Source organism: Diuraphis noxia, unplaced genomic scaffold (assembly GCF_037042655.1).
Source record: "Diuraphis noxia isolate RWA-SAM2 unplaced genomic scaffold, SU_Dnox_SAM2 contig0001, whole genome shotgun sequence".
In the NCBI taxonomy this organism is placed as follows: domain Eukaryota; kingdom Metazoa; phylum Arthropoda; class Insecta; order Hemiptera; family Aphididae; genus Diuraphis; species Diuraphis noxia.
The window spans coordinates 25,893,104-25,965,192 of record NW_028301711.1 but is presented as its reverse complement, the minus strand read 5'-3'; the positions used below and the strand labels follow the sequence as shown (position 1 = coordinate 25,965,192).

At 27.7% G+C, this 72,089-nt stretch overlaps 6 protein-coding genes across 8 annotated transcripts; 4 read left to right on the top strand and 2 right to left on the bottom strand.

The window, feature by feature from the left end:
* Window positions 1-1,248: 1,248 nt before the first annotated feature.
* On the bottom strand, window positions 1,249-4,435 carry LOC149060387 (uncharacterized). The gene is made up of 4 exons (XM_089228934.1): window positions 3,494-4,435; window positions 1,614-1,682; window positions 1,448-1,537; window positions 1,249-1,311 (listed from the first exon to the last, which is right to left on the bottom strand). The coding sequence occupies exons 1-4, from the start codon at window positions 4,433-4,435 to the stop codon at window positions 1,249-1,251; spliced, it is 1,164 nt and encodes a 387-aa protein (XP_089085060.1).
* A 12,224-nt stretch (window positions 4,436-16,659) lies between these two features.
* LOC149060386 (uncharacterized) lies at window positions 16,660-17,901 on the top strand. Its single transcript, XM_089218214.1, has 4 exons — window positions 16,660-16,779; window positions 16,854-17,100; window positions 17,408-17,572; window positions 17,635-17,901. The coding sequence occupies exons 1-4, from the start codon at window positions 16,660-16,662 to the stop codon at window positions 17,826-17,828; spliced, it is 726 nt and encodes a 241-aa protein (XP_089074340.1). The 3' UTR covers window positions 17,829-17,901.
* A 13,526-nt stretch (window positions 17,902-31,427) lies between these two features.
* Window positions 31,428-38,020, top strand: ArgRS (arginine--tRNA ligase-like protein). The gene is made up of 10 exons (XM_015524133.2): window positions 31,428-31,664; window positions 34,088-34,316; window positions 34,569-34,821; window positions 34,881-35,194; window positions 35,697-35,801; window positions 35,957-36,135; window positions 36,208-36,376; window positions 36,445-36,752; window positions 36,820-36,964; window positions 37,625-38,020. The coding sequence occupies exons 1-10, from the start codon at window positions 31,521-31,523 to the stop codon at window positions 37,732-37,734; spliced, it is 1,956 nt and encodes a 651-aa protein (XP_015379619.1). The 5' UTR covers window positions 31,428-31,520; the 3' UTR covers window positions 37,735-38,020.
* Window positions 38,021-41,927: 3,907 nt separating this feature from the next.
* On the bottom strand, window positions 41,928-43,553 carry LOC107173556 (uncharacterized). Its single transcript, XM_015524139.2, has 2 exons — window positions 42,526-43,553; window positions 41,928-42,440 (listed from the first exon to the last, which is right to left on the bottom strand). The coding sequence occupies exons 1-2, from the start codon at window positions 43,458-43,460 to the stop codon at window positions 42,407-42,409; spliced, it is 969 nt and encodes a 322-aa protein (XP_015379625.2). The 5' UTR covers window positions 43,461-43,553; the 3' UTR covers window positions 41,928-42,406.
* A 1,380-nt stretch (window positions 43,554-44,933) lies between these two features.
* Window positions 44,934-46,482, top strand: LOC107173547 (zinc finger MYM-type protein 1-like). Its single transcript, XM_015524128.2, has 3 exons — window positions 44,934-45,179; window positions 45,366-45,832; window positions 45,951-46,482. Exons 1-3 carry the CDS (start codon window positions 44,934-44,936, stop codon window positions 46,480-46,482), a joined length of 1,245 nt encoding a protein of 414 aa, XP_015379614.2.
* Window positions 46,483-54,119: 7,637 nt separating this feature from the next.
* On the top strand, window positions 54,120-70,373 carry LOC107171956 (armadillo repeat-containing protein 10-like). 3 transcript variants are annotated; one of them, XM_089218353.1, is made up of 8 exons: window positions 54,120-54,612; window positions 54,724-54,959; window positions 63,335-63,594; window positions 63,672-63,789; window positions 64,555-64,689; window positions 64,809-65,054; window positions 65,240-65,403; window positions 68,046-70,373. In XM_089218353.1, the coding sequence occupies exons 1-8, from the start codon at window positions 54,468-54,470 to the stop codon at window positions 68,173-68,175; spliced, it is 1,434 nt and encodes a 477-aa protein (XP_089074479.1). In that variant the 5' UTR covers window positions 54,120-54,467; the 3' UTR covers window positions 68,176-70,373. The 3 variants fall into 3 exon arrangements, with proteins under 3 accessions (XP_089074479.1, XP_089074478.1, XP_089074475.1); XM_089218352.1 differs by having other exon boundaries at window positions 68,043-70,373; XM_089218349.1 differs by having other exon boundaries at window positions 68,034-70,373.
* The last annotated feature ends 1,716 nt before the right edge of the window (window positions 70,374-72,089 follow it).

Sequence of the window (72,089 nt, the reverse complement as noted above, 5' to 3'; positions counted from 1 at the left end):
TCATAGTGTTCGATCCTTTTGATATCAAGTTGCCGCCGTCTAGTGGCCGCGCTCGGTCGTTACTCACCGCGGTAACCAGGTAACCATGTTCGTGGTCGCAACGCTCTATCGTCCGCTATGTTGGATAGCAGACGAGCTTGTGACAGGTCATCGCTGCCGGCTCTCGGCTCAGGCGGCGTGAGCCGTGAGCGTCCGTTATGTTGTTTTCGTTCCCCTTGCTCTGGGTTTGCTCCGTTCGTGTTTTACCGTCGTATGCTCCTACGCACAATTGCACAATATATAAACCACATTTTTTACTGTTCGCTTCCGTTCATGCTCGACGGCCATTAAAAGGTGTTACGTTCGTGCTCGTTATACTTTTAGCGCTTCGTTGCTCTACTTTTCGTCGTCTGTTGTCACACAGACTGTCAGTTCCGTTGCTCCACGAGAATTAGGCTGTTGTCGTCAGTCCTGTTGCTCTACATTCAGGTGCACGCTCGTACGCTCGGGTTGACACCAGGAGTTCGCCTATCCATCGTCGCGTTCGTAAACGTTGATCTACGTCAGGACGATACACACGCTCGTGCAGTGGCGTGGCGAACTTTATTAAGTTATGAGGCACAGTTATATTGTTAGACCCACCACCCAGCCCACCCCTCCCCCCCCATCACAAAAAACATACAATCCCGCTACAGTCCAAGGTGACCAGTAGTTCAGCCGTCCATCATCTCAAGAGTTCTTCATCTGCAGTTGCGCAGTTCAGTCGGTGGTCCCCCTCCCCCGTACCTTGTGTACTGTTTTATATTGTTTTATATAATCTATATTGTTGATATTAGATTCCAATACATCCATTATTTATATGTATGCGTGGTTTGTTGTTATTGAGTAATTTGCCCTACTCCACCAAGGTTCTGAGGACTGTGTGTCAGCGACAACCGTACACATAGGATCGCAGGCGCAAACACATAGAGATATACAAATATAGTAATAATACTAATAATACTAATAATACTAATAATATTAATTTAATGTTTTCCAAGTGTTTAACATATTATTATAATCATCAATATTTAAATTAATACTTAACACATAAACAATATTTAATTTTTTTTTTTTAATTTTACAATATTATAAATAAGAGTACTCATGAGTACTGCAAAAAATCCTAGAACGACCTAAATGGCTAAATCTATGATTTTTAAATAAATTATAATGTTACAAAACTTAAGCAAACACTTTTACACATTGTAAATGTATTGTTTTATTAATTTAATTGTTATTCGAATCAAACTGTAATAATATTACGAGGTATGTTGTTCCAGCTACAATCGCCTATTAAATACAATAAAAATTTAAAGGTTAATCAAAAGATTTCACTCAGAATTAAAATATTAATATTCTTTATGAAAATTCTAATTCTAATAAAGGTTTTTGGTGTTTCTTTTCGTACAATGCATGGACAACTTACAGAAGTTATTAGATGAGTGTTTAAAGTAATGAAATCGTACACAGTAATTTCAATCGAACAATTGGAAAGTTGATTAAAGAATATTTGTAACTGTAAATAATATAATAAATTAAATTCGTAACTTACAAAATTTTTGATAAGATTATAATTTTAAGAAATTGTTTACCTCTTCTTTTGTGCTGTTATCTAAATAACGATTGTTTATATCCGTTATAAATATTTTTGATTTTAGTGCCTATAACAGATATACATAAATATATTTAACCATAATGTAAAAGGAGATTGCCTCTTTATACTATACCTATCTAATATCTTTATCTACTATACCTACTCAAATTTGATAAGTTATAAGTTGTTAAGTAAATTTCAAACAATATTTAGGTATATTTTAACAGACAATAAATTCACATAACTGAAAACAAATATTTTAAGTGCTTAAATGAACTTAAATTGTGGTATAATTGTTTTTACGATTTATCAATATTTTAATAACGATGTTATTGTAGTTATAATAAATACAGTGTTGTGCATTATCTAGATAAAATTTTTTATCTTTTTAGCTTATCTAGATAAATAAAATAGTTATGCTATTTTTATTCGATTTTATTTTCAAGTTATAATTATTGTAAATATTTCCACGTCGAATAATTCGTTGTATTTATTTTTCTAATTTGAATTTATGCAATATACCTATATAAATTTAATACAATACTATTGATTATAAATGTATAAATACTAAGTACCTAATGGCTAATAGTATTTGTGATCAATAATAATACAGAAATATTAATATAGACAAGTCACTGGCCTAAACGTTCAAATGTTTCATATATAACAATATTTTATTATAAACTTAGATTATCATATTATGATTAAAGTAATAAATAATAATAAAACCTACCACTGACTACTGGAAATAGCAAACAGACGACAGTAATTTCTAATCAGTGAAAATGGACAGTATGTTTTTATAGATTTAGCTATATTTATAAAATATTAAAGAAAAGTGCAAATAATAGAAAAAGAGAACAAACTTTATATTATTTTATTTATAACGAAATTTCCATTTTACAAATGCAAGCTTTAAATTGTGTAAGTTTTTTTCAATTATCTGTTTTTTATCTAGATAAATGTGGTTATCTTTGCAAAACACTGGATATATATAGGTATATACATAATTAAGTCAGTATTATAAAATATTTGAATAGTTGCATAAGTATACGTATTTATTTGAATACTTTTTCGATCATTTAAGAATTTTTGGTTTAGATAGGTACATAAAGATGACAACGTTGCCCGTGACTAAATTAGCACATTTTTCTTCCTGCTAAAGTATCCCTATCGTTTGGTAACATTTTGAGCGGCATAATACCGTCTTCGTTCGGGTTTTTCAGATCTTCGAAATTATTAAACCAGCCAACTGGGTTCACAGCTACGTCGTCTCTTGTGTCACGTGCAAAAGTAAAGCTCTGAAAATTTCCCAGTAGATTATGGTTAGTGAATATATGATTATTACAAGGACCAATCAGAACAAAACCACATGAAACGACAAATGACGTAGCTACAGTGAACCCAGCTATACTGCGTTTAACTGGTACCTAACATTAAATGGTTTTAAACTCACGGACATTCGCTATTGTATTGATTATACTTTCAGTTATTTTATTTAACATGTAAAAATATAAATATCCGTGGCTTAACTACGTCACTCTGTAATTTGTTATTACGTATCACTGAGTACCACCTACTATTTATGTTCAATGACAGCCCCCCACATCATATTTTTGGCCCTAGCTGTTACAGAACTAAATCCAGGCCCCTCTTAAATAACAATCAATCTTGTAACATTTTTCCAATATAATATATATTGAAGTGAACGACGGGCCCCAGTATCATGGATCCTTCTGACTCCGTTCCTGTGGGGACCCTGTTCAATGGTAGTATAATATTATATCTATTGGATCAATTCACTCTGGTGTATACTATAACATTACGTAAAGGTTTTAATCAGTGGAAAGGACACGTGGATCGATATCTACAGCTTACCTGTTTGGTTGTGTTGTGCGCCGTAACAACGATCGCGGAAAACCTGATGGTGTATTGCAACAGCCACATGTAAATGAATATCATCAGCCTCGAGTCAGCTCCCATGACATCTGACACCTGGTAATAGATATCGAACAGTGTCATCACGCCCAACGTGAGCAGCGAAAGACCCATGGGAAGACCAAACAGGTCGACGAGCACGGACAAAGCATCTCGGATCAGTTGGTGCCGGATCCGTATCACCTCCACGGCGTTGGCGATTGACTGCTCACCGGGACCGCCGTAGAAATCCCTGCCGTAGGTAACCCGTCGTCCGGTGGCGGTAGTGACCGTCGTCGCGATCAATGCTGTAGTTATCGACTTACCCGCCGTCGTCTCGTTGGTGGCGGCCATCTCCTCGCCAAGGCGCTGCAGGTCCCGGTTGATCTCGAGAAATTTGTTGCTCAACGTGTAGCACAACGTTACGAAGCACGTCTCGCCCAGACACATGGCCACGTTCTCCAGGTACATGAACACAAAAAACCACAACACGATCGGGTCAGACCGATTACGATACAGCAGCGACAGTCTCAGTGCGTTGACGGGCAGCGTGACGGACATGAACAGCGCGACGTACACACCGCAGAAGAGCGCGCGGTCACGGCGCTCGGCCACCGTTGTCGGCGAGTACACGTCGTGTGCCTCTATCATCTGCTCGTAAATCGGTATCGTCGTACTGCACTTGCACACCAACACGGACGCGGACGCGAAACACGCTCCGGCTATCATCCGGGGGTACATGCCCCGCAACGAGATGACCGACACCTCCGCGCACCCTCCGTCCATCAAGCACAAAATCAGCGGCGCCATGACGAAGTTGAACACGCAAGTCGTCATCAAAGCGGTAACTACTACCACCGCGATAAACCGTTTCCAGAACAACCTCCACGCATTGCTATTCATGACTGCGCGGACATTATCGTCGCTGGGCTAGCTAAGTCATAAAATCCATCGAATCTAGCTCCCGATACTGTTAACACATTTATTTTAAAATTAAAATAATTATAGGCTGTCGGCGCAGCTGGGGAACGGTTGCGGTTCTTCCAAATATAAAACTACTCACATTGTACGCTGTATCTACTGCGTGTATCTAGGTACTATTATTATGAATAAAGAGGAGACTGGCTTAATATGACATGGGCACCATCATATTTTAAACTTGTCTATTGCGAGTTACTATTACAAGCTAAGATTCGAAACTTAAAATAGGTATATTTTATACCCGTTAGTTTTATAAATTATATTTTTTCACCCATATTTAACTTAGTTTTTACTAGTCAAATAATATAATTTGACGAGTTCGGACAAAAAAGTACTAAGTAATAATAACACAATATATTATATTAATATTATAATATCATACTTAATATAACCTATATTAACTTTGAGTGCTGTATGTATTAATTTCAATACATAATCAACGTTTTCATTTGTTCTGTATAGGTATGTGCTGATGATGATATACACATTTTCTTATGGAAGATCATTAATTTTTGAAAAATATAAAGATTTTGGAAACTAGAATTGTTAAATATTTTTTTAAACGACACTATTTTGTTCATTTGTGACGTGTGTATAAAAATAAATACTTGCATAATGCATAATAAACGTGTTTATAGAATGTTTATTTCCTAAGTGAAAATATTTGAGTATTATAAATAAATTTCTTGGTAGAATGGTCAGTTTTGTCATTTTTGGTCCAGCTTTCAAAGCTTTAAATATCACTATGTCATTTTTCATTATTATACATTTAACGTATTTTTAAATTAATTATTACCAATAAAAAACTAGTTTATTGTAGGGTTAGATTAAAGCTTACATTTTGTTCTCCAATTTAGGTTCATAAAATCTTAAATAAAATAATATTGTAATATTGTAATATCATAGGCAATTTAGTAAAATGATAGAAAAAATCTATATAATAAAACCCAGTTTTAGAAAGAGATCTATTTTAGAAATCCTTAAGAAACGTTAGTCAAAACTAATCTAGAAAATAGTACACTTTTATTCATATTTTAGTTTTAAAGCAACTAGAAAAAATATCATAAAATTCTGATAACTCGCTTTATTAAAATTGAAATAACCAATCTACAAACTATAGCATATGACAACATTTAATATTATCACATTTAAATTATTTATAGGCCAATACAACCATAGTTATAAGTTATAACTATAATATAACACAAAATTGATTAAACTTAACAGTTCGACAAAAATGTTCCATGTCGTACTATTAATTTAAAATACTATAAAAAAAAGTACATAGTAAGTACCTAATAGGTATGTGTTTATAACCAATTTATCAATGGACGTATGTCTGTAAGGCCGATACAATACGTAGTGTTAACTGTTCCGTTAATAGTAAGTTATTACCCACTTATTAATTAATAATATTATTTTACTTAATAGTTAATACAAATTAATATTTACCTGTGTAGACGAGGATAATAACAATAAGTCTTAGACACTTGGCCTGTAATGCCTATTGATTAATTGAGTCATCCAGACGACAATAATCTATTAGATAATAATTAGAGGTAATTGAAATATTATTTCATCGTCTGGCGGAATACGCGTGGCTGGTCTTATCATCATCGGATTGTTTGACGTTGAGTAAGTACACATCTAAATCCTACTGCTTTCAAACTAAACGTAATATATCGTTTTCATTCCTGTAGTCATTCGTTTAAAACGTTAAATTTAACAATGTTATTTCTTAGTAGATAATAATAATTGGTCAATACCTACAAAATAACAAAATAATAAACACAAACCATTAGGTAGGTTCCTACGTATGTTGTTTGTATACCTTATTGCTATATTACAGTCAAAAAGTTAAAAGTATGAGTACTAAATTGAAGTACCTATAACCTTCCTATAATACTGTATTCAGTTATTATAACTATAAACATTAGCTATTTTAAAAATGTATAGGAAGTGACAAAAAGTCTACATCAGCAATCAGCATACATCATTTAGAATTTTTTTTAAGGGATGTCACCAAAATGCACATTTGTTAAACGTCATAAAAAAATATGCCATAATAAAACAATCATAGGGCCAGATGTGATATGATTGGCCGCTAATATGTGCTGTAGTCAAGCAACGTCTGCTGACGCTAACTCCCTGATGGGTGACCACATGGGTTTTTCCCGATGAACTCTTACCTCACATACACAAAAATATTTCACAAAACCAACCATAAAAAAAAAATCACTTGTACAACTTATGTTTCGCAACTGCAGTGTCTAAAGTTTTAATAATATTTCTTACTACAAGTAAGTTTGTAGATAAAGTTACTATAGATTAAAATAAAATATACATCTTCGATCTAACAAGAATATGAATTTTAGTTTGAAATATATAAATGAAATTTAACTTTTTGTAAGAAATGCTTTGAAAAGGCTTAGTCACTTCTATGATTCATAATCGACTTTTTATATTTTGTTCAAGGTTTCACCACTACGTTTCGTTCATTCAGGTTACACAAACTTAACTTGGCCCTTGAGGCCCTGTCACACACAAACCATCCTGAATATTAAAGAGTTCTCATTGATTCGTATATGGAGTAAATAATTCAACTTGTAAACAAAATTGTATATCTTTTTCTTAATATAATATAAGTAATAATGATGACACAACTTTTTGAAGCTTTTATTTGTCAGGTTTAAGATATTCACTTGTAAAAATATTTTTTAAATGGATTATATTTTAGATGTGTTTGTTCAGAATCTGAAATTTATTTTTAGATTTATGCTTATATGATAGAAAAAACCGTAAACCCTTGTGAAGGTTAATATAGTTTATAATCTATATTCTATATTAATCAATAATTTTGTCGAAAGCAAAAATATACATGGCACTTGTGTAGTTGTAACAGTTGTGTTGTAGATACACTCAACAGTACACGTCTTGTAACTTGTCTTTTCACTCTGTACATTATAATACATTATTAATTGAGTGTCTCGTTGTGTGATTATTATTGACATTGACATATTAACAATATTTATATTTTTACTTAAAGTGTAAGTGTAAGTACCTAATAGTTTATTTTTTTTACAATGGATAAAAGAAAAGTATATGATAGAATAAGAGACATTGCTAATTTAATCGACACTCAGCTTATTGTTGATAATTTTTCAAAAAAGGATAGGCGTACTACTTTAATATAAAATAATAATAGGTACTATTAATATATTATGTGTTATAAGTTTGTACTTATGTAATTTATTATGATGATATCCTCATTTTATTATATATTTATTATGAGTACCTAAGTATGCATAGTTTATTACCAGGTTACTTAAAACTGTATTGTGAAAACATTCAAACAATTTAATATTTTGGGTTTCTGCCACATTCCTCTTTTTAAAAAACGCCTATATAAGCCACAGATAGGTGATTATGAGGGGTAGAACATTTTTTAATTACACATGAGATTTGTAAATATTTTTAGCCTCCTCAAATTTTTGACCCAAGTTGCGGCTATGGTTCAGATAGATTATATAAATAGTTTATATTGAAGTTAATTAATACGCTACACAAAGTTCATTCAATTAGAAAATGGAGGTACTAACTGACAGAAAAGTTTATGTTATTAGCTCTAAATATGAACGCAACACTGACTCTTGAGCATCCTCTCACTTAGAGGTTTAGAGGCCTAACACGCGTATGATGTTATGCCGTTAGCGTACAAATTATAATAACATCTCTATAGAATGCTAAGTAGAAATAATAGGTTATAATTATTTATGTTATACCTTAAAGCTTCAAATTTCTGATGAAATATTTAAGAATCTACAGTTATATTCATTATTTAATGAAAAATAAAAACAAAATTGTTGTTGTAATATCTAATGTTGTGTAAAAAATCCAAATTTTCACGCATTATTTTGAATAGTTTTAGTTATTTTAGATTCTGAGCAAAGCGATGCATGTATTTATATTACAATTATTTAGTGTGTATGTGTTTTTTTTTTAGTTATCGAAATAATGCTTCGATTTTCAATTTCAGTAGCTTTTTCCGTAAGAAAGTGAATCTAGTTGGTGTGTGTTGGGAAGGTCAAAATTCCCAGTAGTTTTCAAAAGCATAGGAAAAACAGTAAAAAAATCAGGAAAAACGGGAATTTTCACGCAAAATCAGTTTTTCAAAAACTGATCAAATTTTCTAAATATTTCAAATCTTTTAAATTAATTTATAGAAATTTTCAATATTCAATTTTCTTGTATAAGTTTCAATAACAATTTATTCCTTAGGTAATAAGCTTAAAAATTTTAAACAATGCTTCTAATATATTGTTAATTGATACTTAAAAAATATTAAAATTACATAATCACAATTATTTTTTATAATCATTTAAGTTCGAATTTTGATAAATATTATTTGAGTTAGAAATGCATAAAAAATCATGTTTTTAAAACAAGATTTAAAAATTAAATAAAAGATTCTTCATAGGTGTGTATACTTTTATTAAATAAGATATGTCTGCCGGAAAGTCAAATTAAATTTGTATGAGCATTTGAATTTTTCGACTTCTCTTGTATCGATATTTATATTTTGTTATCACTCAAAAACAAACGTAGAAACTTGAAATTTAGGCGCTTTATCATAAATTTTTTTTTTTTATTACTGCTCGAATATGTGGTCTACATAATATGATTGTTGACAATGTGTTATTGCAGGTAGACCACATATCCGAGAATCACCGAAATTTAAGCCACATGTTTATTCTACCAATTCCTATACCTACTTGATAAGATTTTCAAAATGTTTCAACTCTTTTTAAATTATTTATAGGCATTTGAAGTCTTCATGTTTTTTATTCTATAAATGTTGATAAAATGTTATTCGTCTGGTCAAAACGCTTTAAAATGTAATGCAAAGTTCTCCATAATTTTATGTAATAGCAGTTCGGAAAATATTAAAAATACATAGGCGTGGTTTTTTTTTATATACTTAATAATTTAAAGTTCGAATTCTGACATATTTTGTTTAGTTAAAAATTTATAAAACATTTTTACAGCTAAGGATTGAAAATTTAAAACAAGGTTCCACAAAAGTAGTTCTGTAACAAACACAGTGTTTTTCACTTTACTTGAAGTTCAAATTAGGATGAAATTAAATATTAAAATATAACCAAGCATAACAAATTTAGTCATATTGTTATAATTAAAAAATATTTTTCGTGAGTATTTGAAATTTCTAGAATATATTTTATATTCTAATTTTAATCGTTAATGACGTTAATTATTTATATTAATACTTAATAATAAATTGTATATTATACTATGAATGATTGAGTAAGTCAGGTTCATACTGAATCTGAATTGATTAATTTGGAATTTATTTTATAGGTAGGTACCGACATTTTTTTTTTTTTGGAAATTTTAACAATGTAATTAATATAATATAAATATCCAAGAGACCTAGACAGATAAACCATCACCATTCAGAATTGTTTTTCTTATACAAAGATATTATATATCATTGAATTCAAATTTAATACAATCAATTACAGTAACCTATATTAGTAACTATTACTGTACAGCAGAGTGACATCCACTTACACATTTTTTACTTTTTACCCTCAAAGCTACAATTATATATTTGCCTACATGTCTACTTTTATAGTTTCTACCAAGTTTCTACCTAGTTTCCACCATTACTACTTACTTTTTTTATTTTTAATATTGGCTTAGTACAGGCTATTAAGGCCCTTTACCGCAACTATCACCTCCTCCGATCGTTCTCTATTCTTTGCCATCTCTTCCGAATTCTCAACTCCTATACGTATTAGCCTTAATCCTTAATATACGCGGTCACTCCATCGTTACCTCGATCGATCGAGGGGTCTCTTTTTGTTTGGTTTCCATGAAGTTATTTTATTCAATATTTTTCCTTCAGCACGCCAGACATGTCCTGCCTATCCGATTCTTTTGCTCTTCATTACTCTTATTATGTCCGGTTGGTTGTATAGTTCATATAAGTTATCATTAGTTCTACGCTCAAATTCATTGGTTTCTTCATTCTTTTTAGAGACAAATATTTGTCTTAGTACTTTCCTTTCGAAAATTGCTAATTTTAGATTCTGAACGAAGTAATGAATGTATTGATTTTACAATAATTTTTTGTTTTTTTTTTATGTCTGTGTACAGCATAACTAGTCGAAATAATGCTTCGATTTTAAACTTTGGGGGTGGTTTCCGATGTAAAAGTGTATATCCTTGGTGCATTATAGAGGTCAAAAGTAAACATTTTCCAACAGTTTTCAAAAAAATCGAGAAAAACAAAAAAAAAATGACAGAAAAACGGGAATTTTTACGCGAAACCAGTTTTCGACAAAATCGATTTTTTTATATGGTTGTAATTCAAAAACTAATCACTGTAAATACTTGAAATTTTCACCAAATGTTTATGTTAGTGATATATATTAAAAGTTTAATTTTCAAAAATTTTTGACTTTTTTGAGTTATTTATAGACCACTGAAATTTTCAATTCTTTGAGAATTTTTTTTGAAGTGCCGGTAAAAAAACTTGAAAATTTAATACAAGGTTCCTTATGAGTCGTTCTTATTGTAGCTAAAAAAATTAAAAATCGTAAGTCACAATTTTTTTTATAAGCGTTTATATTTCAAAATTTTACGAAATCTGTCAAAAACGCGAAAATTTGCAAGTAATTTTGAAGTTGAAAAACTATAAAATTTTTTGTGTTAATAACTAAGAATTAAAAATACAACACTAAGTTTTCCATAAGTTTTCCTTCAAGAAGCTATAGAGAAAACTCGAAGCATCGGAAAAATTTTAAGTGCGTTTGAATTTTAAATTTTTTCGAAATAGCGTAACGATAACGATTTATCCTCAAACGATTTTAAATATTTGTTAGTATTCAAAAAGTATATGTAGTAGATACTTGAAAATTTTACCAGTTATTAGGATTGGCATTTTCTTTACATGATTTGATTTTCAAAATATTTTGACTTTTTTTGAGATATTTATAGACAACTAAAATTTTAAATTTTACTGAAAATTTTTTTTTGAAGTGTCGATAAATTTTTTTTGGCCCCATCAAAATACTTTAAATTTTAATACAAAGTTTCTCATAAGTTTTTCTTATAGTGATTAAAAAATTATAAGAATACATAGGCACAATTTTTTTTTATTAGCATTTGAAGTTCAAACATTGACAAAAATTCGTCAAAAACATGAATATTTTTTTTTGTGTCTGTCATCTCGTTTTGGGGTGATACTTATCATTGCATTCAAATTTAATCCCATCCACTACAGTAACCCTCTATACAGCAGAGCGACATCCACGACTTACCCGCTTTTTTTTCATCTGTTTTTGTTGAGGGCCATGCCTCACATGCGTACAAAGAAATAGGCCAGGCAAGTATTTTATACATTGTTGTTTTCGATTTTTTTTGAGAGGTTTTTCGATTTAAAGAGTGGTCTTAGCATTCCAAAACATCTATTAGCTGCAGTTATTCTACTCTGTACTTCAATGTGTTCACTATTGGTTGTGTTCAGTCCTACTCCAAGGTATTTAAAAGTTTCTACTCTTTTAAATTTCATTTGTCCTACTACTAATTCTGTTTGGTTGTGAATTCTGCGTTATGATTTCATGTATTTTGTCTTACTCTCATAGATTACTAATCCCATATCTTTACTTTATTCTATTAGATCTGATGTCCTTTTTAGATTGGCTTCCGATTCAACTACTATCATAATGTCATATGCATATGCCACTATTACTAATTCTATGTTTTCTAGATTTTAACCCCAGAATTGGATTCTAGAACAGTTCTTACCACATATTCTAGTGCTATATTAAATAGTACCTTGTCTTAAACCATTTTCTACACTGAATTCTTCTGACACTTACTGATTGTAACTGACCCAACATTTTGAATTTGTAGTGCAAGGTTTGTATTAATTTTACCATTTTCTCCGGGATTCCAAATTTCAGCATCGCAGCCCACAAGGATTTTCTGGTGATTGAGTCATAATCTTGTTTGTAATCAATGAAAGAATAATTAATTCTTGATTGAATTCATAGCTTTTCTCCATTAGTTGTTTTACTATGTGAATTTGGTCCATTGTAAATTTTCCTTTTGTGAATCCTGCTTGGTCCTCTCCTATTATATTTTATGTATAGGACATTAGCCTGTTTAATAATACATTGGACAGTATCTTATATGCTATGCAGACCAAAGATATAATTCTTGCACCCAAAGTATCTCCCTTTTTGTATATTGGGCATAATATAAGTATTCCATTGTACCAGCAATGTTTCTTCCTTCCATATTTTTCGAATTATATTCCCCATCTGTTGTATTAAAGCTTAACTAAAAAATGTTCTACCCCTCATAATCACCTATCTGTGGCTTATATAGGCGTTTTTTAAAAAGAGGAATGTGGCAGAAACCCAAAATATTAAATTGTTTGTATGTTTTCACAATACAGTTTTAAGTAACCTGGTAATAAACTATGCATGCTTAGGTACTCATAATAAATATATAATAAAATGAGGATATCATCATAATAAATTACATAAGTACAAACTTATAACACATAACATATTAATAGTACCTATTATTATTGTATATTAAAGTAGTACGCCTATCCTTTTTTGAAAAATTATCAACAATAAGTCAATTTTTTGGTCAATAATATTTAATAATTCCTAATAATCTTTTATCGATGTCTAAATAGTTTATCATGTTCCGATATCTGAAGGTTTAGATGTGATGCAGAGTTTGTGTGTATGAAGTTTAAAACGAAAATAGGTAGAATTAAGATAGTAATAAAATAACAACCAACAGATATTTCTTAGTGGACAGTGTAGTTTATTATGGAATTTATATTTTCTCGCCAGTACCAAAATGGCAGACGTAGAAACTATTCGTCGGCGTAACGTTTTTGTAGATAATGGTTTTATGTTTGTGTTCGATGCGTTTAATGCAGACGGGAAAAAACGTTTTTGGCGTTGGTCAAGATCGTACAAATAATTATGCAAAAGCTGCCAACCGAAGGTAATTTAAAATAATTAACGATTAATTATGATCACAAAAATATATTTTTAATCATAATATTCTTCAGATTAAATACTAAAATGGGTATCAGCCACCCAACATTATGGTCGTTTATTTCAAGTCTACATAAAATCCAATCTGGCCGTGATACATACTACGCACAGTTAAAAGCGGGGAGAAGTCCACCAAAAAAATTTAAAAAATATTTAGACGTCGATAAAAGATTTATTAAAAATGTGAGGAACTACAATAACCTTAGTTTAACATCATTTTTGCGAGGAATTTCTTAGAATATATCTTTGAAATTATCTTTTTATTATAATTATTAAATATTGATGTATGTTATGCAGCCATGCAGGTATCTTATAATAATGCTTAAAATTATTTATTTTGTGTTTATTATTATTATTGTTATTATTACTATTATAAATATTATTGACGAAAATTAAATACTTTTTACTATATTATTGAATATTGAAAAATGTGTATTGTAAACATATTTATAAAATTATTATTATTAATGTTATATGTTAATACATCAATTAAAATATATCAATACAGTCAATTGACAATTATTATTATAAAATATTTACAAGTTTACCTATGCTTTGTTATGAGTAAATTTTTTTTTTAACGACGAAGTGGCGACGGCGATTTGTCCTAGATCGTACTAAACAAAATAATTGAAAAACACTTTAAACTATAATATATTAATGTACCCACTACTTTTACCTGTTATAATATTATAATTTTAATAAAAACTGTATTATAGCACGGTTTTTATAAATTTTTGTTTTGTTTTTTTTACTAACTATTAAAAAGTAGCTATGTCTATTCCAAAGAGAAATCACAAAATATATTAATTTATTCTCGTAAAGTTTCAAAGTATAGGCATTTCAATATTTTGCTGTTCAAAATATTTGACAAGTAAACCATGATTGAATTGCCTAATGCGGCGAACAGTGGACACATAATATATTGAAGACGTATTATATTAAACATCTAATGCATAGACGCATAGTCAATATTTTAGCTTTATAGCTGTATAAAATGTCAAAACTTTAATCTAACCCTCATCTGTCAAGTTCAAATGTTTATATAACTTTAAATACTTATTCTATAAGCCACATTTCTAAAATAAATCCATTAGGTACATTTTGAAGTAGGTAAGTTTACTGTTAAAATAGTCATCATAATTTGTATTATATAATTTAAAAGTACATACAATTTTAAGTAATTTTCCTACAAAAACTGTATAAGTACGCTAGTACGCAATATCAAATTGATTACCACAATAATTTATTATGATATACTATGTAAAATATACTAAACTACATATAACTACTAACATAGGATTCGTGGTCCACGTCCAGAATTTACGAGTATAACACTCAACAACACTGTGATTTGAACTTATAATATTGCAATGGCCATGTTTGATAACGCAACCAGACAATTAGTATTACTGTTAGTGGTAGCTTTGTATTAGTATCCTATCAATTTTATTGCTATATAGTATCAGTTGATACACACAATAATAACAGTTAGGTCAAGTCCAATGGTTGAACTAGGATTTTATTTTTATTTTTATTTTTCGTGGGGGAGGTCTCAACATTTTTCAAAACAATAATAAGTATATATACTATATATATATATAAGATGTATAAACACTCTTATTACTTATTGACTACAGATTAGTTCAAAGAAATTTTATCTTTATGTTATTAATGATGTCATGTCAAATCAGTGTAATTAACTATAAGACAAGATGTCACACGTTTTCGGTTGCTCTATATATATACAAATTATAAAGTAATCGTTTTTATTACGTATCAAAACGAACAAGATTCAGAAACCTATAAATTCATTTATAAAAAATATATATATATATTTTTTTTTAATGTTGCTACTTGAATGTGACCTCACAACTATATGTTACCACAACTAAATAGACTGTCGAGGGCAGGATCATCTCTCTCCTTAAGTGCACCTCCGGTATAACTATAGTTACAAATGTTACAATAATGGTAAATATTTTGATAAAATGCATTAATATATCCTTATGCAGAATAACTAGGAATTTCAATATAGGAGAGTGCAAAATGATCCTTCAATCAATTGCGGTTGTTCCGATTTTCAATTCATAGAGTGTTGTCACTTGTCTATATAAATATAATATTATTATTTATTAAAGTTATTTACGTTCCCAAGTTCTTACTGTGATATGGCGATTATTTATCAAACTAGATTATATTATTTATAGCACTGGTAAAATTGAGATCAGACGCATTTATATCAACTCAGCTGTTTGCATTATATATAGTAGTGACTATCACATAATTGTTTTGTATTATATTTATACTAGAGATGTTACGAACCATATAATATTTAAGGTTAGGTTAGATTAGGTTAATATTTAATGTCGAACCGAACCTGAACCGAACTTTTCTTTAAATTAACGAACTCGAACAGATCCGAACCTACACACTTTTAATTGAACCCGACCCGAACCAAACTCTTCAAATATTTTATCGAACTCGAACCGAACATTTACTACGTTTACGTGCACAATTAAGGTCGGCTTAAAAACTAAAGCGGTTTAATCATGCATCATGTAAACGCGTTAAAGCGACCTTAATTACTTAAACCGCTTTTATTTTAAGGACGCTCGAATATGTGGTTTAACCAAATTAAATCGGTTTAATAAATAAAGTCGGATGTATTTTTGTACATGTAAACACTCTAATGTTTCTAATCGATCATTTTTATTTTGATAAGTGATAACATAATACCATGATAATACAGATTAATCATATTTTATTTTCACGTATAACATACGTAAAATATAAGTCATAACTCATAAGTCCTAACTTCTTTTCTTCTGCTGACGAAAATCGAACTGCCCAACGAAACCCGTTTAAGTTTAGTGACCGATTTCAATTTTCCAGTTCATTGTTTATCTTTTTCATAAGAAACGTTTTTCAGTTATTTTTGCTGGTACATGCTCGCGTTGAAGCTTTTAGTGAACTAAGTCGTATTACTAATAACTTTAATTATTAATTTATTAGTTTTATTTAATAAAGAACTTATAAATGAATAACGCCAACAAAAGATGTAGTTGGAGTGCTGCAGATATAGCTACATTAGTTGATTCTGTTAAAGAAAATAATATAATGAAACTCCTTGATAGGAAACGGTATAGAAACGCAGATGTAAGTAACAAAACTGATTTTCTAATGAAATTTAAAATAAAATAATAGTATAAACTAATTTTTCTGACTCCCAGATTTATGAAATTGTAAGACTTCACCTTGAAAAAATCGGTTCATCTAAAACGGTTGCTCAAGTTCGAGCCAAGTGGAAGACGCTCAAGAGTGGCTATTCTGAGAAGAACCGCGTCAACAAAATAAGTGGAAGCAACCGAATGTCCTGTGATTCAGAAAAAGAATTAGATGAAGTCCTAGGAACTCGACCATCTATAAAACCACTGGACTTTGGAACAAACTCGACAAAAGAAAATGATAAGGATCTTTGTTTAGTTTATGATTTAAAGAAACGACCGTCAAACGGGTCAACTTAGGGCAGTTTTGATATTAAATAATATATTGTAATTAACTTAAGATTAATCAATATAGATGTATCTTCAATAGAACATTTTGCTTTTAGTTAAGGTTTGGTTTATTAATTTATTATACAGATAATATTTTTGCCCTAAGCTAAGAGCCTGCCCCAAGTAGGCCAGTTTGACCTATATAATATATAAGTAACTTTCGGTGCAACCCATTTGCGCCCATCACACTTTTTTCATAACCTAACCTAACCTAACTAATTAATATATAGATATGGAGCTCATTGATGAAATTGAAGAAAGTGTTAATGAAGAAAATGAAGATGTCAGTTATGAAGTAGTTTACCAATCTGAGGACCAGTTGGACACAAGTTCAACACAAAACAAAGGAACAAAAACTCTATCTCAAAAAAGGGAATTTCGTCGTAAAAATAGAAGTAAATTAACTTCTTTCTATACAAAATTACTTTTTTTTTTTATGCATTTGCCTATATTTTAGATTCTGGCGACTTATTGAATATAATGGATTCTTTTAATAAAACTATGGAAGGGCATAAAGATTTTATTAGAGAAGAAAATGAAAAACAAAGAAAATGGGAGGAAGAACTATTAAAAGCAGACCAAGAACAAGCGCAGAAAGATAAAGAGGAATTCACCAGCCTTCTTACTAGTTTACTGAAGCCTAGAGATTAATTAATTACCATTATGTATATATATTTAAAATAATTAAATAAAATGTAAACCAAAGACTGGAAAATAATGCAATAAGATAAGAAAGTATTAAGTTAATTGTTTTGTTTTTAAATGTATAATAAAGATGTTTTGAACTGTGAGTCTTATATTATAATGTTGTACTGATGATTATCTGGATGGATAGTTATTATACATTTACTGAAGACTAAATATTAATTAATTACCTTATAATATAATTACTATTATGTATAATATATTTTTTAAATTACTAAAAAAAATGTAAACCAAAGACTGGGAAATAATGCAATAAGATAAGAAAGTATTAAGTTATAAAATTTATTTTGTTTTTAAATGTTTAATAAAAATGTTTTAAACTGTATGTCTTACATAATTTTGTACTGATGATTGTCTTAATGGATAGTTATTACACATATAGTTTTTTAAGACTCCACGAATGTCCTTTGCTTGTGGTTCAGCCCGGGTAACTGTTACTTGTCGAGGTTGTGGTCTTTCAATATTAACTTCATTGACAGATCTTAACCAGCATGGATTGAAATTATCTTTTGAAGTTTCAATTATATTGTGTAATATTACACAACTATGTACTATACTAGGCATGAATTTGTAATTAATATCAGCTCTTTTCAACAATACTCTCCATCCAGCTTTCAAACGGCCAAAAGCATTTTCAACACAAATTCTTGCAGATGATAGGTAAGTATTAAATGATTCTTCCTCTGGTGTAAGAGCTCCTGTGTAACCCTTTAGCAACCAAGGTAATAAAGGATAAGCAGGGTCTCCAGCTAACATCAGTTGAATAGAGCAATCAGATATAATACGACAATGATTTGGTAATTTATCTTTAGACTGTTTAAATATATTGGAGTCTTTTAAAACAGTAGCATCATGAACAGAACCTGGGTGCTTTACTGTTATATCTCTGAACAAATAATTACAATCAACAATACCTTGCATAACTATAGATGGCCAACCTTTACGATTGACAAAATCACGATATCCATTGGTAGGTGGTTATATAGGTACACGTGTTCCGTCTATAGCTCCGAAAATTTGTACCATTCCAGTTACTTTTTCTACAGATTCAGCCAAAGCTATTGCTTCTGCCACTGAAGGCATTTTTAAATAAGATGGACCAAGTACCTAAATAATAGCAATACAAACATCATACACACAATTATGCACTGAGCTCTTATGAACACCAAATAAACTTGCAACCACCATATATTCTGCACATGATGCCAATTTGTACAAAGCAATAGCCACTTTTTTCTCTACATTCAATGGTTGACGTACAGCATCTTCAGATAGTTTAAGAAAATCATTCAACTTGAAACACATTAATTGGAATGTTTCTTTACTCATTCTGAAATTTTCGAGCCAATCTTCTTCTTCAAAGTTACTGTTTACTATACTGTCCCAAAAATCGGAGCTTCTGTTCTAAATATCATACATTCAAATTTTAACAGTGACTGATTATTACAAAAAAATTAATAGGTATTGATATTGCATACCTTCATCCACATCCTTCTACTCATATGATTCAAATTAAAAGTCATCATATTGTACATAAATTGATTATTTATTTCTAAAGTCATTTGAAGGTACATCATTTTTTTTTGAAATTGTCGTCGACGGCGTAGTAATAAGAGTTTACATTTACTACGACGCGCCTAGCATTTAAGTTTATAAAGGTTTAAACAAGCGATTGCTTGTATAGAATTCATTTTAAGTCAACGTTTAAATAATAAACAAAAATATTAAAAATTTAAGAAACAAATTACATTTTCTAATATTTTAAATTTAAATATTTGATTAATGATTATTGATAAGTCATAAGTATTCAATATGATAATGGAGCTGGAAAGAAATATAAATTTCATGGAATAATGAATTATATAACATACCAATTTAATATAAAAGACTCACATGTAAACAGGTCAGGAAATTAGATCGACTCATAATAAAATCAGTTTCAATTAAGAACGGTTCAACTCGTATCATGTAAACGTAGTAATTAAAAGTTATATTGGATATTATTTTATTTAATATTTATTTATTTATTTATTTATTTATTTATCATTCAGCCACCATACCTCAGAATTATTGAATAAAGATTTTACAACCAGGGGCGTATTTTAGGGGGGCGAAGGGGGCGATCGCCCCCCCCTGAATCCGTATTTATTTAAGGAATCTATTATATTATTTAAAATACAGTAGGATACGCACTTCAATTTTTTATAATGTAGATCATTTTATAACGAATAAACGAAATCAAATAACCAACAATTTTAATTTTCTACAAAAATGATGGTTATAAAATACGAATGAGTGATAAGAAATATTACAGAAACACATATTAAAATAATAATTAAAGACAAACAACGAACGGACGCGTATAATTATATTATTATTATGTTTTATCAGTATCAGGGCCAAATTACCAATGATCATAAATTATTGGTAATGTGGCGACACTCGTACCACATCGGAGGGGGCCTATAATTTTGTACCACGGTTATGTCGCAGAGTCCCCAATGACTAACATCAGTTCTAAAATCAAATGGCCCAACAAAGACTGACCAGTTTGGCTTTAATGAATATCTATCAAGATATAATTATTGATGTCAATAACATTATTGATCGTTTTTCAAAATCAAAAAGAAACCTTGATTTTGTTATTTAATTAAAGTAGTATAATAATTTTAAAGTTTGTTTGTGATGTTAATTTGCAAAAATTTAAAAAAATGTATATAAAAATAAAAATATAAGAATACTTAGATACAAATATACAATAGTATCTATAGTAGTCGAGATAACACATGTGATCATAATAGGTACCTAGTCTTGGAAATATTTTGGTAGTAGAGATAACACTTTTGTAGTGTTGTGCACCTAAAGTAGTCAAAATAATACGGAAGTACCCATATAACTGTATATTATATCCATTTCACGGTGACGCATACGCATCACGCATGCCGTAATTCAAAAATAAAATACTACATTCGTGCGCGTGTTTTTTAAGTAAATCGTTCAATTTTATACGTGTCAAACCATCACAGCGAAGGTGCGTGATATTGTGATAACTTCAAGCGTTTGGTATACGATACGCGTGGCTATGAATTGGGATTTTTGTCGGGTCCATACTTAGTGAAAAATTAAATAATACACAAGTGTAACTTTCAAAAGGTGTTAACAAAAAACTACACCAAATATTAACCTGATTTAAATATAACCAAAAACGTTGAGCCTGAATTTAAAAAAAATCGAGTCGCCCCCCCCCCCTAGAAGTAAGTTTAAATACGCCCCTGTTTACAACTATTTACTTAAATACTTTAATAGGTAGTTAATAATTATTATGCATGAGATTTTCAATTTTTAATTATTAATATGATGATAACTGATAAGAATAAGAAAAAGCGAAAAACATCAATATTTAAAACAAGCAAACATTAAACAACTAATATTAATCTATTAATTATTAATTATTTAATAATAATTTATAATTTTAGCCGTTACTCCATCGACTTTTATTTTTATTTCTCTGGTTCGAATATCGAACGGAACTATTAGATATTTGGTTCGGTTCGATTATTTGGAATTTCCAGTTTGGTTTTCGAACCGAACCGAACACCCGAGTTAGGTTCGGTTCGAAAATCGAACAGTTCGTAACATCTCTAATTTATACACAAACGCGGGGTAGCCACAGGCAAAACCAGCCCTCATCTAACCACCCATGTGCAACCGGCCAACACCACCCCTCGTCAGTCCGCCAATTGTGGGGTCGTCGATCAACGATTGTGAGCAGGGTGCCACTTAGCATCAATCTTGCCATTTGCAGCATTAATATACGTAAGTGTATTGCATTATTTTTATTATAGGTACAAGTTAAATATTTCATTTTAAAGTAAATCGAAGATTGCTCCAGAAGAATTCTTGAACACTGCATTTTATTTCATTTTTTAATCTTCGAATTAAACATACAAAACTTTTTATTTATACAATTTAAAAAATATTATTTGTCTTATTTTTTGTTGTACACCAACTGATTTTTAAGGGTTTGAGTTTATTATTTTTAAGTAGGGTTCTGTAGGGGGGGGGGGGTTAAAGCTTAAACACTTTTACTAAACTATATAGAGCAATATTTGGGTACAACTCTTCAAATCAGTCAAAATAATTTCATTTTAAATTTTAAATGTCATGAAGTAATAGGTAATTGAAATTAAATAGAACATGTTTGAATAAATATACAACTTCCATACTGTAGGTACCTGCAGTTGTACAAATACCTATTGAATAATATACCTATACATTTATACTTCTCGATTTTTAGAATTTACAGAAATTTACCAAAAACTCCAATTTCACAATCAAGTCCAGTATTTTGGTTATTTACAGTTGGTATTATTTTTTTTTTGTGTGTGTTAATATGTTGTATTATTTTATAGAATAATTTAATTTAAAAATGCAAGACTATTAAACGTAATAATTAATTTAGATAATAATAATTTTACATAAATAATTAATTATATCTAGTTGAATAGTTATGAATATTTTACGTTTTTCATTAAAATATGTAGCTTAAAAATAAATATTAAACACTTTTTGAACTATACAATTCGTATGAATACCTATTATTTTATATAAATATTAACTAAAATAATAATTGATAATAAAAATACTTTATAAACCTATTAATGACAAAAATAAATCAATTAATCAATTTAACCAATTTATTTATCAATAATGATATTTGTTACCATTTCATTTACCACGCAGCGAATTTAAAAAACAGATGAATAACATAACAGGCACAACTCAAGGATGTATAATATATATATATATTAATGTCATTAAGGATATTAATTTTATTAGTTTTTCTATATTATGCACTCAAAATAGAAACCACTAATAACTGTATTTTTAATTATAGGTAAAAAGTATTTTTATGTTTTAACTACCCCGTAAAAAAATAAGAACGAAAAAACTTTTTTAGGAGAGGGGTCCTTTTTAAGGGGGTCATTCAATTGTTAGTTATTTTGGCACTCACTAATATTATCTAAGTATGAGTCTTGGAACTCAACTTTACAACTAGGTTTCAATCGCTACAATAAGTTCTGGTTGGTGATTTATGAGCAACGTGTTGCGCTTTTGTAGAATCTTTAACATATTGTTCACAATTGTTGAATCTCGTTTCATGTAACTAACACTTGTAGCTTGTGCGGTAGGTATCTAAGACACCTTATGAAAGTAAAATGTATATACAAAACAACGAATTCTATAATTCTATATCTATGATATAAACTGTGTAATCAATCAGATATATTGGTATTTGTAAACCATATGGCATTTATTTAATTATTAATTGCATTTACTTAATGACGCTATACGAAATGATTTATCAATGTTTGTATTATTTATTACCAACTGTTAAAAAAAAATAATAACTGTTAAATTAAGAATATGTTTATTTCATGTTTTGCCGGTTCCAATTTTATCAACTCAAAAGTAAGCACTATTTTTTATCGATTGTCTGTAGAGCACAATACATAAGACATTATGTAGTACAATTATAAAAACTTGGTTGTAAATTTATAATAGCATATTATTTTCAGAATTAATCTTTAGTTTAAAACAACTGTTTTATAATTATGAATTTTCGTATTAGCTATATTAAAATATAATAAGATATCACAAAATTTCCAGTAGGTACACCCCCCTCCCTGCAGGACTACGGCACCATCGGTGAATTCTGGGTGAAATGTTAGGTTTATCGATCTCATCCCACAGGACCCTTCGTATTCTCACCCTTCCATTCATCTCACTGTTCAGTACAAAAACCGTTCGTATAATATATTTCAGTTGCAACCTGCAGTCGCATTGGCTTGCTTCTGCGTTCGGCAGTCTGTTGCTACGCGGCTTCATCTGTTATATATACATATATTACCCTTCTAATAGCGATTTTGAAAATTTTTATCCACTTTCACTCATTAGACCCTTCATAATTAATTTATTTGAAGATTGACGATTGTGTTATTTTACATTGTGGCTTTAATAATAGTATACAAAAATAGCGACATAAGTATCCAATATCTGTAGTGTAGTAAGTAGTTGGTCATAAGTTATTAGAATGTTTTTATTATAATTATTATAAGAAACATTTTTTATTTATTTTTAGTACGTATTAGACATATCTACATATACTAGATATTGTAGACTGGTAAAAATCGATTTGAAGAGCTTTTATATCAATTGTCTCCGTTTTCAAATTTCACATAAAAGAGATTCAAGAATTTATGGTATGCGTTTGACTTAATATTATTTAAATTAATACTAATGTACAATTTACATTTTGCATGCAATTATTGTTTAAGAATATTAATTAATTTTAAATAAATATAAAAATTATGGCAAGGATTTATATTATAAAATAGTAAAATATTAATTTTATTATAATAATAATATGCTGAAATATAGGTACAATAAAAATATAATGAATCATTTAGTAATAATTTCCGAGCTATAGGTAGTTTATAATAAAGTTAAACAGATTAGCATTTTATAATTTTAAAATAGATTGAATAAATAGTTACTTTTTATGTAAACTAAATATTATTTTGTTAGTCTTAACTCTTAGTTAGTATTAAGATTTAAATAAATCCATAGAAGTTTTAATATATTTTTACAATTTTTTTTTTGCCTACGACAAAATCACTAATTTCGTGAAATTGAAGTTAGGGTTGTGATGATGTATGACATGGCGATAGTAAATGAAAATATGCAAATTAAAAATTACTTTTGTTCAAATATACCAAAACATTTTTTCACTAGACGTTCTATAGTTAACTTTTTAACACGCATACACATGTATCATCTCTGGACGCAAGTCATAAGTTTATGACATACAAATTTCATTTTCACAAAATGTTACAAAAAATCATTAAACAAGTTGGATAAAAATAGTTGAAAATTTGAAATATGAAATAATTTGCATCATACCTACTATAGATATGCCATATTCAAACAGAAAAGAACTGTTAATAAAATGATTGAAATGGTAATATAGATTTGTTAAGTATATCATATGCAAGTAACAAGTGTAATTACTGAATAGTGTCTATGATTTGTGGCGTACTATTAAAAAATACAAAAACAGCATTAGATATAAAAACAACAAGAGTATTACCTTAATTGCTAGACCACTAGGTAGTCTCAGAAAAGGAGTACCTACGCGGAACACCTCTCATATCTCAGGGAGTCCAAAACACAGCATATTATTATTTAAATACATCACAGTCATTGGGTTTCATGAACCATACTGTAGTCTTCTCTATACTATTTCAAATTAACTTGTGTTTTTTATTGAACATATGCACTATTAATGAACTTTGGAAATTATCTTTATATTTACGGACAATTAATTAACATTTCAACTCTGAACAACGTCATATAGGCGCAGGTTAAATGACACACAACAATATATAAGATTATAGGTACTAATAAGTAACACCATTAATAAACAGATACTTAAAAATTAAATAGCGGCTTAATAATATGGGCTCCTATTAAACAATAAAATAAACTAAGAAATCATTACAAATTAATAATTTCAAGAGGGCGCCACACCCGTATGTGCTGTCTCCGTCCTACAAACGTACAACATAAAAATTTATTTTGTGCGGATCAACTTTTCTCCTTCTGTATTTATAATAGAATTATCAAAATTCAACCCATATAAATGAACTTCATCTATGCGACAATGTTGTAATTTTTTTTGAAAACATCAATTCAATTAGAGTTATTAATTTGAAACCAAATGTTTTTTTTAAAATTATATTATTAAAATATTTTGGTTAATTCTATCAAAAAAATAAAAACACTACGACAAAAATAAATTTCTGCTTTATGCAATATATAATATTAATAATTCTACTATAAATACAGAAAGAGAAAAGTTGTCTGGCGAAAAACAGTTTTTGCTATTATGTTTGAAAGATGAAGATAACACACGCGGGTGTCGTACCTATTAAATCTAATTTTTCTATATCGTGAAAATTAATGCTATTAAGTTTTAATTTATTTATGATACCTACAAGTTATAAATATAAATATTTACCTATTCCTCTTGATCATACAGATCACTGTATCCTCAGGACCAGATTATCCTAGCGAGTTACTGTGTAAAACTTGGTGGCAAGTTATGAGGCCGCCGACTGAAAATATGTTAACAGTTTGAAATTGAAAATGGAGAATTAATATTGGACTTACACAAGCCTTAGTATAATAAAGTTGTAGGTTTTATTGATATTCAGCTTGTAAGCGGTTTATTGGTCCGATAAAGTGAAAAAAAAAATCGATCGCAGGTTTGAAAATCGCAAAATTTGTTCAATTCGGCCCTGCATCAAATGCACTCGATTGAATCACACACAGCATTAATAAAGAAAATGTATTTGGCAAGTATAATAAATTATTAAAATTAAACTGTTTTGGTTTTTTTTTTTTAGATAAACACGGTTTGTTACTATTTACAGTTCAAACAATAATCTTTACATTTCCTCAAAGCATTTTATACGCGATTATAACAATGACTGGGAACAAAGCAAGAAAGCTACAAAGAAAAACCAAATTCAACCGGAGTGATGTTATAAAATCCAAGTTGTTATTAATCATTCAAATACTAATTGTTTGCTATACATTGTTTTATTTATATATACCTATCGATCATTTATTTTACAATTTCCGTAAACATGAAGCGCCGCCAGTTATAACATTTATTTGTGTACGCATACAATAATTTTTTAACTATATTTAATATTTGTTATTTTAATTTATAAACAGTTTTTGAATTGAAACATAAGAGAACGGGCCCCTTTAAGATAATTAAATTCAACTTTAAACCTGCAATGTCCCCACTACTGACTAGTATAAATACCAGTAACGACTTAACTTATGATCGAATAAAATTAATTTTTTATATACCTACCTAGATAGTCAATAAATAATTCAATTGATAAAAATTTATATGTTCCCAATTTTATATTAATAAACTATAATCAAATTTTGTTAATCATCGTGCAGTATAATAATAATAATGAGTGATATTCATCAAATTGAATTTGAATATTTTATTCAATACAATTTTGCAAAAATTAAATATAAATAATGAACAGAATAGATATTTAATTGTTTTTTAAACATGTCATCCTCCATCAGTTAAAAAAAAATAATTAGCAGAATAGTTACCCTCCCACACACACCCCCAAATAAACCAATTCAAACCCTGGTTAAATTAAATTAATTATTTATTCAATATAATGAATAATGGTTATATATAAATATTTGTTTACTGGAAATCATAGATTATCATTAACATACCATTATTATTATGCACTATATTTCAACCTTTATATTAATAACATTATCATTAATATTAGTTGAATTAATAGTATTAAAATATTAAATGTTATTTTATATAGAAAATTATTACACAAATTACAATACTTATAAGGGTTGAAAACTATCAATACTACTAAGTACTGGCCTATATTTAAATTTCATCCATCTTTCTTAAAATCTCATTCTAAAACATACAAAAAGTATAACTTGTTGACTGTTGTAATGTTGTCAGTTGTGTGTATAGGTATTGTATAATATTACAGGACATAAATGTATAACATTATGTTGGATTTGGATACATCATATCGCTTATATTCACCACAGGCAATAGTAGTTTGATTGTTTAGTAGATATACTTACATCCATTCTATACATACATTAACATTGTTTATTAGTAGAAAGCATTATGATTATATTATACCTATTTATTATATCCAGCCTTAAATTAATTTATATTTATCATATAATTATATCTATTATTAATGAAAATAATAAACTGTTGTTAATACAATAATAAGCTATTATTATTTTAAGTCTATAATTTTAGCATAATATATGCTGTATATGTGTCAAATACCTATGTCTACGCAGGGGTATGAACTTAATGGATTTTTGTATTTTTATTTGTATACTTTATGCGTAACACAAAAGTAACTTTTTCCAACATTTGTTTTGAAGTAATAAACATATTATAATATTATTATTACTCACAGGGGCATATGCTGGTTGTTGATAACAGTATGAACGAAGTTCTTCTATTAGTAAACTTTATATTAAATGTTCAAGACTTAGGTAGCTATTAAAATGGAAAATTTTAAATATGTTTAATTACAAATTAATTATGGTTTTATCAGAACTTTAAATGCTTATGAAAAATAATATTGTTTCCATAATATGTTGTTAACATTAATAAATAGCTATAATAAAAACTTATGAGATACCTACCGTGTACTAAGTTTTTAAGCTTTTTGAATAAATGAATAAGTTTTTATTGACATTTAAAAAAAAACTAAAATCAAACAAAGACAATATATGCAAAGATTGTCTAATCAAGGTTACCAAATATTTTTTAGCAATAATTTTGAAATTTTAACAAATTTTAATTTTTTTGTTTTGATTATTTTAAAAACTATCTAAGTATCTATTGAGAATATTTTCTATTTCAACTTCTCAAATGTACCAACCAGGTGCAATTTTCTACAACAAATCTTCATTGGAATTGAAGATAAAATAATTTCTTCTATTAGAAAAGTTGGGAAGTCAAGTTGTGCAAATTCTTTCAAATAAGTAATCTATAATTATTTCATGCATTTATGAAATTATTAGCCTAGAACAATAAAATTAAAATCGAATTATTAATTTTTAAGCTATCATCCACCTTATTGAAAAATCCTGCATAATTACTGATAGTTTCTGATACATAATTGTTTAAATTTTTCCTTTAATATCAAATACCTCGTGATTAGGATTAATCCTTGGAAAGCTTTCAATTAAAATAGATAAATAAAAGTTAAATTGGCAATTTTTAAATGTTTTGACTATTGTCATTATTGTCAATAATCAATAATACTTGAGGATAGATGAATAAAAATATTAATAAAAATGTTAATATTCTACGTAATAACGCTTATTGTCACTTATACTTGTTCTAATATTAAAACACAGAACAACCGGCAACAAACCTGAAAAGGTAAAAAACGTAATCTGATCAAAATTTTCATTTTGAGGATTTCAACAATGTGTAATGCATAATCCATTTAAAACATTTTTAATTAATTAAATTTACAGAATTACTAAACTAGCTTATCTTATAAATAGGTATAGACAGGTATTTAACGTTTTTAGATATTTTAATATGTAAGTAGGTAATATGTACATCTATTCAAGTTCAAATCTCAATGGGTGACAATTTCCGTCCAATTTATGAAATAATATGTACCATCTACGTTATGATCAAATATTTAAATTTATAAATATTAAAATGGACACATATATTAGTAGCCTCTTAAAGTCAAAGTGTTGATAATTTGTATACAAAATTCCTCCCAACTATCATAGTAGCCTAAGTATAATGAATCTAGGAAAAATTACCCGAGGAAGAAATACCCACGGAAAAAATGCCCTGTAAAAAATGGCTGAGGAAATAATACCCGAAAGAAAAAATACCCTAGGGAATAATACCCGATAAAAAGAATACCCTAGGAAATAATACCCAATAGAAAAAATATCTAAGGAAATAATACCCATATCTGACATAAATACTCGAAAAAATAATTGTATTGTATTGTCATAATAAAATAATAATAATTTGGCAACTTGTATAAAACAATGAATAAGTGTTAATAATATTAATATCACAATAAAAAAAAATGGGTATTTTTCATACCGGGTATTATTTCCATGATTATTTTTTCCTCGGGTATTTTTTCCAATTACCAGTATTATAGTCTCTCACGAATCCTCAATTTGATCGTTAATGAAAATGAGTCTGGCCTCTGGCCATATTAGTTGTCTCCCAATTCAGTCCTAATATGATCAGGTAATAAATGTGTATAAGTAGTTCCTAAACCTAAAAAGATTAAAAAATTTTATAATATAGTAACTTTAATTACTTATATTACCTAATTTATTTTTACCTTTTATTAATTATTTATTTAATTAAATATTCAAATAACTATTTTGAGTCACCTGGTTCTATTCAGACATATCATATATTTAGAATGTTCAACAATTAAACATTTATAATTTCATAAACTATGTATCCAAGCAACCTTAATGTGTATAGCATATAAGTACTCTTACATAATTACATACATTTTTAAATTTTTATTTAGGTACATTTTTTCTTCATTAAATGTAAAAAAACATGTTGGGAATATTCAATTAAATTTTCATATGTTATCTATGAACAGAAAATATTTTATGAATTTATACCTGAAAAATAACTAAGCTTTTAGGATTTTTATAAATTTTAAGCATCTAAAAATAATCGTGGCTTTGCTCATTTAATATTTTAAAACTGTTATCAAAAAAACTTATAAGAGACCTAGGATAAAATCGTCCAGCTTTTTACAGAGTGAACAATTTTTTATTAACAAAAATTTGAAAAATTTAACTAAAATCGAAAAATGTATCAAAACTATAACTAATTAAAAATATATATTTCAAAAATTGTACTCTACATGGAGAAGCTAAATCAATTAATATTTGGTGAAAATTTCAACTCTCTACGTTTATAAGTTAGTGAGTTACATCAGCCAAAATATATAGGTAACCAATTTTGTGAGAGCGTTTTACGTAAAAATTCTCATTTCTCCTTCATTTATTTCTGTTTTCTCCGATGCTTTCAAAAACTATTGGAAATATTCAATTTGTTCATCCTGAATGCAACAATCAGATTCACATTTCTATCAGAAACGATGCTGATGTAATAATCTGAACATTTTTAATACATAAAACATAATAGAAATGTAGATAGGTAACAGACAGAAAAAAAAATGTATTCATCGCCTCATCGGTAATACCTATTATACCTTAGTATACCTATCTATTCATAAAGACGAAATATTTCAAATCATATTTGGTAACAGATATATCTAAATAGATAATCAAATATTAGGTATAACACCTTGATATCGTTTATTGATATAAATAATAATATTCAACACAATACTATAAATTGTGAACTGTGTAATTGTTTAAACTATTATTTTATTTCCGTCACGAAACAATTTTTTGTTGGGAGTATTCTCAATTCATCTTTTAAATACATCTTGAAAATTTAATTAGAACAAACAAATCTACTAAATTTATAAAATTGGTATTTAATTAAGTGAATTATTGTGAATTCATAAGTCCCTACACGAACATGTCCAGAGGAGTCCAATATCTTCGGGTACAATAAATTTAAATACAGAGTGATTCTTTTATCAAACAACACTCATTATTTCAAAAACTATTGACTTTTTTCAAATTTTTGTTTTTCAAAATATACCTATACATTTTGGATACACAAAAAAAATTAATGATTATCTGTGATAAATATTTCAAAACATTGAATCTATTACTCAAGTCGCTATCACAAGTAATATAGATAACACTGATAATGATAAATGTATGATTATTATTATCATGTCATTATTCATTATCATCTGCTTCCTAGCTTATTATCAAACATTATCGGCGACTCGGCGTTCTCTTTATTATTTACCTTGGCACGTGATTTTGCATTAATTTGATTTATTGTTTGTGACAGTATTCAACTTTAATAAATTAAGTATGGACGCTATACTCGACACGATTCCTCAATTAATCAAGGATATTGAACAGCTGGAGGACTTCAAAGCGGAGAAGGAAAATGAACGGCAATTATTGGAATCTCAAAACCAAAAACTCAGATACAGGTTGAAGTTATTAAAAGAGGTTAGTATCATTGGCTATATAACTTTCATTAGAGTAAACGATTGTTTTGAAGCAACAACAGCACAAAAAAGTTTTCTACTTCCCTGACAAATTCTGTTGAATAATCAGAGAACGGGTATTTAGCTTTTTACATATTTTGATTGGCTTTATGCAACTTGACAAGTATGAAAAATGTGGACGACACGCAGATAGTAGGAAAATATTTATTTAGCAATTTAAAACATATTTGAAACATAAGAGAATGTTAGGTCTATTTTTAATATTTTAGAATATACTAGTTTTTTATTGATTCAGAGGCATTGAGTATTAACATCCCAGATGATATTCATTACATAAAAATGAGTATTTTTATCTATTATCATCTTCAAATGTTTGCTTTTGACTGTAGTCGAAATGATTTCCAGATCATCTATTAAAAAAATACCAAACAATTTTATTTTTTCAGTTATAAATCAGTTTTAGGGTATAATGTAATATTTACCATTATTATGGTATGTTCTTTTTTCTGTGTTGTACGTTTATAGTCTGAGTGAAAACTCTGAACAATATGTTTAACGAAAATCGATTGTTGTATTAATTAAACATATATCAAATTCACGGAATTCACATTTCACTGAAGATTAACACAATTCACATTTAACACACAGATTAAGACATAGGTAAAAGAGATAGAATTTTTTATGAACTACGAAGTGCACAGTCAACAATAAATAAAACAATTTCAGGAATGTAATTTATTTGATAATAATAGGCAACCATTTACAAATAAACAAACATTTTCATCATAAATCTCAAAATGTCTGTTTAAGCACCTCCTGGGGTTGGGCCTATCTCTTTTTAACTTAGTTTATCCTCTGCCTATAAGTCTAACATATCTCTGTATCAAATTTCGATGCAATCAGTCCAGCTGTTTAGGGATGCATAAAGGACAAATAGACTGACAGAAATCCATTTATATTTATATATTTATATAGATAGATTCTATTATTATTCATTAAAAATTATATATTTTGTTAATTTCTCAAACTGTGATTTTTTCTAGCAAAATGTTTTCCTAGATCAAAAAAAATTATTTGATGTGAGATTGATATAAGTTAATCACTCAATTAATAAAAAATGTTATGTTTAAATAATTTACTTAAATAACAGTTACTTATTTAACTACCTATTTTGAAAAAAAAAATACATCAACATATTTAAATTTTAAGGAATATTTAGCAAATATTTTAAGGCTTTTTAAAACATATTAGCATCATATTTTAAGCTTTTAAGAACCTAAATATCCGCTTTTTAATGATGACCATTGATCACTGTCTGTGAAGGGTTTGTTAAAAAATATATAATATAATAATTAATAACTGTCGAACTAAGTAACCATAAAGCTATAGGTACATGTCCACATAACATTTTAGATCAATGATCAAATATTTTTTGTAAATTATAATGATAATTATTCAAATAGTATAGGTATTATTTTTTATGTCGGAAATCTTTATAACTAGGGCTCTGATGTTTATGCACTTAATAAACTACTGCAATGTGCATGCATTTTATTTAAAAATGCCAAAAGTCAAGTAGTCTTGTTCAATACATCCTAAAAATTTTGTTAACAAGTTTAGAAATGATATTTTTTCAACGGATGGTCTTGTTTTATATTGTAAGGTGTATGCAACTAAAGTCTATAACGTTGGTACTATTAATTTTGAATATACATTCCGGCAAAGTTTATAGCATGGAAGGGATGGAAAAAAATTTGAAGGTTAAGGATCTTGCATTCATCAAATATACTCCGATAACATCAGTTGATGTAGAACAAAGTTTTTTGCACTACTAACATTTACTTACTGATAACAGACACATTTATAAATTTGATCAAATTAAAATAACCATAGTAGCACAGTGTGATGCTAATAATTTAGTAAATAATAATGTAAATTACAGTAAATACAACGCTACAACGCTATGTAGGTAAATTTAAAAATGTATTTAAAAAAATTATAAATAAAAATAACTAGTAAGTAATAAAAATAAAATATTTATATTTTGTGAATTATAATAACATTTTTTGTGCATATTTTTGTGTTTTATTGGCTAAAAACGCATATTTTATATTTCTTAGTGCATATTTTGATTGCATATTACAGTATTTTTAAATGTATAAACATTCAAGCCCTACTTATAACATTGAAAATTTATTCTATTACCTTAATAATTAGTGTAGGTGCTCGGTGCCCATTCAAATACTATATTTTAATAATTATTGTATTACAAATATTTCCTACTCTGTTATTAGTTATAAAATTAAATATACATTTTTAGATATATTTACTTTTGTATCATAGTATTAATATTTAAAAACAGTCCAATATTTTAAATCTTGTTAATTTACATAAATATTAAATCTTGTAATATCTTTTTTATAGGCCGGGGTTAAAGAATCTAATGAGAAATCAAACATGGACTTGATAAATATTGAAGAACATGCTATGATTAATATACATTCTGTATTAATCAATTTGTTTTCAAATGCTATTAAAACAGCATATCCAACTTTAGAAGACATTAGTCAACCTGCAGTATCTGCTAGCAGTAAATTTGCCGACTATCAGTGCAACGCATCAATGCAAATATGTAAACTTTTGAAAGCAAAAGGTAATAATTAAGCCATTATTTTAAATTTTAACTAGTCTCAATAGTATGTAATTACTTTAAATATATATATATATATATTATTTATTATAGAAGATAATGATTTAAAATGTACAATAAAATATGTAATTGATAAATACATTTTGCAATTATATTTCATAACTGATTCAATTGTGTACTTTTAAATTATTAAAATACCATGTATTACATTGAAAATGATTTATATTTATTTGATAAAATAAATATATATTTCAGGTGAAAATGTGTCGCCTAATGCAGTAGCTAAAAAACTAGTGGAATGCTTGGAACAATGCGATATTATCGAAAAAGTAGATGTTTCTGGACAAGGATTTATCAATGTATGGTTAAGTCGTAATAAGCTTAGAAAAATTTTACACTATGTACTGGAAAATAAATTGAAACCAAAACCTTTATCTAATCGACTGAAGGTTGTTATAGACTTTTCATCACCCAATGTTGCTAAAGAAATGCATGTCGGTCATTTAAGGTTAGTAGAATTAATTACTACAACATTATAAAACCATTCACTTTTGTTTGTTAATTTAGATCAACAATTATTGGTGAAAGTCTATGCCGTGTATTTGAATTTATTGGTCATGATGTATTGAGATTAAATCACATTGGTGATTGGGGAACGCAATTTGGTATGTTAATTGCTCTTCTTCAAGACAAGTTTCCTGATTACAAGACTGTTTCTCCTCCTATAAATGATCTGCAACAGTTTTATAAACAATCAAAAGTACTTTTTGATAGTGATTTAGAGTTCAAAAAACGGGCTTATGACTGTGTTGTAAAATTACAAAGTATGTCACCTGATCATGTTCAAGCATGGAAATTGATTTGTGATGTATCAAGAAAAGGTAGGTAGTGTTTATATCACACAATATTTAAACATAATATAAAGATATAGGTACAAGTGTGCTATGCAGTTTACCATAAACTTTGCTTGTTATATTGTTATTTTATGTAGTATGCCACTGTTAAATGATCAACATCTCCAAACATAAGAATTAATGTATTTAATTTTAGTTGAGTATTCAATATTTAATAAACATCTTTCTTTAAGTATTCAATACCATAACTTGTCAATTTTAAAATTGTTAATATATTTATAGTTTTTTGTTACATTTATTTAAAAAAGTTATGTTAATTAATTTTGTTTAATACATATTTTTAAATTATAAAACGATACCTTTTAAAAATGTTGTATGTTATATGTTGTTAAAGAATTCATCTAAAAAAAAAATATTTATACTGAATTTACAAAAGACATTAAATGACTAAGTAGCTGCAGTAGATCACATACAACACATTACCAATACATATAAACATATATTATTTAATTTTCAAACTTGTTTTTAGAATTTCAAAAAATATATGAAAGATTAAACATCAGTGTCATTGAAAGAGGAGAATCATTTTATCAAAGCCGCATGGAAAATGTAGTTAAAGAACTAGAAAACAAAGGTATTCTTAAAGAACACTTATAAATATTATTTATTTATAATTAACTTAATTTTTTAAATCTTAGTTTAATCTTCCAAATAGTCTGAATTCCTTATAACTATAAAGAAAATTTAAATAAATCATAAAATTGCTATAATATTTAATTTGATAATTAGGATTTTTGGAGAATGACGATGGTAGAAAAATTATGTGGAGTCCAGATTCATCAATACCATTAACCATTGTAAAGTCTGATGGTGGATTTACATATGATACATCAGATATGGCAGCAATAAAACAAAGAATCGAGGAAGAAAAGGCTGATTGGATTATTTATGTTGTTGATGCTGGACAGGTATAAATAATTTAAAATACCTACTTAAACAAAAGCAATTTTTTTATATGACCAAATGATTTTTTCTATTAGAGTGTACATTTTGAAATTTTAAAAAAATGTGCGATTCACTCGGGCATTTTAGATCCATCTAAAGTTCGCATGGACTTTGTTGGTTTTGGTGTAGTATTGGGTGAAGATAAGAAAAAGTTTAAAACTCGTTCTGGTGATACAGTTCGTCTAGTTAGTCTTTTAGATGAAGGTAACGTGCATATTAAATAGTTTATTTATTATGTTTATTTGTTTGATAAAATACATTTTTCGCAATAGGTTTAAAAAGAGCAAGAGATAAGCTTGTGGAAAAGGGTCGAGACAAAGTATTGACCGATGAAGAATTGAAATTAGCAGAAACGGCAGTTGCTTATGGTTGTATTAAGTATGCTGATTTATGTCATAATAGAAGTCATGATTATGTATTTTCTTTCGATAAAATGTTGGATGACAAAGGAAATACAGCTGTTTACTTGTTGTATGCTCTTACCAGAATAAGATCCATTATTAATAACTTGGGTACTTATACTCAGGACTTAAATGAGCCTATTTCACTTGACCATGATAAAGAATGGAAACTAGCCAAGGTATTATTTTTATTATTTTTTTTATTTTTTTATATTTTTTTTAATAATTATTAATTTTATCCTATAGACTTTGTTACGGTTCTCAGAAGTACTAACAAAAATCACTGAAGATTTTTGTCTCCATCATTTATGCGAATATCTTTATGACGTGGCTACAACATTTAATGAATTTTATGACAATTGTTATTGCATTGAAAAAAATCCTCAAACTGGTAATTTTGAATTTTTTTGCTTACAAAATAAATGAATACAACCCATTTAATTTTGAAAAAAAACTTCTATTAGAGTTCTGAGTTAAAATCCTACTCCATGTATATTTTTATCCTCTAACTTAAGATACATTCCTATGACCAACTAACAATCTAGATATTTTAATAATGTATCATACATTACTTTTATGTTATCAAGGTATATTAAATAATTTATTAACCTAAATCAAAAATCAGAATAATCCTAGATTTTTTTAAATTAAATCATAAAATTCATAAAATGTTTTACTTAGATATATTTTGTTTCATAACACGTTTAAATATTATAAATGCATTTTATTTATATCCAAATATTAATAACAAATAATAATGCTAGTTTATAGAAATTGCATATTTCTAATTGTTGCTAATTTAAAGTATAATCATTGTGTTGATTATATTTATATCCCAAAAACTATAACTTAATCTATGCATTTCAAATAACTTTTGTTAATAAATTATTACAAACATAATTTGTATGGTTGTTCTAATAAATATTGTAAGCACATATATAGTCCTATTGTTTATAAACTTAATATCCACCTTGATACCGCTATATTTTTTAATATAATATAAATATGGAAAATTTATAGAAAAACTAAATTACTAACACAATATTTTCAGGTGAAATTGTTAAAGTGTATACTGGAAGAATATTGCTGTGTAAAGTAACTGCAGAGTACATGGATACAGGATTAAATATATTGGGCATCAACACGGTATCTCGAATGTAGTATACTTAACTGTATACATACAAAACACTACTTTTTTAAACATTATTTTGATTTATACTTAGTTTCATCTTTTGAATGATAAAGTGTACTCTAAAATGAATATTTATAATATTTATCTGTATTTTATTTTAATTAATTAATTACTTCTGAGCTCATATATAATACATCATAATATTGTATAAAGTTGAAAAATCAAAATTATCCTTGTAAATTTTAATCCGTTCTTGAAAAATTTTAAAGAAAACTAATGTTTATTTAATTGGTATTAAATTATTTTAAAAAATAATTTTGCATTTGAATAATTTTCTTGGTGTTTTTACATGCATTACCTTGATCAGTTATTTAATTACTCATATTCATTCTCTTAGTATTTAATTTATTAAATCCTCTTTAATTACATGTAAGTTATTGATTTTGTTTAATTTTGTTTAATTCAGATTATTTATTTATTCTTATATTAAACATTTCTATCCATTTGTATTTTAAGCAAGAAATTAAAATTTTTATGTTAATTAATTCGGTTTTGTTGTACATTTTAGACTAGCTGTAAATTCAACTTTCATATTCTATTAAACTAAATAGTAACGTTTATGATAATTCAATCTCTATAATATACAATTCAATAGTTTTACTTATTGTAATTATTAGGAATTGGAAATTATGAAAGCTAAAAAAGAAAAATATGCAACAAAAATCAAAATTTCCGACATATGTTTTCATGTTGTTATAAATTTGGACTAAAAGAAATGTAAAATATTGAAAAATATATTTATAAAATTTCAAATATGGCAAAAATTGTTTGGCTTTCCGACATTTTATTGAACTGAAAAAATTGTTTTAAAACAATGCTGTGTGTGATAGACATTTAAATTTATTATTAAAATACACAGCTTAAGAAAGAAAAAGATAATTTTTTTCAGAAAGTATTAAATATTTCAAATATGCATTTTACATTTTTGAATTTTAAAACTCACCATTTCTACACCATTCACCACAGCTAGGATTTCTAGCTCGGTCTGCTATAAATCATAAGTATGTATAATAATATGTAACTCTTACAACTTCCAATCCCTTGTAATTATTAGAGATGTTTTGGGTACCTGGCAATTACTTGATGGCCGGGTACTCGGTATCATATTTAAAACTTGACTTTTACTCAATACCTACATTTTTACCTGGCCCTTACTCGGTACCTAGCAAAATATTACATTTCAACTCAACTCATATCTGGTAACTGGGAAACGCTAATAATCTGTGCATACAAAATATATGCATACCTATGATTGATTTAACTGGAAAAATTTAAAATTTTAGATAAATAAATAATAATTTTTTTGGTACATATTAGAATAACTGAAGCGATTGACAATAGCCAATTTATTGTAAACAAATCATTTTGTTCTTCTATGAATACCAAAAATAAATCTTGTATTTACTGTTTTTGTATAAATGTTAAATTATTAACTATTAATTATCATTTATTATAATATAATACCCTTTTATTGTTATTTAGTAACAAAATATTATTATAAATTTTTGATTAAAAATGAAAATTTTAGATACTACTTCATTGTTCACAAAAGATATATTTCATATTTATGAAGTAAACAAGCTGAGTATGGTAACGGTATTGATCACTTTTGCTCGGTTGTCAGGTTAGGAATTTAGTACTAGACACCGATTTATGGTTTGATAGGAAATAGGGCCATATGATACCACTGAGAATTTTTAATCATAGAGTTGTTCCATTAAAGATGCATACCTTCAAATCAAAGTCATTGAGCAAAGATAATGACCACAACTTGCTCTCCTCTAGTTCTGTAGTTGGCAAATGAGTACACAATCAATTTTTGTAAATAACACCTCAAAATTCTGTATTAAAAAAAAAAAAAAACATTTTAACACTGACCTTAAAAAATTATATTACAGCTGATATTACAAGTTAATACCTATAAAAGCAAAAATATTATTGTTATTATCTAGTAACTAGATTCTAGTTCCTCAGTAGCCTTCAAACTTTTCACTCATGACCCAAATTTCTTACATACATATTTTGCACCCCATGTCAGCTGTTTTGGTAAAAGAAAGTTCAAATTGCTTGATGTCTTAGTATGCCATTGCAGAAGTGCTCTTATTATAACTGAATAAATAAAAATTTTAATTTTTTCAGGTAATATTTAAATTTTTATTATACGTCATAATACAAAAAAGTTTTAGGTTTAGACCCAGTGCACACTTACATTATTTTAACGCACAAAAATGCTGTTGCTTTAAATACCATTCTTATCTTCTACAAATATAAAATTTTTTTTTTTTCATATCTCTACATACATAATATAATATTATATTATATAATATACATATAAATATGGATTTTTTTAAATTTTAAACTGGCTTATTGTGAATCAATCTTAAAGCTAACCCCAATTTTGAGTTGCAACCCATAATTTGAAGACTACTATAATATCTGATAGTTTAATTAATTAAAAACAAATAATATTTATTTTCATAAATACAAATAGGTGCATTAAAAATTATTTTGATATATAATTAAAAATTATACATTTCCATATTATTAAATAATTAAATAATAAAATACATCCACTTAGCTTATAAATTTTAAATTTACCTTTTTGTGTTTAAACTATTCAATAAAATATATGTTGTAGTCATAGGCGCAACTAGATCTCTAAAACGAAGGGTGCTAAATCTGTGAATACATCAGAGAGCCGTGGGAGGCAAAGCCCCACACACCCCCTACACATAGACCAACTTTAAAAAATATATTAGGACTTTTTACAAAAATAAAAAAATTAAAAACTATACTATACTACTCTTTTTTTACTACAATGTCAGAAACATATTGAAACATTTTAATTTCATAATCTTGTTAGATAAATAATAATTTATACATTTGAAATCAGCATAATTTTTCTGGGTTTCATGCAATATTTATTCAAAATAGTTTTGGTGTTTATCTGATTGAATAAATCTTTTTCAATATTCAACAAAGATAAATAACAAAATATATTATACGACCAAACAGTTATACAATTTTTCAGGAAATTTCCTATCATTTAAAAACATAAAATTCATAATATTAGGTATATTAGGTATATAATAATTATATATAAAAAACAAGGGGTGATAAAAACCTTTTTGCATCCCCCTAGTTGCGCCACTGGTTGTAGTATTAAATGTTTACTATAAATATTTAATATAACTCATTTAGTAAATATTAAAGGGAACATAATTTACAATCAATTAGTTGTTTAAAAGATAGATATAATCATAATATTATTAGTCTAATTTATTTAAAGAAGTTATAGAAAACAAAATAAGATATACATTTTTAAACTTAAAATAAATAATGCATAACCAGATCACTAATTTTATTGTAATGAATATTAGGCAAAAATAACCTAAATAAAATTTAAAATTCTAAATTGTTTATAAATTATCTATAATTTTAGCTCCAACATATTACAAATTTGCTTATATCAAGAGAAAGTGTTACGGAGCATCGTAATCTATTAACCGACATTATTTTACAACAGCCGGTAGAACCATGCACAATAAAATATTATATATAGGTGTACATAACTCATATTATATTAAAGTTTATATTTATGATTTATGTATCTTAGTGCCTACTTGAGTATAAATGGTTAGTGGCTTGCTATGATTCACACACACCAAAATTTAAAATCAAATACATCCATCTCAAACTGGACAAACTAATTATTTTTTAAATTAAACCCTATTTGATTATTTTTGTGTGGATATGACTTAAACAAAACATGTTTATAAACCAAAAGTTCATAGTTGAATTTAACTTTCCCATGAAGCATTGTTACCACTATCCTCAACTTTATTATTTTAAATTGTATCTATTTTAATATAAGAACAATGACTGAATAGGTACTCTTTAATAATAACATAGATTATACAATATTAAACATTGGAATTCCAGAAAAATATCCTGCTTTAGATTTTAAAATATTAAATTTAAAAAAATGTTGCATTAAAACAACTTAAAAAAATTAGAATTACAAACATGGTACACAAACTTAACATTTAATTATAATATAGTGTTGTATCTTGTATAACATATAGATACAAAATTATTTTTCCTCTAAACTACATACTAGGTATGCAAATATGTTGAATGAGATAATGTTGATTGGGTGATGTATTACAATCTAGGTAGGTAGGTATATAAAAAGAAAATATTGGATGGTACTTAGAGCTTAGAAACAGGATAATAAATTTACTTTGGACATTATCAAAACTCAGTAGCTTAGCCGATAGAAAGACTGTAATATTCATTGATTATACTGTTCATGATTAATTTTATTCTTAAAAGAAATTAAAAGTAGGGAGATACCTACCTATGAATAATTAAACGTTATATCAAAAATGATTTGAACAACATTACTTTCAGACGATTTTTTTATATTATTACCTGATAACCTTTATATTACCTGAAGAAGTATTTCTGTGATTAAAAATTATAGTGCATAGATAATTGTTGCATGTATGGAAATTAACATGCAATAACGCTGAACATTTAGACGCATTTGCAAAAATTATCTAAACAAGTCGCTTTTTTTTCTTCTTGAATTGAATTTACGTTGTTGATAACTTGTGCATTTTCTGTTGAATGATCATCCTAGTTGTCCGTTCCATGTTCGTGCTGTTCATATCTTTAAATAAATTCAATAGGATTAATGTTAGTTAGAAATCAATATTTTTGAGTGTATATTTTTTGAAAGTAAATTAATTACATACTGATGAGCAGCTTCCTTTGGTAATTGAACTTCCGGTAAACACTGTAGATCCTTAATGTTGTCCGCCAACAATGATAGGGAACTTAAAGAATCTGAAGATAATAATAGTAAATTCCGTATCTGCGGTGGTAACTTTTGTAACCACAAACGTTGTATGTTCAGTTCTGATAACTTATAATCCGTCAATTGTTTCATTTCATTTAAAAGAAAAGACGGATATTTATCTTCCAATTTTAAATCGCAAACGAGCTCTACAAGCCTTTCTTGTTCTGATATTTTTTTAAGCAAATGGCTTCTAAAATACATGTACATATTTACCAGACTCATATTTTGAAACACATCCAGAATACAGCATAAAATATCGTGACTGTTCAGTTCTTTCAAGAGGTCGTAATACACTGGTAGGTCTTCAATTAAGTCCGCAGCCAATATTTTTGATTCAAATTGATTAAACCACCCTTTCGGATTTTTCACAAAAAACAGTGGCTGATTAGGCCTAATAATATGATCCTTTACAACTAATGCATCCTCAGTCGGTGTTTTTATTGGTTCAGTCAATGCTATTTTTGGCGTAGTCGATGTTATTTTTAACTCAACAGGAGTAATTCTTGGTCTAGTCGATGTAATCCTGGGCTCAGTCGGTGTAATTGTTGATTCAGTTGGTGTAACCACTGACTTTACAGATGTATTTATTGGTTCATCCAGTTTGATCTTAGGCTTGGTCAATATGATCGTTTGTTTGCTCGACATAGTAGTTGGTTTGCAGGTCGGTGTAATTGATAGCTGGGCTAATGTAATACTTTGTTCGTTCAATGTTATTGCTGGCTCAGCTAGTGTAGTTGTTGGTGTAATCGGCGATGTAATCGATAAATTTATCGGTGTAATAATTGTTGGCTCTATGAATGTTACGTGTTTTTCATTATTGTCGTCCATCATTGAATAAGTTTATTAAATGTTTAGTCTTAAAAAAAATTACCTACTTCAACGTTTTTAAAATGTAATCAAATTAAACTTGGGTTCAACTAAAGTCGTGTAACAAATCTAGCTACATAGGTACCTACATTGGAAGTGAATAAAAAGCGCAAATGCACTGATAGGTGGCCGATAGACTGCGCTTGTGCAAATAACTTATTCAACCCCACAGCCCACATAGGTAGGTACCCCACAATCATTCCACTCACCCATCGCGCCTTTACAATCAATATTTTCAAGTATCGAGCGAGAGACCCTTCCCTCGTTTTCTATACAGGGTGATTTTTTTAGCATGCTCACCTTCATTTTTACCTATTATAGTGAATTTCTTCAAATTCAATTTTTAAGTAGACTGATAGTGTAGACCATATTTTAAAATTCCTGACTTTTTATACTGCTTAAAAAGTATCATGTGGCGATATCGACTTTTATTTTTCAAATGAGAATCCCCCTTTTTACTGATCAAAATTCTAATAAGTAGGTAGTTTCCGAGTTCATAAAATGTTTGTACTTGGATAATTTTTACAAATTATTCATATTTATAAATCAATAGTAATTGCTAACTTTTTCAAATCATTAAAATCCCCATCTACTTAACTCATTACCATAGACTTAGTCTATAATAATATAACTACAGCCTTTTATTTAACCTTTTTATCAGCTATACCCAGGGACGGTTATAGGCGTAGGCGACGTAGGCACAAGCCTACGGCGGCAAAATTTATAACTATAATATAGAGGCGGAATATAAGCAAAAATTAAATATCTTATTTTTCACGTTTATTTTAGATTTTAACAAATTTCAAAGTACAATATACAAACATATTGTGTAGATCGATAAAACTACAAAACAATATTCAATAAAAATAATATAGATCATTTTTCCCTGAATTGCGATAACGTCTCAAAGCATGTTGTGCCATAACAATTTAATCGATAATAATTCTATTAGCGTTTTTGCAATTGGTGACTGTTGTGTGTCATTCACTCTCACTGTACAGTGTAGTGTAGGTAAGTACATTCTTTATTGAGCTCAACAATATAATTTTTTTATAAATCAAGACATATACATCTATCAAGACTTCATTACACAAAAGGTAAGTAATAAAAATATAATATATTTTTAATTTACTGTTAATCATTATTGGTACCTATAGCGCGTAAATAATTCAATAGTATACGGTCGCCGTTATAGTGAAACTGTCGCCCGACAGTTCAATCATAATATCATAACATCTTATATCTGATATTTATTGTATTTGTAATTATTTTAAAAATGCAAAAAGACCAAATAATAGACTTTTTGTTAACTAGTGGTTAATTAACTATGTAATACTGTTATATAATTAGTTTTTCTTCTCCGTTGTTGTATGGAGTTTATTTTAAATAATTAAAAAATAAAATAATATTAATTAATTAATTATTTATTCAGATATTATGGCCGATTACATAAAAAAGCGTAAACGATTATCAGGTTCGCAATATTTAAAGAAAAGACTAGCACGGGAGAAAGATTTAGTTAAACAAAAAGGTAGTTTACTGAAATTTTGTCAACAAAATAGTCAAGAAAATGTTATTACTGATAATTATACTGATGACAGTGAAGAAAATAGTGGAAATAAAAATATTGAAGATCTAAGTATGGGCGAAGTTGACAATAAAAAAAAGAACATGACAATGAAAGTAAAGACGAGATTAATATAACTGAAAAGAATAGTGTCAATTTAAATATTAAAGATATACATGATATAAACTGCAGAAAAGCTGATTTTGACTCTGAAAATGAAAACAAGAAAGAGATTGCTATAAGTACCTACTATAAGAGAAGAAAATATTGAAAATAAAAAATCTTGCAATGATGATGAATAGTACACAAATTTTAAATCTCTTGATTTTGATGACCCTAATAAATGGCCCTCTATCGATGAAAAATTAAGACTTTACTTAATAGAGTGTGGACCTCGTCAAATAAATATGGAAACATTTCCTATAAACACTAGTGGTAGATCATTTTCATCTTTTCACTATTTTCGACGTTTACCTAATGGTGAACGTATTAAACGTTCTTGGATAATTTATTCTAAATCAAGTGATTCTGTGTTTTGTTTTTGCTGCAAATTGTTTAATATTGGAGTAGTATCTCTTAGAACCAATGGTAATAATGATCGGAAAAATATATCAAATATATTGAACAGACACGAGACGTCAAATTCTCATAAAAAGGCATATCAAAATTGGAAAGAATCAGAAACAAGGTGTAAACGTGGAAAAACTATCGATACTATCAATGAAGCTAATTTAAAAATTGAGACAGAACATTGGAAAAATGTACTTAGGTGAATTTTAGAATTGATCAAAAACACTTAGCAGTCAAAATTTGGCTTTTTGGGGAAAATCAGATAAACTTAATACTTCCAATAATGGTAACTTCTTAAAATTTATTGAATTTTTAAGTAAATTTGATCCAGTAATGAAAGAACACATAAGAAGAATATCATCTCAAGAAATTCATTGTCATTACTTAGGAAAAGATATCCAATATGAAATAATTCAATTATTGGCGAATAAAATAAGATCTCGCATCATAACTACATTAAAAAATGCAAAATATTATTCAATCATTTTAGACTGTGCGCCAGATACAAATCATACAGAACAAATGACTGTCATAGTTAGATTCGTCTCAACTACTGAAAACGAAACCACAAGTAAAATAGAACACGTTTCTATGAATGAACACTTTATCGGTTTTATAGAATTACACAATACTACTGGCTTAATTATGACTGAAGTTATTCTTCAAAAACTGAGAGAATTAGATATTTCATTAGATGACATGAGAGGCCAAGGATACGACAATGGGGCTAATATGCGTGGATATAAAAATGGTGTTCAAGCTAGAATTCGAAATCTAAATTCAAGAGCTTTTTACGTGCCATGCAATGCACATTCTTTAAATTTGGTTTTGAACGATTCAGCAAATTGATGTTTAGATGCAGTTTCATTTTTTGATATTATACAAGAAATGTATACATTTTTTTCTGCATCAACACAGAGATGGGATGTTTTTCGTAAATATGTTAAAAATCTTACTGTAAAACCATTAAGTGCAACTCGATGGTCTAGTAGAATACACGCTATTCGACCAATTCGATTTCAAACTGCTGAAATTTATGATGCACTGGAAGAAATATCAGAAGACACTTCACTTACGAGTGTAACTGGCGTTTGAAGTCGTTCTGAAGCTAAAGGTATAGCTGAAAAATTAATAAGCTTCAAATTTTTATGTAGTTTAGTAATTTGGTATGATTTATTATGCGAAATTAATGTCACTAGTAAATTATTACAATCTCTATCATTAAATATTATCGAATCAATCAATCAGATAAACAATACTAAAATATTTTTACAAAAATATCGAAGTGATGAAAATTTTGAAAAAATACTTACACAAGCAAGTAACTTAGCAAATGAACTTGGTGTACAAGATAGTTTTTTGTTAAATCAATTTCGAACTCGACGTAGAAAAACTTATTTTGATTACGAATCTCGTGATACTCCTATAACAGATCCTAAACAGAATTTCAAAATAAATTTTTTCATCAAATATTAGACAATATGCTCCAATCAATAAATGACCAATTTATTCAACTTGAAGACCATAGTAAATTATTTTCATTTTTTTATAATATTTCTAATGTCGATAATTATGAACATTTAATGAAGTGCTGTAAAGATCTTCAGCTAGCACTTTCTTCAAATGACGGTTTAAATTTTGATATAAATTCTGTTGAACTTTGTGAAGAAATAAATATATTACAAAAACATTTGAAAAATGAAAATTATCCAAAAGCAATTTTACAATTTATATGTGAAAACAAATTAATAGAATTATTTCCTAATGTATACGTAGCTCTAAGCATTTTATTAACATTATTACCAGTAACTGCAGCTTCAGCTGAAAGAAGCTTTTCAAAATTAAAAATTGTAAAGAACTATAAGATCACAAATTTCACAGGATCGTTTAGTTGGATTGGCAACATTTTCAATTGAAAATCAAATTGCGAATGAATGAAAAAAAAAAAAAAAAAAAAAATCAATTTCAATTTCAATCATCAAAAGCAAGAAAAATACATTTTTAAAAATAAATTATAAATAAATATTGTATTTCATAATAACTATTGTAATACCTTACAAACAATCTATGTAATATTAATTTAGTAATTTCTTTTTTATCATATAATAATTGACAAGTGTAAAAAGTTTTTTAATTTTTTTGCTCCTACATATGACATTTATCTATTTAAGTTATAATAAAATAAGAGGCGGCAATTTTGATCTTTGCCTACATATAAAAAATTGCTTGCGCCGGCCCTATGTCTATGATAGACATATTATCCTTTCATACATAAAATATTACAAATTAATAAATTAAATATTAATATTTTAGGTACTAGATATCTTACCATTCAACTATTACTATTTTGAAATTTTTTAACGCATAAATTTAATTAATAGTTAGGTACCTATATTTGAAATTAGAACATAAATAAAAATAGAAAATACAAATCAATCATTAAAAGCAGTTTATGACCTAAACCATAAAGTTAAAGATAGGAAAACTGAAGGCCAAGGTGGCAAGGCCATGTATCAGTGACGCCTAGGCCAATAGCAAATAATAAATTCAGGGTGTGAACTTGCACACCCTGCTCCCCCCCCCCAAAATGGCACCCCTGAGATAATAGTCATCCGAAGTTCCTTAGTGTGAGGGACGAGGGTTGCTGTTCGTTCAGAACTACCATGGGTGGTTATTGTTTCCGCCAAAATTAAAAAGGTTCGATTTTCAATTCTACCAAATCTATTAAGTAGATATACAAACTGAGGTTATAGGCGTATCTAAGCGAGCTTGAGTGAGCGGGCTTAGCCCCCAAAATTGTCTTATTTTCATTTAGTTTAAAGTGTTTTTTTTTATTATTATTATCAGATATTAATTTTTTTCAAGCCTCTCCCCCATCAATATATTTGAACATCATGAATATATATATATTATACGCCTATGACTATTAGTTATTAGCTATAACTGCTACAAGATCTTTAAAAGTCTCAATTTTTTCAAATGTGTAACTTTAAGTGATCTTGTATTACTGTCTTTAGTAATTTCAATTAAATATGATTCATAACTTTAATTTTTTCTTTGATTTATTTCAAACCTAATACTTTTGCATTCTGAATTGGACTCAAAGTTTCTTTTAACGCTTATTTCTGTGTCCTTACCTTGGATGCTTTAAGTCATCAGAAGGGCTCGAAAGTTGCCGGAGTTACATATTATTCTATACGCTCTCAATTTATAGAAGACCAAGCTCGAAATTCGTTGTATACAATGACGATTTTAAATACAAAAATTAAAAATGCATTGTTTTACATGTTTGTCAAATTTACAAAAAAGTACATATTATTTATTAATTTTCAAATGCTTTTTATGCATATTTATTAATTTTAATGGGATTTCTATGCTTGATTAATATTTTCTAAAAAAATTGATATTTTCTTGTAATGATTATGATTTTATTATTTTGTCTTTGATTATTCAGCGCACCAACCATACAGTCGCCATACCGCGCGTATTGTAACCATGTTATGCATACCTATATATCGCTATATCGACTATTATTTTAACGGAGCGCATATTTATCGTTATTACAGAAACGCTTAACACTATGTAATATTATCTTATGATTCTTATGTATAAAACTCGTTTATTTTATATCTATGTTATCGAAATCATCGTCAATCTAAGAGTAATTTCTTCTATAGGTATAGGTAATAATGTATTTGTAGGTGTATTATTGAATTATATGGGCAACTATATTTCCCCCCGTTAGTTGACAGTCGTTTACTCGTGTAAATGAACTTTCACATGTTATAAAAATTTTCTGTCCTCTATAAAATATACCTAAATATTAAAATAATATATGCCGAAAAATTCACAAACTAAAAAAACTATCTTATATAGAAGTTGGTGAAAGTGTTTTTTCAACAGACGGTGCTATTTTTATCTTATAAGATCTGTGAAGTTAATGTGGATTGCGAAAAACGATTTACGGTTACTCAAAAACAAATAAACGTAATAAATCATAAATTAAATCGTATAAATGTATAAACTACACAACAGTTTTTGTCTTCAAGTACCCCCAAAAAGTGTGAATTTTCAAAAGATTTATGATGGAAATCAATGATGTGTGATAATAAAATAGTGAATACTGAATTTCGATCATTCCTAGAAAAATATACCGTTTAAGATATTCCATATGTGTTTCTACCTTAAGAAAAACTTATTTAAATGAATGTTACGAAGAAACAATCGATAAAATTAGAAAAATGTGGTCGGGAATACAATTTGGGTATTTATCTATGAAAATACTGACATCAAAGATTTATTGCGAACGTATTATTGGAACATTATTGGCTTATCAACCTGAGGATATATATTTATAGACATCTGAGGTTCTTGATAAATTAAATTTTTTCAACAATAGCCAAAATATTTGATGCATCAATGTTCCTTTTGAGGCCAAATGGAATTCGGCACGATGACATAATTTAATTATAAGTGATGCGGCCCCGTATATGAAAAAAAAGCTAGTACAGCTATTAAAGCATTATATTCAAAAATGATACATGCCACATGTTCAGCTCATGGACTGGATAAAATTGTAGAAGAAATACGTAGTAATTTTCCAACAGTGGATAAATTAATATTGAGGGTAAGACAAGTATTTTTAAAAGCACCGTCTCGTATTTTATTATTTAAAACTGAAGCTTCTGGAATTCCACTTCTGTCGGAGCTCATACTAATACGTTAGGGGGCATGGCTACAAGCAGCTTCATACTACTGTCAATATTATAAAGAAATAGATAATGTTTTAAAACATTTAGATTTCAGCGATGCGGTTTCTATTTGAGAAACTAAAATGATTGTAAGTGACCGTTCTGTGGAAATGAACTTAACTTTCATTCATGCAAATTATGGTATTTTACCGATAACAATAACGCTACCCGAAAAACAAAAACTCCCGTTACATGAATCAATAGCAACAGTGAAATCCGTCGAAAATTAGATAGATTATAATATTAGCGGGGCCAGCATTGTAAAAAAAAAAAATGTTTTGGAAAAATTCATGGTTTTAATGATTTAAAAAAAATATCAAAAATTTTAATTGGTGAAGCAACTACGTCAATGAAAGGATTGCCAGAAGACTTGAATGGGAATGACTTGGCGCACTTTAAATATGCATCCATAACGACCATAACTTCATCGGATTTTGAAAGAAGTTTTTCACTCTACAAAAATATGCAGTCTGGTTGTTCGATGCAATAAATTTACAGGTATGAAAGTTACAATAATCTAAATTTTCACTGAATTAAAAATAAATGAGTATAATTTTTCTAATAACTTATATTCTGTATTTTTATTTTTAGATAATTACAATCCTTCAAAATCAGCCAATTACATTTACAGCTACTTATTAATTTTTTTTACGTATTTAATAAATTTTTGTCATGCATATTTTGTAGGTAATTTTTTGTGCATATTTTGCTCCTACAATTTCCGAGCCCTAGACATTAATAATTAATTTTTACATTTATTTCTTCCACTTATGATACTTGCATATTTCTAATTACTTTCTTAAAATCTACGTTAAAAAGGCTTGATGACAGAACATCGCGTCGTTCCAAATCCACAATCACCTCGAAAGTTTCTTATAGAGTATTTCGTGGTTAATTGATATATTGTGTTTTACATACATATTGTGACGAGCCTTATTAGCTTTCTTTGAACCACAAATTCATCATACATGATATTGTATATTAAACTATCTCTATGATTATTGTGCCTACTACCTATCTAATACTTGCAACAGATTTTGTCTACGTTTATATATTTCTTTTTTTGTATTATATGTCCAATGACTCAATGTCAATTGTTGATTTTTTTCGGAAACCACTTTGGTATTCTCTGATGCATTCTTCCATTTTGGTTGACGTCGTTCTAGTAGTAGTTTCAAGAATATTTTGTATGCAATGTTAAAAAAATAAATGCCTCTGTTTTTATACTATTACACTTTAATTTATCATTTTTTTTATGTGTTGGTATACTCATAATTATCACGTTAATTCAATCTTTCGGCTTAACTTCTTCATTTCTATCTACTTCCGTTTTACATAGGTATTTCATGTACACCCTTCTTCATATTTAATAATTTCCACAATAATTCCGTCACAGCCGGGAGATTTTCCAATTATTCAAACTTTAAATCGCCATTCTTGTTTCTTTTATTGTTGTATCTTGCACTAATGCACAATTGGCTCTGCTATTTTGTCCTTCCATTCTGGGATAGGTGACTACAGAGCTAGAGGTTTCTCTATTTAGTAGGACATTTTTCCATCCGTCAGTTATTTTCCTTGGTTTCAACTGAACAGTACATCATAACTAATACTACGTTTACCAACCTTTTCCCCTAACGTCAAACTAGTCCTAATCATATTTAGCTGTTGTACACTTAACATTAACATTATATACATTTTTTTAAATGGTTTAATATCAGTAAATTACTAGCAAATAATGTAAAAAAGTGTGTTTATTTTGATTAAGAAAACTTAAATAAAATCATATTTTATTTTTTTACAAATATTAAATTTATCGATATAGAAAAACACAGACATTATATTACTACGATTTCGTAATTACAAAAATCTAGTTCTAGTAAGGGCCAGTTGTACCGTCTACGGTTAAACTCACAGAGTAATAAAAAAAAAAAAAAAATTAAAATTAAACTTCGATTACGCTTAATCAGATGATAACAGATAACTGATAACCGTGCAAATTCGGTCGATTAAATTCCGGTTAAATTAAATCAGAGACGGTACAACTGGCCCTATTAAGTAATTTGGGACTGGTCTCCCTTCGTTATAAATTTCCTCCGTGGTCGAATAGTTGATAAACATGCTCTCATGTCATCTCCCAAGTTCTTCAGTTGTGATTGATTTTTATTATTGATACTAATCAATCATTCATTTAAGAAGACGCCACGCCCGCATTTGTTGTCTCGGTCTTATACAAACGCAGAACATACCAAATCTATGCTCAACGCTAAAGTATTAAATAATATAATACTTTTTTTAAAATAAAATATAATAATTTGTTTGTAGATTGTTGGTGAACCTTCCCTCAGAGTATCATACATGGACAACAATAATGAACTAGGGCTAGGGAATAGAGATAAATGGTTGGAAATGTTTTTTTAGTTTGGAATTTATTTCCCTAGAAAAATTAGTTGGTGCATTTCACGATTTAAAATATCAATAAGATAGATAGGTACTCATTTAACAGATGAATACAGAAATATGAGAAATCAACATTTAATTTTTTCTTTTCAACTTTGAAATAAAAAAAAAGACCATGTCCGAGAGTAAAATGTTTAGTATTTATCATCAACATTTTACATAAGCTTTTATTAATAATTAAGACATTTTGCGGCACATTTATGGAAGCCTCACCCGGGCAGTTTTTAAGAATACAGTCCTGTAAACAAATTCTGAAGAAATTTACCATAATTGATAACTGATGTTTATAGAAAATAAATTAATGCATTATAGAATATATACATTGGTATAACACAAATAATTATAAATATTGAAAAAAAAAGTTTGGGGAAGAGGTCTATTCCATTCCCCCCCACACCAACCGTTTGTCCACCACTGGAATAGGTAGGTACAGTCTTTATCAGATAGATTGCCACGGTGGTGATGTTTTTTAGCAGGTATTAAGGTGTAGTGAGGTCGCACGGACACTCACATTAGGAATACGATACACTCGAACTCGAAACTTACTGCTGTAGGTATAACAGAGAGGATACCTTGATACAATGATAGCTATATTTTTTACGTTTTTTTTTTTTGCTTTTACTTTTGCTACTACTAATAGATTATATATGAAATTAAAAAATAAAGTATTCGATAATAATTTGTAAAAGAATATTTTCAATAAAATCGAATCGAATCAATAGACACCCTAGACATATACGAGTATAGGCATAATATGCAAATTAAATAGAAGATTCCTTATAAGTTTTTCTAGGTTTAACAAAAAAAAAAAATCATCTGAATATAACTCATTTTGCATGAGTGTTAATAAACCCGTAAATTAAAGAATTCTCATCGATCTTTGTGTTCTGTATGTAACTCGAATAAATTTATTGTATATGAAATTATTGAGATTATAATAATAAAATAGGTAGTTCAATAATATTAAATATTGAAATGATTTTTTTTCAGCATTTTTTGTTATATTATACCGTTACCGTGATAGTACATAAAAAAAATAAAGATAAAAATCAGCCAAAACTGCGTGCTTTTTGATATAAATTACAAATATAATGATATCGAATATACTGAAATAAAAATTAATTTAATTTACCTATTTTGTATTTCGACGAACACGAAATGCGATTCAGGAATATACTATTGCCGTAGGCCCGTAGTGACTAGCGAGTGGCGACAATAAACCGACAATACGAATTGGCCGAAACATTGATAACAGTAATGATTTTCGTTTTTTATTTTCAGTATCACACATCCACACATGACGTTCGTTTCGGTGTCCGTAGTTCGTGCGAACTATGAAAGATTATCATCATCTGAAGAGTGAAGAGCGTTAATATGATGGGCGGACTGCTCTTCTGGTAACTCCTCGACTTGACTGAAAACCTTCCGACGTCAGTACATCCCGTCTCTTCGTTACGTTGGCCCAACTACGCAGACATGTGTCTGTCGAGTGCACTGTAGTAGTTTAGTAATCGCGTTTGACAGCCTTCGTTTACAATTGGTATAATACGACGGCGGGATTAACCTGTTGGAGTGTTGTGCGTGAACCCTGCCAGTGTTTGTACATGGTATTAATTTGATTGAAAAATGGCTTTAAATCCAACGTCTGCCAACGACCACACGGTTAACAAAGTGGCTGTGTGTTCGGCTATTTTTGCTGGTTTTGCGTATGTCGGTTACTCGGTTGCAAAGAACGCGTTTGGACGACGTTTGGGCCGGAAAAACGACGATGGTAAGTTGATGCCCAATCACGTTAACCTGGACAAATTCACAAACGGCGGAGACAGTCTTCTCACTTATCTACCAATTTCCATTTTATAACCCACTAATATTTCTCTTGTAGGATGCCATCATGAGGATCAACGCCTGTTTTTTCGACGTCTGTCCCAGACAACACAGACCGATGTTTTACTTGGAAACTTGGACACTTCAGAAACCACTCGTGTGTTTTTACGACCCATGACTGTCCAGCAAAGAATTAAAGAGCTTAATTTGCGGGCAAGAATGTTTGCTGACACAATGATAGCTATACAGACACCTTCAAACAAACATTCCTTGCAGGGACCTAGAAGCCTACAGGTTTGTATTTATATTAAGTCATTGTTCATATTCTATAACCAATAATCACATTAAATAATGTTAGTGTATAGTTTGGTGGTTATAAAACTATTTTTGTTCACACACACTTGGATGTTTTATAAGATTCTTGAAGCACTAATCATAGGCCTTCATACTAATAAAATTAATGAATAATTTACATTTTAAATAATTTTGCATGATATTTAATGCCAATTTATTAACATGAAGTGTTATACCTTGCCACCTTGATTCCATATTTATTTCTTCTTCATAATAGGCAAAAAATTGAAGGAAAAAATTAGTCTCTAGTTCCAGTACATTAAAATATATTGACTTTGAAACAATAAAACTCTGAGTCATGAGCTTTTGGTACCTTGGACATAATCATTAATTACTAAGTTTTAAAGGTTTGAACAATATTTTTTTCATATAGGTTCCTAAAATTATAAATTATCCATATAAGCTGAATTGCTTGGTCAATTTAGTATTTTTAAATAAGTATATTTGATTTTTTTTTATGTTTATCTCGATGTAAATTCCTAGGTACATTACATACTGTACCTTTGACAATTTTTTGGTTTTCCTTAAACAAAAAAAAAAATGATTTTAGAAAACAGTTAATTTAGGATTTTGAAAAATGATCTATTTATAGCTTTATTATCCCTACAATATTTAAAATATTATGCTTTAACTTGAAATATTAAAATTTAGATCAGTTAGAAAGGGATATTTAATTATAATGGTCCCAATATAGGACACTCCTTTGTAGACGTTGATAAAAGTCTTACGAAACATATTTAGAATAAATACTTATATACCAATTTAAAAAAAGTATTCAGATTAATTATCTATATTCTATACAAATGAATACTTGTTAAAAATTTTATTTTCAGAAAAATTTATGATTTTCTTTTGTCTCTGTTTATTCATTTATTAAATTTAAATATTTTAAACACTACCTTTTTTTATTAAGTCATTTTAATTTATTATTTTGTATGCATTTATATATGTATAGAACGAAAATGTATACCAATGACATTATACAGTAAAATTACATATTTGGTAAAAGCTGGTAGATTATTTAATTACAATTAAAGGGCAGATATCTATTATTGCGTTAAGAATAATTCAACATTGTACTCAAAGTTGCAGTATAAAAATGCGTAGATTCTCGTTATGTCAAATTTCAAGGGGAACAGAAAAAAGTTTGAGATATCGAGTTTTATTCAGAAAAAAAATATATATATATATAAATGTATGTTGTTTAATGTATATGAATAATAAATAATACGAATGTCTAAAATACATAATTAGAAATACTAAAATGACTGAATAAATTATTTATTTTTTTATAAATCTGTGATTGAAGTTTGCTTACTTCTTTCTGGCATGTCGTTTTCCAAATTAGATAATGCAGAAATGGCCTTATCTTCCATACCTGTAGTAGTTTCAAAATTCATTAGTGTTTTTAAAGCATGTTTAGCTTTTTGAATTGTAACTTCAATAATGAGTTCTTTCTCATTTTGTGGTTCGTCTTCACTCTCGCTGGTATTTTTGATGGTTTCTGATAAAATTTTGTCACAAAATCACAATCACTATACTGAATGCATTGCACAATAATTATTTGTGAATTTGATATAACAAAAAACGATTAATTTTATATAGAGTTATTGAGAGAAATACACCATTAAGTGTAATAGTAGTTTCAAGGGGAATTCAAAGTAGTTTGAGATAGTGACGTTCAACATATTAAGAATCTACTGTATTATGAACTGAATAAAAATTAATATTTCGATTTCCTGCCATAGCCTTTGAGTACCTTTTAATAGTTTTATAATATTTTTCTTTACCATTTTTCTTTAACTATTTTCCCAGTTAATATCTGGAATATGTTGGCCAATAAATTATTATTATCGATGTAATAATATTTAATAATATTATGACATTTTTATGAGTGTATGATCATATCTATTGAATACTTCTCTACTTTTACGAACAATCATCTTGCAATAACGTACATTGCAATTATATTTTTATTGTAAAATTATCTAAGAAATAATAATTTGTGTATTTTATTACGTGAAGTATACATAAATTAAAAGTTGTTCACAATTGTAAAAAATTGCAATAGGCAGACTGCAATAAGTCCGATTCGTGTACATTATACATATTTGATCAGATTTTATTTCTTATATAAAAATAAGTTGCAATATCTATTAAATCCAGTCTTTAATTATAATATAAAAAAATGTCTGTTTAGTTTTGTTTATGTATAATATTACTTTCACTATGCATTTATTACTTTATTAAATAATCAACCCTGAAGAAATTTTTATTTTTATCAATTTAAATTATATAATAATTAAAAATAATAGATTATTTGGTCAGTTATGGATTATATGGTACTATTATGTTCTTAGAACCTTAAAATATTCTCTTAATAATCCTTAAAATACTAAAATACACAGAATATATACTGTTTTTTCTTCAAATAATTTAAAAATCAGTAAACCGGCTACAAGAGAAACCATTTCATGTAAAATTGTAAAGTATATATTAACATTTAACTTTAAACCTTATACATTTAAAATAATATAATGATATAAATTTTTTCTTCTAGATACTTACCTAAGATTATAAATTATCTTTTTATACTGAATTGCTTGATCAATTTATTATTTTTCAAATAATATGTTTGAAATTTAAATAATTTTATCTTCTCTATGTTTATATCAGACATCAGTGTTAATTCCAAGGTACATTTTACATCAAGCCTTGGACTATTTTTTGGTAATTTTTTATAAAAATATCTCAGAAGGCAGTTGATTTAGAGTTTGTAAAAAAACAATGTACACATTTATTCCATCTACAATATTGTTAAAATGCATTAACTTGAAATATTAACAACAAAAAAGTTGGTTAGATGTTCCCCTAATATCCCCTACTCCTTTACTATCCATTAATTACACAACATGTAATAATATTCTTAAACTTGAAAATAATATTATTGTATACCTTTTCTGTTATAAATTATTTAAATCACTCTTGAGACAATCAAAAAAATTAAAAAAATTACAATTTAATTACAAATAAGTTATTGAACGATATGTCTATAATTTTTCATTTTTAGACTAAAAACAACGCTACTTTTCAACTCTACTCTAGAAACAAACAAAAATGACTTTATGAACAAATAATACAATATATACTTAAATATATTTTATTTCATACGGAGTAAACTATATTTACAAAAATCAATTTACAGCAGAAAAACGTATGTTACATTGTTACATATCAGTATACTAAATTAAAATTAAAAACAACTTTTGATAAATGAATAACAATAAACATTTCAGAAAAAATATAAAAAAATTATTCATATATTATGTAATGAACAATAACATTAAACAGCCTATTCATACCTAAATATTCAAAATTCACAATTTATATCGATAGAACATATTATATAATTTACACAAACAAGACATAAACAAGTAATTTAAAGTCATTAATAACCAAAAGTAATTCATCAATTACTATAAATATTAAAGACAATGATTATAAGTTTAATGCCGTACTTATATCAATTATTGAACAGTACTATTTTCCGCCATCATTAAGTTATTTGCTGGAGAAGAAAATTTGTATTTGGCTTTAACATTATTAATAAAAATAAATCTTTATTTTCACTGAATATTTATACTGGCATTTTCTTTACTTGATAGAATTTTCAAAATATTTAAAATCTTTTCAAGTTATTTATAGACATTTGAAATTTTCAATCATTTTAGGTTTTTTTTTTTATAAATTACATTAAAGTTTTATTCCTTGGATAAAAAAGGTTCAAATTTTAATACAAGGCTTCTTATATATCAGGGGTGTCCAACTTGCAAGGCCTCAAGGGCCAAAACTTAAACCTCTGATCTGGTTGCGGGCCATACACTAATTAATAATAAATAATATATGATTTCCGTAAAACTTTATGCGGGCCACAGTTAATAGCATCGCGGGCCGCATCCGGCCCGCGGTCCGCCAGTTGGACAACCCTGTTATATATTGTCACAGCGGTAGTTAAAAAATATTAAAAATCCATTGTCAACATTTTTTGTAATAAGCATTGAAAGTTTGAATTTTGACAAAATACGTAAAAATCATCAAAATTAACAATTTATTTTAAATTTTTATAAGCATTTACAACATTGGATTTTCACTTAATTTCTCTTGTGCCGATATTCTTATTTTGTTGTTATTCAAAATCTTTAGAAACTTGAAATTTGCCCCATATGTTTATTTTATCAATTCTTATACTTGATAAAATGTTCAATATATTTCAACAATTTTTAAGTTTTTATAGACATTTGAAATTTTTAGTTTTTTATTCTATAAATGTCAATAAAATTGTATTCATTGGGTCAAAAATCTTGAAATTTAATACAAGGTTCTCCATAAATTAATATAATAGCAGTTAGAAAATATTTTAAAATACATAGGCACGTCTTTTTTTTATAACCGTTTAAAATTCAATTTTTGACAAAATTTATGTAATTGAAAAATAACAAATTATGTAATTGTTGAAAATGTATAAAACGTTTAACTTTAATAGCTAAAGATTGAAAATTTAAAACAAGGTTTCACATAAAAAGTGAATTGTGTAACAAAAAAAAAATCTAAAGACTATAGTGATATAAACTATAATTTTAAGTCTAAAATCTAAAAGCTATGCAAACACAGTTTTTTTTTAAATAGTTATTTTAAGTTAAGATTTGGATGAAATTAAATAACCAAGAATAACAATTTTAGTTATATTGTTGTAATTTAAAAATATTATTTGTGGGTAATTGAAATTTTTAGATTAAACTTTATATTCTAATTTTAATAGTTAATGTCTTAAATCACTTATATTTATACTTTATAATAAATGGTATATACCTACTATGAATGACTGAGTGAATCAGATACTTAATAAATCTGATTTGATAAATTTGAAATTTCCGCCGGCCCCCAACCGGTTATGGCAGAAACCCACGGGTGCCCATTCAAAATTCTGCCAAAAAAAACCCACAAATTAAAACCTTACAGTACCTTCCCCTACAGTTCCCCAGGCTAATGACCTCTGTTGTTGACGCCCTAACCATAAAAAAAAAAAAATTGAAATTTATTTTATAGGTACCTACATTTTTCATTTTTTTTTTTTTTTTTTTTGAAAATAAATTTTTTGAAATAATTACAATTAATTTAATATAATATAACATATCCTTGACTGACAATCTGTCTCCACTCAGAATCGTTTTTCGTACACAATGATATTATAGTGAAACCTGACTTAACGGACACCTCTCTTAACGGACAAAATGACCAGGTCCCAGCAAAAGATAGGCATTCCAATGTATTTTGACCTGTCTATAACGGACTCCTATTACGAACGCGGACACTAATATTTTATTCGACAATTTCATAACGACAAAAATACATACATACTACGTTGATAAGAAGCGCAATTAGGACATTAAGTGAAAACACAGATTACGACCAATTACATTATCCATAATTATCCATCACAAGTTGGAAATTACCAAATCGAAGCACAAAAAACAAACATCAATAGAATCATTTTTTAAGAAATAATTAATAAATTTATATGTAATGTGTCATTGTATTACATGTATGTATTACATGTAATATAAAAATAATAATTAAAATAAAATTTATAATGTATATGTATAATATATAATACATATTAATACAGATTATACCTAATACATATTATAAATAAAAAGCAATACAAATGTACATACAAATTGTAATTTTTAAAACATTGAAACCTGTCTGCAACGGACACCTGTCTATAACGGACAATTATTTTGGTCCCGCGACTGTCCGTTATATACAGGTTTCACTGTATATTATTAAATTTAAATTTAATATCATTCATTACAGTAACCTACTCAGTAATTGAATTGGAAAAAAAAGTAGGTGGACTGTAAATGAAGTTAAACAATTAAGCAAATCAATTGAATAGTAACTCTATTCCTTGTTAAATATAATAAAAGGGTGCACTCGTGCTCAAATTGGGGGGTGCGCAGGGAGACGGAGTTCCCCTACTATTTTTTTTACTTAGACAAGGGGACGGTACAAACTTCTGTCCGAAATAATTTTTATTAAAATATGGATTTTTAATTGATGTCAATTAAATAAAAATTTTTTTGTTTTTCAAATCATAATTATTTTTGATATTATAGTTTAATAATTTATTATATCTTTTCTACACGGTTTAATATCTACAACCGTGCTTTTCTACTGTCCACAGAATAGATACAGTTGAGGATACGGTGTACAGATACTAGTGTGTGATAGTACTATCTAAAAAAATCGTGTTTCAAACATAGAGTAAGATCTTACCGAACTATTATGTTACATCTCGGATATGCAACGGTAATAGATCAGCCGACAAAGTATGCTGGCCAAAAAGAAATGTAAACGATGAAGAACATACCTACCAAAATATGTGGTCTCTTTTAAATCAAAAACATTAATATTGTTATCAGTTTTATATATTCAATAAACATGTAGATTATTATAATTTTTCTTGTTATCTTAACATGTAAGGTATAGATATTGTTATGAAAATATATTATATTATATTTTGAATTCAAATATGTGTAGGTGAAAAGTGGTAGGTATTCAAAATGTACGCAAGGTGGGGGGTGTGGGGGGATTTTCCCCCACGGGTCTATTTTGATTAATTGTGCACTTGGAGTGCAATTTTTAAATCGTTGGATTGAGCTCCTCTACTTAATTTTTCCCAATTCGAGCACTGGGTACGCTATAATTTGAAGAAAAATGAAGAGTAGCTCAGTCCCTCTGCGTCATCTCCCAATTCAACCACTGAACCTGCTCTATTCCAGAGTGATATCCACTTACCCGCTTTTTTCAATTGAAATACAACCTAACTTGTAGGTCCGTTTCTTTAATTTTATATAGTTAAACTTTTCAATATAAAATTTACATGTGTGAAGTTGGCTCCAACTCCCACATAGCCTTATAATTACCAAATGTTTTCATAAAATGTACAACTATTTGCAACAATTGTTTCATAATTTGTAACTCAATACCGATATAAATATAAATAACTTTAATAGTGTCGCCTGCTTTTTTCATGAAAGATGCTGCATCAAACTAAAATAGTAATATATCATTGTGACATACACAGTTAGTACGGTTAGTATAAAATTAAAATATGACATTATAAAATAATTTTGTTATTGCAAAGAAATTAGCATTTTCAAGTACTTCTGTTGTCAGAAGAACAATTTTCTCAGGATCATCTGACAAAAGAATTCCTGGGGGTGGAGTGGCCGAGCAGACTAAGGCGTCGGTTGCGACGCACGCAGTCGCCGGTTCGAATCTCGGTCACGGGTGGCATCGCTCTTTGGGCATTTCGCGATGTCTGGAGAGAGAGGCCGCCGACCCCCAACCGGGCATGGCAGAAACCCACGGGTGCCCATTCAAAATTCTGCCAAAAACCCACGAGTTAAAACCTTACAGTACCTTCCCCTACAGTTCCCCAGGCTAATGACCTCAGTTGTCGAAACCCTAACCATAAAAAAAAAAAAAGAATTCCTACAACAACGTATGCGATATACGTTCCTTCTACATCTGTTGTTTCGTCTATTAATACCCACATTTTTATCCTGTAATAAGTTGCCTAATTTCATCAATTTGTCGTAGGAATTATCAATGTATGTTTTCCTTAAAGTAGTTTCAGAAGGTTCAGCATTAAGTGTGTACTTCTCAAGAAACTATCGTAATTCTGTGTTATAAATGGTGTCAAAAGGAATATTTGCTGCCATCAATGCCTTGCACAAATCTTTAGCAAAAACCGACTTTTTGTTACATGCAATAAAAAGTTGTTGAGTACAATCAAAGATTATTGACATTAAGCCTTTTGACGAGCTGCTAACTTTTCATGACTAAATAAACTATAGAAATGATGGCAATTCTGATACAAAGAAATTATATTTAATTGCCTTTAATATTTACTTTATACTTAGGTACATACAATAAACATAAGATTAAGTTGATGATTTAAAAAGTGTATATTATTGTAATTATTTTTAGGAATACACAAGGAAAAAAATTATTGCAATAATAATGAGGGATTTTTTGTAGGCATAAACTATTTACTTTCAAACAATATTATTCAAAATTCAGTATTTGAAGTCATGTTTTTGAATACTACCCTTATAAAATGTACTAATCATGAAAATTTAATAATTAAATGGATACTTCAATACAATTTTGAATATTTACAAAAAAAATAATGTATCTGTTTAATGTATTATCTATGTATATAATTTTTTACTTTTATGATTTAGGCGTCCCCGTGGAATTCACCTAGAATAATGAGTCCTGTAGACGCTAGACATATATTAGGAAGTCGATCCACAGAAAACCTAAGGCTGTGTGATAATTATGCGTTGGAATCAAATTTTGGCACACAGTTAAGAAGAAAAAGTTCCAACAGGTCATTAAGAAGAAAATCCCCTCAACCAGGTGAACACAGACTTTCTGTCAGCCAGTCTAATCAAGATATGGAAGAATTTGAAAAGATTAACCAACCATCTTTGTTAAATAGGTAAATATAAACATTTTTACTAGTATATTATTTATTAAATAATTATTTAATCAAAAACTTATGTCTAATTTTTTAAGACCTATGGAACCGAATGAAGCTAAAAATTTATTATCATTGATGGGATCTAGAGATATTCTAGTACTTGAAAAAGTACTTGTAACTGTTAGTAATTTAGCAACATTTACACCAAACCAAGTATGAATATTATTATATTTTTCAAAACTCCTTTATATAAAATAAAAACAGTTATATTTATCTATCTTGATATTTTTTTATTATAGTAGAACAGATTTATAAATTAGACTTAAAATGTGTATATTTATAAATAGATAGCTTTTTGTACTGAATAGAACCACTCAGGCTGTAGTCCAAGCTTAGCAACCAAATTTTCACTCAATAAACAGTAAATTTTCTTCTCTTTATAGTGTGAATATTTGGTTGCTTATAGCTTGGACCTACAGCCTATGTGGTTCTATCCTGTGCAAAGCAGTTTTTTCTATGTCATACATTTGTAAGACCGAGACATCACGTATGGGTGTGGCGTCTTCTTAAAAGGTTGAAAAAAATAATAGGGAATGCTGACTTGAGGTGTGTAATTTCTTGATAATAACGCCATACTTCAACTGCCTCGCTCACTCAAGACCCTGTTCGTTTAGATGGGATGTTGTGACTCACCTGCCTTACTTTGCCAACCTGGCAACATCAGATTATCAACCTACAAACAATGTGCTTAGGATACTAAAATTTATTGACCTTCATGATGATTTTTGAAGAAATAATGACATCTATTGGTATATTATATCCTGTACATTTCATTAAAATATATACACATCCCTCATAGTATTATAATAAAATTAATTTTCCAAGTAATATGTTAGTATTGTAACAGGATTTAAAATCAATTGGAATAAAACAATTTTTACAATCCCTAAAAATTGTATACATTATTTTAATTTTAAGGAAATAATGAGGGAAGCTGGATACTTGAGTCAACTTCAGCAATTGATTTATCATCCTGAAGAATCTGTTCAAATAACTGCACTTGTGGCATTAGGAAATTTAGCTTTAAACAAAAATAATTCAAAAGAAATGAAGGTAAAACAAAAAATGGAAATTTAAAAATAATATAAATTAATTTTTAATGTTTAAAATCCTAACTGTGTACTAACTGATGTATATTGTTATTTTAATGAATATAATAATATGATTTATAGGAAACAATTCCAATGTTATTAGCTCTAATGAAAATGATGGATTCGGATGAGATTATTTACAATTGTTTATCCACTTTGACCAATATTGCAGTATTCCATATGTGGCATAGTGAACTACAACCGGCTATACATACATTATATAGTTTATTAGAAAGTCAAAATAACAAAGTTGTTCTTCAATGCTTAAAACTACTAATCAACTTATCTTGTAATGATGATATGATTCCACATCTTTTAGGTGGACAAGTATGTTATTTATTATTCATAATATATGTATCATGGTTTTTATTTATGTCATACTCCATTCATATATATATAGAAGTATAATGAAGATGTTGTTTGAAATTAATTTTTTATACTCAGTCATCTTCTAATATCAAAAATAATCAAGGTATATAATATATTAATACATATTGTTTATTTTGTATTAGGCTCCCAAAAAACTATTATCCATGTTGAACTTGAATGAAAATGAGGATATTCTACTTAGAGTTGTAACATTATTTAGTAATCTTACTGATGCCGTAAAAGCTATGGAATTGGATCCTGTATTAGATTTGCCTGTGGAAGACAAAGCCGCAGCCCCTGATACTATGTAAGTGTAAAAATTGTTCAAAGCTTAAATACATTTTTGTTATGACTCAAAACTTAAAACCTTCAAAATCATTAGTACATAGTTATTTTAATAAATAAAACAATATGTTTTATGACGTTTCAACTTTGGGTATTATTCCCTAAATTCTTTTCCCTTAAAAGAATATCGGCACACTATTTGTTTTCTGGGTCTTTGGCCCACTCTTAAAATAGATAAAATGCATTTATGCAGAATAATTTTTTCTATGTTTATAATTGATCTTAGAGTAAAATCACCCAATACACAAAAACGATAAAGAGGAAATGACATATCAATTTGTCTAAATAATGTCTCCAAACAATTTAAACATTATTTAAATACTCAACAATTTTTGTTTATTTTGAAAGTCAAATATAAAATCAAATAACAATAAAATATAATATCGATATGTCATTCCTTCAAAATTATTATTCTTTATCTATTTTGTAATGGTTGATTTTACTCTGAGATTACTTAAAAACATAAAAAAAAAAATGATTCTGTGTAAATATATTTTGTCTATGATGTGAGTGGGCTAGAGAGAGAGAAAACAAATAGTACGCTAACATCCTCTTAAAATATACTTTAACTAAATTTATTTTTTTCGAACCTAACCTTGTATTGTATCTAACTATTGTAAAAATTGTTTCTTCGTGATTATTAATTATTAATAATTTACAAATGTTAGCCCTTTATATTACTATAAATTTTAGTTATTTATTAAATATATTTTTTTTATTGCTTTTCTGTTAGTTTTTTATTGTTCGAATTAAAGAAATATTCCAAAATGTACCATTATGTATAACTCAGTCAAAACGTTCATTTTTATTATTTATATCTCTTGTAGAGTATAGATGTTTTGTAAAATAAAAACTGAGAAGCCTCACTCAAGTGATCGAATCATGTTGCTTAGCTATACTAAAAATAAGTAAAACATAAAATCTAAATCTCAAGTGACAAAAACAAAATTTTTCATCTTCAATTAAAAATAGAATCCAGAAAATCATTCTACTTTATATTGACACAAGTATTTATATCGGGAAATAACTTAACCCTGTACGTTGTATATTTATTATATACCAAGTAAATTTCAGGGGCTACAATGTAAATAACGTTTATACCATTAATCAACATATTATAAAAATGCATTTTTCAATAGTGTTATGTCTATTTTCCTCTACTTCTTTGATATAATATCAAACATTTCTTAAATTTGAATAGGAACTTATCTCTTATTGACAATGCTACAATGCTAATTTTTTTAGCTGAGTATGTATTGTGTAAGGTTGTGTTAAATTTAAATTTAATGATAAATCATTGTGAACAAACATTGATTCTTACTAGATACTGCCAATCTAAAGATATTTTACAATGCATTTATATTTCTAACTGTAAATTATTTTTTATTAATAATAAAATATAGGTTGAATACATTTTTGCAAAAAAACAAATATCATAATATAATATCTATACTATAATGATTTCATCATTATTATGTTACTATCTATTAGTAACTGGTATAGCTTAAAATAAATCTAAATATTTACAAGATTTAATTGTGTATAGCATATTATAATATAATGTTATATGTAGTAGCAAAGAATTTCAAATCCCTGTACATATTTTTTTTTAATCACATAATCACATCAAAATAACTATACTTATTTCAAACAAATTTTTTATCATATATCATTAAAATTTTTGAATTTTGACAAGAACTACTTGTCAACAGATTGTATTAAATTTTCAAGCCTGAGCTATAAAAACTGAAAAAATTTTATATTTTTTAATTCAAAAGATACCACAAATGTTGTAAAAATATGAAATTTTAACACATGTTAAAAGAAATGTGTATTTAAAAAAAATTTAAATTTCTATGAATTCAACTTGAAAATTGATAGTGTAAATTTTCAAAATTTTTTACTGAGCATAAGTATTTTACGCCCTAGTTCAAATCTATGACTATTCAAAAATAGTTTTTTTTAATATAATATATTTTCTATACTGATTCATTATGTAACGTAAATTATAATATTGAAAGAACTCTTCCATAGACAATATTTTTACTATAATTCATTGCGTTCTTAAACTAATATCATAATAAGAAATTGTACATAACTCTGATTTGTTATAATTTGAGTTGTTGTGGTTTTGAAAGGAACATCAATTTGTTCGACATTTATAAATAAATAATTTCAAATATTTTAAATTCTTATTAGTTATTACTAGCTTTAAGTAAGTTGATATATTTTGGAAAATTCAGTGTCTATAAAAAACTATAACAATTTATAAACTTATTTGTATTCGATTTTTAAACCTATAAGATGTTAAATATAAAAATAATTCCAATATTATAATATATTATAATTTGATTATGACAAATTTAGTATATTAAAAATTAAATTTTAAGCACTTATAGAAAAAAATAATTAAAACAATAGTTATATAATAATAATAAAACTCCTTGTGAAACTAAATACTTATACATTTTTCAGTATACTCGGTATTTAATATATACTTAATAATTATACCTAATAGCTCTTGTAATAGAATTAGTTTTAATGAAAAAATATAAATGTAAATGTTTTATAATTTTATATATAATATATCAGTTTGTTTAGCAGGTATGCTAATATTTATGGTGTTAACGTGGTAGAGAAAATACGCACAAAAAGCTTAGTACTGATGAAACAGCATAAAAATGAAGAAATTCGAGTGCGTGCACAAAAAATCTACAATGCTCTATCTGACTAAATTTATATCGTAAACAAGATTATTTTTTACTATATGTCAACAACATAACATTCCGATAATAGAGTTTTTATTTACTGTTTAAAATCATAACAAACACCTTGTTGAAAAGTAACTTTCACTGCTAGATTTATAAATATTATACATTATTGATACAAAACAACATTCTATTTAAACTATTTTAATTACTAATATAATGTATTATAGAATTTTTTTTATCACCTTTTATTATTATCACTGTTATTAAATATAGCAATAATTGTGTGGTTTGCTACTTTGTTATTATGTATTAATGAGTTCCTAGTAATGAAAATAATTGTACTTTTTATGTAGTGCCATACATAGCTTAATTTGAATTTATTTTATTAAACAACACTTATAAAAATTTTGGTCGTTGTTTTGTTACCATTGTACTAACTAATTATTAAAATCACAAAAAATATTTTTAATCCATCAAACCTCTAGTATTATAAATATTTAATAAAGCATTTTACTTCAATAGTTTCATCTTCAATTAGAGCTACTAGTATTAGTGTGTCCCAAAAAACAGTATACACTTTATCACTCATTACCCTGTAAATATTTTTCAATTCTGTTTGCGGGACATTAAATTATACTAACGGACCATAAATTTCTATGACTTAAGAGGACACTACACCCGCATATGTTGTCTCTGTCTTACAAGTGCGTAACATGGCAAAATTTATGCTCAACAGAACATTTGCTATGTTACGCACTTGTAAGACAAAGACAACATATGCAGGTGTAGCGTCCTCTTAACATTTTTTTTAACTCTTGTATTTTGCGCACACGCAACAAAACTTAATTTTTTTCTTAAATGGCATCCCTTATTTTAAATATAATTTTCTGATTGATCAATTTTTTTTCAGCTATTTTGATTAATTAATTTTTGTTAACTCAAATAAGTTAAATTAAAGGTATAATTTAAAAATCTTATTAAATTTGGATATTTATTTTTATTTTATTTTTAATTGTTAATATTATTTCCTATTTATAAATTATTATTCCATTTTATTGTTACACATTATGAATAACATAATTTAAACAAGTATTTTCAGAAAATAAAATTCTAAATTTCTTATTATTTTAACAATACTAAAGATTTTTATTAACAGAAATTACAAATATAAACTATTCAATAAAATGTTCAGAAGTCCCTCCGTTGTGTAGAGTTCAACATTATCGACATGTGTAACAATAAAATGAAATAATAATTTATAAATAGTAAATAATTTATTACTTTATGATAATAATTTTTTATTATATCACAGTGTTTAGAAGGAAATAGTACAAACAATTTAAAAAATATGTATATAAATAAATATTCAAATCTAATAAGATTTTTAAATTTGTAACTATTACTCTAATTTGCCAATTTTGAGTTTATAATAAAAGTTGATTCATCAAAATGTCTTGAAAAAATTGATCAATCTAAAAATGATATTTAAAATAGGGATTGCTATTTAAAGAAATGAAGTTTTGTTGCGTATGCACAAAATATATGAGTTAAAAAAATTGTAAGTCACAGAAATGTATGGTCCATTAGTCTAGTTTAATGTCCTGCAAACAGAATTGAAAACTTTTTACAGGGTAATGAGTGATAAAGTATACCCTGTTTTTTGGAACACACAGTATATTTATATTTCATTTATATAATTTACCGCAAATAGTTTCTGTTAGCCTGTCTTAGTTGTTAATCGATATTATATTTAATATTAATAAATAACTTTTAAGATAGCTTGATACCAACTTAACTTTGTCAGTAATAATGTTTAATGTCTATACTATTTATACTACGTATTTATTACTATTAAATATATTATGATAAAGTTAGTTTTACTTTAGAAAATGCATTCTTCGTTATAACTTCTATTACTAAATAAAACCACTAGATATATTATTTTTCTCACGAGAAATTTTTACTTGACATCTGTTTTAAATGTTTTGTTACTATTTTTATATTAAATAACATTATGACCATGTTATATATTGAAAATTGTTTTTAAAAAATAATGTTAATATGCTTTGAATGCACTGTTTGTCTATAATTATGATCAGCTGTTTATTATTATTATTGATGTTAGAAAGAAATTATTATTTATTTTTCAATAATGTTATACAAATAATTATGTTTCAAGTTCATAAATTATATACGTTACAAAATTAATTATTATCATAAATATTTGTTTTATCATTGTTTATTCCTAAATCTAGACCACATTACCTATGACGTAATACACTTTTTGGAAGTAATGGTTCATTTCAAGATAATAACTAGTATATTTTATGGTTAACTAAAAAGTAATTCACGTATGGCCATACATAATTATATTTTGTACTGAATAGCATATTTAAATGTACCTATTATATATAAAAAATATTTACAATACATTAACCAACCACTTTATTATAAAGGCTGAAAGTTTATTAAGTTTAAAAAAAGATTGGATGTATTGTTGAAAATGTTAAAAGTTTTATTAACTATAAGAAATGATAAAATAAACAATTGGTGTAAATTTCAAGTATCTATGGTTTTTGGTTTTTAAATTACAGTAAAATTGGAAAATCATTCCAAGAGAAATCGAGTGAAATATTCAATGTAAAAATTCGATTTGACATTGCAGTAGATATTTTTTTTTTTATAAACGTAAACATTTTTATAACTTTCTAACTCAAAATTATTTGTAACTTTGTCAAATTTTTTACTTTTTTCATTGTACAAATATTTGGTATTTTTTCTTTCATTATTCACAATTTACCACTTTCCTGCGATTTGTGGCGATTTCAGTGGGTTTAATGACGAGTCAAAGAAATATAATATTTTATGTACCTATATTTTTCTAGTACACAAATAGTGGGAATGATCTACTCCATTCAGACGGTATTCACCGGCTCAAGCGTTTAAGCATACCTAAGCTAACTTAAGTTTTGCAACCCTTTCAACATAAATAGTATCAAATGCTTTTTAATGTCGCCTTAAGTGTGGGTCTATGTTGTCTTCAGATTGCACCGAGCCTGACTATATGTATTATGTGCAGTTATATAAAAATTAATAAAATTTAAAAAATATATTTTTATATAACCACTCCTGTTGGGAATATATGTGTGTACTTAGCTGGTTTACTTGATATAGGTATATTAAATGCTAGCTGCAGCATGGTAAGTGGGTTACTCCTGTCTCTTATACTGTTCTATATAAACTGTTGGATGAATCTAGGTAGGTACCGAGAGCAGCAAGAATAGTTCATTAAATTAGTTTACCATAAATCATAATATTATTAGAGTGATGACAAAAACTAAATAACTTGTTTATATTAGACAGCATTCACTTGATACTAATAATATGATACATAATACATATTATCATAAATATAAATATTATGTAAATTGTAAATTATTACAAGAATTAAATTTATATTAAATATAAGTGTTTGATAAAATATAAACGCATTTGTTAATGAAACTGCCATTATCATTTATTTGTACCTATTTACTACTGCTACGATAATCGGGAGACAATTATCTTATTTATCTTATTTAATCTGATATGGCTATGGTCTATGTGCTTTATGATTATGACCAGGTTTTTACAATTGTATTGTTGTAGATACTTGTACCATTAATAAAATGTATCTATAGGTACCTATTCTAGTTCGTTTCAGTGCATTGCACAATTCTGTGATTTCAACATGAATAGTAAAATACCTACTATAGTATATTGTGTGGCAAGGGCGGGAAGTGAGCCATTTCAGTCGCGGGCGTCGTGTGCGGAACGAGCCGTAGGCGAGTGCCGCATTTCGCCCAAGACTGAAATGGCCTTCCCGCGCGAGCCACACATACTATTTTTTGTCACGCCCCTGCGTTCGTGGAAAAGGTTATGCAGGGATCTATGCAAC

Bases quoted from the DNA above. Each gene is read 5' to 3' on its own strand.
- LOC149060387 (XM_089228934.1), bottom strand. From the start codon at position 4,435: ATGAATAGCAATGCGTGGAGGTTGTTCTGGAAACGGTTTATCGCGGTG. The intron at 1,683-3,493 runs GTAAGCTGTAGA...TATCTGTTATAG, and splicing joins CGCACAACACAACCAAACAG to GCACTAAAATCAAAAATATT. The intron at 1,538-1,613 runs GTAAACAATTTC...TATTATTTACAG, and splicing joins ATAACAGCACAAAAGAAGAG to TTACAAATATTCTTTAATCA.
- LOC149060386 (XM_089218214.1), top strand. From the start codon at position 16,660: ATGAATAACGCCAACAAAAGATGTAGTTGGAGTGCTGCAGATATAGCT. The intron at 16,780-16,853 runs GTAAGTAACAAA...TCTGACTCCCAG, and splicing joins AACGGTATAGAAACGCAGAT to ATTTATGAAATTGTAAGACT. The intron at 17,573-17,634 runs GTAAATTAACTT...CCTATATTTTAG, and splicing joins ATTTCGTCGTAAAAATAGAA to ATTCTGGCGACTTATTGAAT.
- ArgRS (XM_015524133.2), top strand. From the start codon at position 31,521: ATGGACGCTATACTCGACACGATTCCTCAATTAATCAAGGATATTGAA. The intron at 34,317-34,568 runs GTAATAATTAAG...TATATATTTCAG, and splicing joins TAAACTTTTGAAAGCAAAAG to GTGAAAATGTGTCGCCTAAT. The intron at 34,822-34,880 runs GTTAGTAGAATT...TTGTTAATTTAG, and splicing joins ATGCATGTCGGTCATTTAAG to ATCAACAATTATTGGTGAAA.
- LOC107173556 (XM_015524139.2), bottom strand. From the start codon at position 43,460: ATGATGGACGACAATAATGAAAAACACGTAACATTCATAGAGCCAACA. The intron at 42,441-42,525 runs GTATGTAATTAA...ATTTATTTAAAG, and splicing joins CCAAAGGAAGCTGCTCATCA to ATATGAACAGCACGAACATG.
- LOC107173547 (XM_015524128.2), top strand. From the start codon at position 44,934: ATGGCCGATTACATAAAAAAGCGTAAACGATTATCAGGTTCGCAATAT. The intron at 45,180-45,365 runs GTAAAGACGAGA...GATGATGAATAG, and splicing joins AAAAGAACATGACAATGAAA to TACACAAATTTTAAATCTCT. The intron at 45,833-45,950 runs GTGAATTTTAGA...TGAATTTTTAAG, and splicing joins CATTGGAAAAATGTACTTAG to TAAATTTGATCCAGTAATGA.
- LOC107171956 (XM_089218349.1), top strand. From the start codon at position 54,468: ATGGCTTTAAATCCAACGTCTGCCAACGACCACACGGTTAACAAAGTG. The intron at 54,613-54,723 runs GTAAGTTGATGC...TTTCTCTTGTAG, and splicing joins GGGCCGGAAAAACGACGATG to GATGCCATCATGAGGATCAA. The intron at 65,055-65,239 runs GTATGTTATTTA...ATTTTGTATTAG, and splicing joins CACATCTTTTAGGTGGACAA to GCTCCCAAAAAACTATTATC.